Source organism: Electrophorus electricus, chromosome 26, assembly GCF_013358815.1.
Source record: "Electrophorus electricus isolate fEleEle1 chromosome 26, fEleEle1.pri, whole genome shotgun sequence".
In the NCBI taxonomy this organism is placed as follows: Eukaryota; Metazoa; Chordata; class Actinopteri; order Gymnotiformes; family Gymnotidae; genus Electrophorus; species Electrophorus electricus.
The window spans coordinates 10787216-10858197 of record NC_049560.1 but is presented as its reverse complement, the minus strand read 5'-3'; the positions used below and the strand labels follow the sequence as shown (position 1 = coordinate 10858197).

Sequence of the window (70982 nt, the reverse complement as noted above, 5' to 3'; positions counted from 1 at the left end):
AGAGCACATCACTCATATGGAACTTCCTGACCTGCAGACCATATATTACAAGCAGTGCCAGACCAAGGCCAGGAGGATTGTGAAGGACCCCACCCATCCCAACAATAGGCTCTTCTCTCTACTGAGGTCAGGGAAGCGCTTTCACTCCCTAAAGACCGACACAGAGAGACTGAAGAAGAGCTTCTTCCCGCAGGCCATTCGGTCCCTGAATCAGGGCAACTGATGATCTGTGGGGACTCTGTGTACTCTGGGTATGATGTCTACAATAACATCATAACAAACTGTAGAAACTGTAAAACTATAAAATTGTATTTTGATTGTATATATGCATATCCATACACTCCCTTTGCATTCATTATTTATCTGGATGTATTTATTCATTAATCCGCATCCATTTCCCTGATCTGTATATTTTATGTATTTCTCCTCGGCTACAGCAGAGCAGTCACCAAAGGCATTTCACTGCCAGTTATGCTGTGTATGACTATGTATGTGACAAATAAACTTTGAACTTTGAACTATACTTTAGACATCCACTCTGTTTGGGGTTAAGTACTGTACTATTCTATATACTTTATACATCCACATTGGTGGGGATAAGTACTGAACTATTCTATATACTTTACTCAAAAGGAAGCTACTCACCAAGACTAAGTAGGCTTTGTGATAGTGTGTTAAGAATGACTGACAACCTAGATAACTCCCTCAAAATAGGTGAGCAATCTAATCTTTTAACCTTTTACAAAAACAGCCACCAAATGTTCCACTATACAACCAAAGCTGTCTTCGTGGTGTACTGCATCCTGCCTGCAACTGTGGTGGAAAATCATTCCCAAGTGCGCAGAACCTTCATATGTTCAGATGACCTCTGGATGCTATACTGCATACTACTACTATGGGGACCAGTATACAGTATACAATATATACTGTGTGCAGCATACAGTACACAGTATGTAGTAGGCTATTTCAAACAGAGCCTTAGTCTTCTATTAACATGGGAAAATCAGAGAATACACTAATGAAATGAGGCATACATGCTGACTTATGTAAATAAAGCAATGCTATAAAAACAAACAAGAAAATCCCTGTTTCCACTGTTAGAAGTTTAAAACAACTGGAGTTTGACGGTGAACAAAATGAGTTTTAGTACCAAACACAAAAGGTGGTTTTCACATAAAAAGAGGGATGGCCATGTAAAAAAACCCTCTCATCCCCACTGTGAAGTTCAGTGGTGGAGTTTTGCTGTAGGGCTGTTTGGTGGTGGAGTTTTGCTATAGGGATGCTTGGGGGTAGAGTTTTGCTGTAGGGATGTTTGGTGGTGGAATTTTGCTGAAGGGTTGTTTGGTGGTGGAGTTTTGCTGTTTTTTCCTCTAAACAACCCATGGCACCAGGGATTCATTTGAATTCTAAATTTTAAATGAAAATCTGGTTATGTCTCCCAGAAAGCTAAAATTGAGTTGAGATTGGGTCTTCCAGCAGAAACAAATCCCAAGTTTAACACAATATTCACAAGTGAGTCCATAATCAAAGAATCAAGTTGTCATCATGTCCATGAAAGTGTCCTGCCCTAAATCCTATTTAGCTGAGCTGACCCAGGACTTCCATGATCTGAAGAGATTCTGTACAGAGGAATGGGCTCCAGTCCTGTTCTCTGTGACCTCATCCAAGATTCTTGGAGAATCTTTTCTAAGATCATTATGGTGATTCAGTTCATGAACAGTTCAAATACTAATCGTGAAATCAGACATTAAACTGCAAATGTATCCAGTGAATCTCATTGATATAACATGGTTATTAATGAAGGTAATACACCTTCTTGTTCAGTTATGTGAAGACTTTATTATGGATAAAGCATCTAATATCCAGTACATTTTAATAAACTAATAACAAAACTTATCTTTTTTCACCAAGAATTAACCTCATGTCCACCTCTGCCATAGGCCTGAACACTCTCACCTGAAATAGTCACTACTGCCACACAGGATGATCTTGTGAGCACAGATCTCAACATCAGAGAACTTGAGGACCACATCACAAAGCTTTCCATCGATACGAAATTCATTGTAGACGGTGCAGGCCATAGCACTTATTTTGCATTCCATATGACATCTTCCGCGAGATGACGCTACCTGGTCATTCATTATCTCCAGTTTGGGACACCGCATAAGAGTGTGAGGTGGATAATTCACCTAGGAGCTCCTTCAACACTGCTGGATTTTGAAATAGAATCCTAATAGATTAGTGAACTCACAAAGGCCCACAAAACTCAGAATGTTTGTCAAGAGAGTTCCAGAATGAACCACTATTACATCATAGAAACAATGTTGATGAGATGAGCTTTATAAATGATATACTGAGATGAGCTTTATAAATGATCTGCTAATCAAATGAGCTTTATAAATGATCTGTTGTGATTAGCTTTATAAACGATGTTTTGCTGAGATGTGCTTTATAAATGAATTGTGGATGACCTGAGCTTTATAAATGATGTGTTGATGAGATAAACTTTATAAATGATCTATTGAGAGGAGCTTTATAAATGATGTGTTGATAAGTTGAGCTTTATAAATGATGTGTTGATGAGACGAGGTTTATAAATGATGTGTTGAGATCAGATTTATAAATGATGTGCTGCTGGGATGAACTTTATAAATGATTTGTTCAGATGAGCTTTATAAATGATCTGCTGATGATATTAGCTTTATAAATGATGTGTTGAGATGAGCTTTATAAATGATGTGTTGAGATGGGCTTTATAAATGAAGCGTTGATGAGATGAAATTTATAAGTGATGTGCTGAGTTGAGCTTTATAAATTATGTGTTGATGAATTGAGCTTCATAAATTAAGTGTTGTAGTGATGAGCTTTATAAATGTGCTGATGAGATGAGCTTTATAAATTATCTGTTGAGATGATCTTAATAAATGATGTGTTGATGAGATTTGCTTAACAAATGATTTGTTGATGAGATGTGCATTATAAATGACGTGTTGATGAAATGAACTTTATAAATGTGTTCAGATCAGCTTACATAAATCATGTGCTAATGAAATGGGGTTAATAAATGATGTGTTGATGAGATGACCTTTATAAATGATGTGTTAATGAGATAAGATTAATAAATGTGCTTATGAGATGAGCTTTATAAATGATGTGTTGAGATGAGCTTAATAAATAATGTGTTGAGATGTGCTTTATAAATTATCTGTTGATGAGCTGAGCTTTATAAATGATGTGTTGATGAGATGAACTTAATAAATCATGTGTTGATGAGATAAGCTTTATAAATGATCTGTTGAGATGAGCTTTATAAATGATGTGTTGATAAGATGATCTTTATAAATTATGTGTTGATGAGATGAGCTTTATAAATGGTGTTGAGATGAGTTTTATAAATGATGTGCTGATGAGATGTGCTTTATAAATGGTGTGTTGATGAAATGAGCTTTATTAATGGTGTTCAAATGATCTTTATAAATGACGTGTTGAGATGACCTTTATAAATGATGTGTTAATGAGATAAGCTTAATAATAGTGCTTATGATATGAGCTTTATAAATGATGTGTTGAGATGGTCTTTATAAATGAAGTGTTGATTACATGAAATTTATAATTGATGTGCTGAGTTGAGCTTTATAAATGATGTGCTGATGAATTGAGCTTTATAAATGATTTGTTCAGATGAGCTTAATAAATGATGTGCTAATGAAATGAGGTTAATAAATTGTGTTGATGAGATGAGCCTTATAAATGAAGTGTTTATGAGATGAACGTAATAAATGATGTGTTGATGAGATGACCTTAATGAATGATTTGTTGATGAGATAAACGTCCTAAATGATGTGATGAGGAGATGTGCTTCATAAATGGTGTGTTGATGAAATGAGCATTATTAATGATGTGATCAAATGAGCTTTATAAATGACGTGTTGAGATGACCTTTATAAATGATGTGTTGATGAAAGTCTTTATAAATGAAATGATGATGACATGAAATTTATAATTGATGTGCTGAGTTGAGCTTTATAAATTATGTGCTGATGAATTGAGCTTTATAAATGATGCCTTGAGATGAGCTCAATAAATAATGTGCTGATGAAATGTGCTTCATAAATGATCTGTTGATGAGCTGAGCTTTATAAATGATGTGTTGATAGGTTGAGCTTTATAAATGATGTTTTAATGAGATGAGCTTTATAAATGATGTGTTTAGATGAGATTTATAAATGATGTGCTGATGAAATGAGCTTTATAAATGATTTGTTCAGATGAGCTTTATAAATGATCTGCTGATCAAATGAGATTTATAAATGATGTGTTGAGATAAGCTTATAAATGATGTTTTGCTGAGATGAGCTTAATAAATGTGTTTATGAGATGATCTTTATAAATAATGTGTTGAGATGGGCTTTATAAATGATGTGTTGATGAGATGAGCTTTATAAATGATGTGTTGATGAAATGAACTTTATAAATGTTTTGTTCAGAATAGCTTAATAAATGATGTGCTAATGAAATGAGGTTAATAAATGAAGTGTTGATGAGATGTGCTTTTTAAATGATGTGTTGATGAGATGAGCTTTATAAATGTTGTGTTGATATGAGCTTAATAAATAATATGTTGATTAGATGAGCTTTATAAATTATGTCTTGTTGAGATGAACTTAGTAAATGATGCGGTGATGAGATAAGCTTAATAAATGTGCTTATGAGATGAGCTTCCTGAATTGTGCTGAGGAGATGTCCCTTTGTAAATGATGTGTTGATGAGATGAGCTTAATAAAGGATGTGCTAATGAAAGGAGCTTAATAAATGATGTGTTGATGAGATGAGCCTTATAAAGGATGTGTTGATGAGTTGATCTTTTTAAATGATGTGTTGAGATGAGCTTAATAAATAATGTGTTGATAAGATGTGCTTTATAAATGAGCTGTTGATGAGATGAGATTTATAAATGATGTGTTTATGAGATGAACGTAATAAATGATGTGATGATGTGATGTGCTTTATAAATGGTGTGTTGATGAAATGAGCTTTATTAATGATGTGTTCAAATGAGCTTTATAAATGACGTGTTGAGATGACCTTTATAAATGATGTGTTGAGATAAGCTTAATAAATGTGCTTATGATATGAGCTTTATAAATGATGTGTTGAGATGGTCTTTATAAATGAACTGTTGATGACATGAAATTTATAATTGTGCTGAGTTGAGCTTTATAAATTATGTGGTGATGAACTGAGCTTTATAGATGATGTTTAATGAGATGAGCTTTATAAATGATTTGTTCAGATGAGATTTATAAATGATGTGCTGATGGAATGAGCCTTATAAATGAAGTGTTTATGAGATGAACGTAATAAATGATGTGTTGATGAGATGACCTTAATGAATGATTTATTGATGAGATAAATGTGCTTTATAAATGATCAGTTGATGAGCTGAGCTTTATAAATGATCTGTTGAGATGGGCTTTATAAATGAAGTGTTGATGATGATGTGCTTTATAAATATCTGTTTGATGAGCTGAGCTTTATAAATTATCTGTTGATGAGCTGAGCTTTATAATTATGTCTGATTAAATGAGCTTTATAAATGATGTGCTGATGAATCGAGCTTTATAAATGATGTGTTGAGATGAGTTGAATAAATAATGTGTTGAGATGTGCGTTATAAATGATCTGTTGATGAGATGAGCTTTATAAATGATGTGTTTAAGAGATGAATGTAATAAATGATGTGATGATGAGATGTGCTTTATAAATGGTATGTTGATGAAATGAGCATTATTAATGATGTGTTCAAATGAGCTTTTATAAATGACGTGTTTGAGATCACCTTTATAAATGATTTGTTGATGAGAATAAGCTTAATAAATGTCCTTATGAGATAAGCTTTATAAATGATGTGTTGAGATGGACTTCATAAATGAAGTGTTGATGAGATGAAATTTATAAGTGATGTGCTGAGTTGAGCTTTATAAATGATGTGCTGATGAATTGAGATTTATGAATGATCTGTTGAGATGCGTTTAATAAATAATGTGTTGATGAGATTTGCTTTATAAATGATGTCTTGATGAGATGACCTTAATAAATGATATGTTGATGAGATAATCTTAATAAATGTGCTGAGATGAGCTTTATAAATGATTTGTTGATGAGATGTGCTTTATAAATGATCTGTTGATGAGATGACCTTAATGAATGATGTGTTGATGAGATAAGCTTCATAAATATGCTTATGAGATGAGCTTTATAAATGATGTGTTGATGAGATATGCTTTATAAATGATCTGTTGATGAGATGACCTTAATGAATGATGTGTTGATGAGATAAGCTTCATAAATGTGCTTATGAGATGAGCTTTATAAATGATGTGTTGAGCTGGGCTTTATAAATGAAGTGTTGATAAGATGAAATTTATAAGTGATGGGCTGAGTTGAGCTTTATAAATGATGTGCTGATGAATTGCGCTTTATAAATGATGTGTTGAGCTGAGCTTAATAAATAATGTGTTGATGAGATGTGCTTTATAAATGATGTGTTGATGAAATGAGCTTTATAAATGATGTGTTCAGATGAGTTTAATAAATGATGTGATAATTAAATGAGGTTAATAAATGATGTGTTGATATGAACTATATAAATGATGTGTTGAGATGAGTTTTATAAATGATGTGCTGATGAAATGAGCTTAATAAATGATGTGTTGAGATGGGCTTTATAAATAAAGTGTTGATGAAATGAAATTTATAAGTGATGTGCTGATGAATTGAGCTTTATAAATGATGTGTTGAGATGAGCTTAATAAATAATGTGTTGATAAGATGTGCTTTATAAATGAGCTGTTGATGAGATGAGATTTATAAATGATGTGTTTATGAGATGAACGTAATAAATGATGTGATAATGTGATGTGCTTTATAAATGGTGTGTTGATGAAATGAGCTTTATTAATGATGTGTTCAAATGAGCTTTATAAATGACGTTTTGAGATGACCTTTATAAATGATGTGTTGAGATAAGCTTAATAAATGTGCTTATGATATGAGCTTTATAAATGATGTGTTGAGATGGTCTTTATAAATGAACTGTTGATGACATGAAATTTATAAATGATGTGTTGAGCTGAGCTTAATAAATAATGTGTTGATGAGATGTGCTTTATAAATGATGTGTTGATGAAATGTGCTTTATAAATGATGTGTTGATGAAATGAGCTTTATAAATGATGTGTTCAGATGAGTTTAATAAATGTGCTGATGAGATGAGCTTTCTAAATGGTGTTGAGGAGATGTACTTTATAAATGATGCGTTGATGAGATGAACTTTATAAATGATGTGTTCAGATGAGTTTAATAAATGATGTGATAATGAAATGAGGTTAATAAATGATGTTGATGATATAAACTTTATAAATGATGTGTTGAGATGAGTTTTATAAATGATGTGCTGATGAGATAAGCTTAATAAATGTCCTTATGAGATAAGCTTTCTAAATGATGTGTTGAGATGGACTTCATAAATGAAGTGTTGATGAGATGAAATTTATAAGTGATCTGCTGAGTTGAGCTTTATAAATGATGTGCTGATGAATGTGTTGATGAGATGACCTTAATGAATGATATGTTGATGAGATAATCTTAATAAATGTGCTGAGATGAGCTTTATAAATGAAGTGTTGATCAGATGATCTTACTAAATGATTTGTTGATGAGATGTGCATTATAAATGATGTGTTGATGAAATGAACTTTATAAATATCTTCAGATCAGCTTAATAAATGATGTGCTAATGAAATGGGGTTAATAAATGATGTGTTGATGAGATGACCTTAATGAAAAATGTGTTGATGAGATGAGCTTAATAAATGTCCTTATGAGATAAGCTTTATAAATGATGTGTTGAGATGGACTTCATAAATGAAGTGTTGATGAGATGAAATTTATAAGTGATCTGCTGAGTTGAGCTTTATAAATGATGTGCTGATGAATTGAGATTTATGAATGATCTGTTGAGATGCGTTTAATAAATAATGTGTTGATGAGATTTGCTTTATAAATGATCTGTTGATGAGATGAGCTTTATAAATGATGTGTTTATGAGATGTCCTTTATAAATGATGTGTTGATGAGATGACCTTAATGAATGATGTGTTGATGAGATAAGCTTCATAAATGTGCTTATGAGATGAGCTTTATAAATGATGTGTTGAGATGGGCTTTATAAATGAAGTGTTGATGAGATTAAATTTATAAGTGATGAAATGAGCTTTATAAATGATGTGTTCAGATGAGCTTTATAAATCATGTGCTAATGAAATGAGCTTAATAAATGATGTGTTGAGGAGATGATCTTTATAAAGGATGTGTTGATGAGATGACCTTTATAAATGATGTGTTGAGATGAACTTAATAAATGATGTTTTGCTGAGATGAGCTTTATAAATGATGTGTTGATCAGATGATCTTTCTAAATTATTTGTTGATGAGATGAGCTTAATAAATGTGCTTATGAGATGAACTTTATAAATGATGTGTTGAGATGAGCTTTATAAATCTTTTGAGTTGAGCTTTATAAATGATGTGTTGATGAGATGATCTTTATAAATGTGTTGATGAAATGAGCTTAGTAAATGATGTATTGATTAGATGAGCTTTATAAATGATGTGTTGAGATAAGCTTTATAAATGTGTTGAGATGAGCTTTATAAATTATTTGTTTTTGAAATTATCTTTATAAATGATCTGTTGAGATTACCTTTATAAATGATGTGTTAATAAGTTGAGCTTTATAAATGATTTGTTGAGATGAGCCTTATAAATGATGTTTTACTGAGATGAGCTTTATAAATGATGTGTTGAGATGAGCTTTATAAATGATGTGTTGAGATGAGCTTTATAAATGATGTTTTACTGAGATGAGCTTTATAAATTATGTGTTGATCAGATGATCTTATTAAATTACGTTTTGATGAGATGAGCTTTATACATGATTTGTTGATGAAATGAGCTTTATAAATGTGTTGATGAGATGAACGTTATAAATGATATCCTAATGAAATGAGTTTACTAAATGATGTGTTGATGAGAGGAGCTTTATAAATGTGTTGAGATGAGCTTTATATATGATGTGTTGATCAGATAAGCTTCATAAAGTCTTTCTTGAGTGCCTCATTTAAGGCCCGCACAGAGCACACATTTCACGCAATAGCTAGAAATGACGATCTGATTGAGTGTTTCTTATTGGCTGAACCGTTGGCCGGGTGATGAACAGTCTGCTGGGTAGTCTAGTGTGATAGGGTGTCGCGCGATGTGAAATTTAGTGTTATTGATTTCAAGCTATATGTTTTATGTAGGTAAAAACATCACACTTCTGATAAGATAGTAAGAATATGTCAACTGATGAGCTGGTCACTGTAGCAGACCAGCTAAACTATCAAAAAATAAACTTGAACAAAAACCTAGCTTATGCTGTGAACTAGTAGCACACTCTGAATGTGATTTAAAACTTCTTATTAAATGAAGTCGTGTAAAACCTATTTGAGTCAAATGGGATTTTATCGGTGTTCTTTAAGGCTGCGTTCTATACAACCTAGAAATGATAAATAAGCCAGAATGTGGAGCGTCAACAGTTACTGTTGGTCTCTGTGGAGCCCATCCCCTCTCAATTTAAAACAGTGTTTATTTTTCCTGTGACTACAGCTTTTGAGTGTTGAGGGCCTTTCTGATTTTGTGCTATCGAAAGTAACTGGTGACAGAATGGCACAGGTTATGTGGACTTGCTTACTTTATAATAGCGAGGAGTTGATCTCACATCCACTATTAAAGTTATTCATTCAAATTTTTAAAGCCCCCTTTACTTAGAGTGCTGTGAGGAGAGTGTGTGTTTTAAGCAAGTTATGTCCAATATGGTGTATGTTCATAGAAGGCAAACACTTCCACATCCAGGTGTACAGTCAATATTGAATCTTGTTTCGTGGGTTGAGCATTTTGGGAATTAAAATAAATAAATAAATAACTAGCACGTTGTAAAGTAGCTTCAGCGCTGTCAATTTCAATAGGCTACCTAAATCCTATTAGCTGCATCAGCTGGACCTCTTGCAGTTCGTGTACCGCTCCAACCACTCTACAGATGATGCCATCTCTACCACACTTCATCTCGCACTCACACATCTGGATAAAAAGGGCACCCATGTAAGAATGCTGTTCATAGACTTCAGTTCAGCATTCAACACCATTGTTCCTCAGCATCTGATTGGAAAGTTGAGCTTACTGGGCTTGAACACCTCCCTCTGCAACTGGATCCTGGATTTCTTGACTGATAGACCTCAGTCAGTCCGGATCAGGAGTGGCACTTCCAACACCACCACACTGAGTACTGGTGCTCCCTAGGGCAGCGTACTCAGCCCTCTGCTGTTCGAATCACTTCATCAAGTTCGCTGATGACACGACCGTGGTGGGTCTCATCAACAAAGACAACGAGTCAGCATACAGAGAGGAGGTGCGAGAACTGGTGAGCTGGTGTAAGGTCAACAACCTGTATCTGAATGTTGACAAGACAAAAGAAATGGTTGTTGACTTCAGGAGAGCAAGGCGAGATCACTCCCCGCTTGCCATCAACGGCTCCTCAGTGGAGATCGTCAAGAACATCAAGTTCCTTGGTGTTCACATAGCGGAGAACCTCACCTGGACCCTGAACACCAGTTCCATCACCAAGAGAGCCCAGCAACGTCTTTACTTCCTTCGGAAGCTGAGGGAAGCCCATCTCCCATCACCCATCCTCACTACCTTCAGCAGAGGTACTGTAGAGAGCATCCTGAGCAGCTGCATCATTACCTGGTTTGGGAACTGCACCGCCTTTGAGCGCAAGACCCTCCAGAGAATAGTGAGAACAGCTGAGAAGATCATTGGGGTCTCTCTTCCCTTCATCAAGAACATCGACATAACACGCTGCATCCGGAAAGCCACCACCATTGTGAAAGACTCCACACACCCCTCACATGAACTGTTCACCCTTTTGCCATCTGGAAGAAGGTACCACAGCATCCAGTCCTGCACCTCCAGACTGCAACAGCTTCTTCCCAGAAGCCATTAGACTCTGGAACTCTGGCTAACTAATTCCAATTCAGATTCCAAAATTGGCACTTTTATACATGCTTATACACAGTCTCACACACACACACATCGAGCATACTTTCAGGCAGTGATTTTGGTTGAGCATGGCCAGCAAGGTCAAAAAGCAGAGATGCGATTATGATATTCTACAGCCTCACGCTCCTTTCCACTTGGTGGCGCCAATGAAACATCTATTCAAACTCTAATAATAACTTGCACAAGAAGAAGTTTGATGAACATGGCCACTTCCATCTGTAGGACGTTGAAATTATTTCATGAGACGACATGGCACAATTTAAAGGTTTGGAACAAAACAAAAAAACTTTTAAAAAAAAAGTTTACTAGTGTGTCAGTAGTATTAATATACAATGCTGTTTGACTGACTAAGCAAGAAAATGGATTATGGGCTGGGAAGCGCGATTTTGTTTACCATTCTCGAAATGGTAGTCTAAGGTAGCCAGATGGCTAACTTAACTAGCTGGTTAGTTCCTTTGCTTTTAAGTTTGGAATTGATCGCCTTTGTATTTGATGTTGCTTCAGCATGTTGTGGTTCCGATCCGAACGAAGAAACGCTTCTTCATTCCTCCCCCTGTGAATGTGAAAAGCAAGACCCAAGCAGAGCAGATGGCGAAGGCGCGCGCATCCGGTGTGGTCATCCCGCAGGAGTACATGGAGAGAGCCATCAACATTTCATGCACAGGTACGCCGACGCCAGGTTATAGTTGACCAGACTCTATTAACTGATCTGTTACTCAAAAGCTTGCATTTGTCCCCTCGTCAGCTGCGCTTGTTTGCTACCTCAGCTGTAACCCCTAAAAGGAGGGAGTAGTGGACAGAGATATGATACAGCATACACCATTTAAAACCAAAACCTAGTTGGCTGGTTAACAAAGCTGACTGTTTAATCTAGAGATCTGTAATAGGTTAATTAATGTTTTACTCACCAAATGTGACGTACTTGCAGCATTTATGCCTGGCGTAGTATACAGAAGACTTTCTGTCCTTCAGAATTAAAGGATGTGCTGACCACTGATGAACTCAAGTTGTTTCCCCTCTTGGTATTTTCACATTGTAGAAAACATCCTGACTAGCATTTTGAGCATGCTGCGAGGTACAGGGTGATCTGTTAAACCAATGAAATACAAAGTTTTTGCTTTGACTAACACAACTAATGCATTAAAATAATATTGATCAGTGGAAAAGTAACTACCAGTTCACTCCAGAATCATGACACAGGTGTCTGTCCAGGCATTTTGCAAGATGGAGATAGGGAGCTGAAAAACTGGACTAAAATCGAACATCTGGCCAGCCTACTCAGTTTCCTTGTGATGTTCAATATAGCAGTTGTTCTTTAGTTGTCCATTTTTAATGTTCACAACTTATTAAAAGTGGCGTGTGCTCTGCCTCTTATGCTCATATTGTTCAACCTTTTTTCTGCTTCACATTTATAGCTGGGATCTTTGATCCGTACATACCTCCTGAGGGTGATGCTCGCCTCTCCTCTTTATCTAAAGAGGGTTTGATGCAGCGCACAAAGCAGATACAACAGACTGCTGCCTCCCAACTAGCGTAAGAATAAACGATGGCTCTCGTTCTCTCTCATATATATGTATATGTGTATATATATATATATATATATATATATATACACACACACACACACACACACACACACACACACACACACACACTGCCTGGCCAAAAAAAAAGTCATCACTTGGATTTAACTAAGCAAATAGGTAAGAGTCTCCCATTGGATAATTACTGCATGGGTGATTGTTTCAGCTGGCAACAAGTTACTTAACTGATGCAGTGAGTAGCTTCTCGTTTGTTAAACAACCATGTCAAAAGACATCCTGTGGTTGTGGAAAAGATGTTAATCTGTTTCAGAAGGGTCAAATTATTGGCATGCATCAAGCAGAGAAAACATCTGAAATTGCTGAAATTACTAAAATCAGGTTAAAAACTGACCAATGATTTATTATAAAGGTTAGCTGACTACCTGAATATACTGAATGACCAGGTTATTCCATCAATGGATTTTTTTCTTCCCTGATGGCACCGGCTTATTCCAAGATGACAATGCCAGAACTCATTGGGCTCAAATTGTGAAAGAGTGGTTCAGGGAGCATGAGACATCATTTTCCCACATGGCTTGGCCACCACAGAGTCCAGACCTGAACCCCATTGAGAATCTTTGAGATGTGCTGGAGAAGACTTTGCACAGTAGTCCAAATCTCCCATCATCAATACAAGATCCTGGGGAAAAATTAATGCAACTCTGGACAGAAATAAATGTTGACATTGCAGAAGGTTGTGCAAATGATGCCGCAGCAAATGCATGCCGTAATCAAAGCTAAAAGCAGTTCAAGGAAATAGTAGTGTGTGTGACCTTTTTTTTTTGGCCAGAAATATTAAAAAATTGTAGTAAAGTACACAGTGTTTCCAGAGATAATTTTGTTTCAGATTAAATATATAAAGGTTATGTGTATCTTGTACCTGCATTACACTCTAAATATAAGGGGTTTATTTTTGTAGGATACGTAAAATAAAGGAACATGACTCAGAGTTTTCTACGAAGGAGTTTGCTGTGCGAGCTCAGGAAATCTTCATTGAGGCCCATATGGCGCTGACTCAGTAAGGAATGTTTTCTATTCTTGATTGTGACATAAACCCAATATGAATATATTAATGAACTTCATATTTAAGAGATTTGTCTCCAATGTAATGGGGTGGCAATATGGACCTTTATTTGGCACCATTACTGTACGTTTGGCATCCAATGAGTTTGACGTTTTAAATGTCTATGTAGATAACATTTCTTATGAACTGTGTGGGCGCAATGCCAGAAGGCTCAACTAGTACATGTGACCAGTCTAAAGGGCAATGTCTACCATCTTGTTTACCATTTACTGAGCGCAGTCACTTCCTGTTTGCGTTTTCCTTATGGAGTTACAATGTTGACTTGTTGTTCTTTTTTCCCTCCCACTCAGTGTAATTTAACTTCTTTAACTTTTTATATATATATATATTTTAATTATTATTATTATTATAGAGCAGTTCTTATCACAGTTAACTTTGGATAACAATGTCCTTTTCCCACTGTCTCCTTTTTAAGGTTCAACAAGGAGAAACTCCATTCTTTGGTGACGGAAAGGTGCTACCCTGTATGTAAACCATGTAATTAAACTTTTAGAATATAGAAATTTTAGAGCACTTCCCAAATGTGAACAAGTTGGACATAATTACACATTTCCATAAAGAAAAAAGTGATTTATTTTCTATCATATTGGTGTGATTTAAGAGCTGGGGGCCATTTGTCAGTCATGTTCAGCAGGTAACAGAGCTGCTCCCTGTTGTAGGAGATGGTTCGAGGGAACCGCTACAAAACCTTGCACTGGCGCTTCATTGAGTCCTTGGAGCCACCACGGATTGTCCATGCTAGGTGCCCTGACATGATAAGCAAAGGCAATCTGTATGGCCAGGTGACGATCCGCATGCACTCCAGACAGGTGAGGGGCATATGGTAACAGCAGGGTTTGTGTGTGTTACCGCCAGTTGTCTACTGTTCGGCTGTGGTTGGAGCCGATGGTGCTTCATTTTTAAAATTTATCAAGCTTTTTTTCCCCCCCGTAGACATTGGCGATTTATGACCGGTTTGGCCGCTTGATGCTGGGAGACGAGGAGGAACCGAGAGATGTCCTGGAGTATCTAGTAATGGAGAGGCACCTGGTCAACCCGTATGGCTGCTGGAGGCTACATGGCAAGATTGTCCCGGCCTGGGCACCCTCTAAAGGCCCTGTCATTAAGGTTTGTGGGTTTGGTGGTTCTCTCTAATCAACACAAGATAAGAGCCAGCAATATAATATTGGCTACATTATTGGCCTGTATATTGTTTACTGAGCACTATTTCTTATGGATTACCTTACATTTTTGAAACATATTATTCAACAATTCTAGGCACTGTCTAATTTTCCAGTTTTCGTTTGTTACCTCCTTTAATATGTTTCTCTCCATTATCAGATTCTTAACTTCTATTCCTGTTTTTTTGCCTTTAGACTGTTATGCTCCCAGGCCCCCTGCTTAAACCAGGAGAGGAGTTTGAGAGTCTCAATTATGAAGTGCCCAAGCCAAAGCCAGTGCAGTGGTATAAGTAGCCCAGAAGGTGGCGCCTCCAACCACATTGTACAGACTATCGACTTTTGACATGACTGGTTTCCCTGAATAAATATTAAATTTAACATACCTTTCAGTGTTCATCACTAGAACGATAAAATTGTCACTATGCAGTTGTTCAGAATATCTCCAGAGAATTTTACTTAAACATGTCCATTAAACTATTGCTTGTTCCCTTGTATGTTTAAAGGAATTAATAGTGACTTTTTTTTGCCTGTTCTTAAACTGTTGGTGACTTTAAAGTCATACAAACTACATTGTACATCATTTCATTTAATTGAATGAAAATGCTACCACAATCCTGTACATTTTGTTCAAAATTATAGAACTACAGAACAAAGAGCTGATGCCAATTCACTCTTTTACAACAAATTAATAGAGCATTTCATATTTTTTAACCTAACATTCTCCTAATTTAATCAATTACTTCCACCCACTAACTAGGTCACTACTTCTGGCAGATTAACGACCAGCCTGGGAGGATAACACGTGCTTCCTCATAGGACATCTGAATGCACAGAGAGGAGAGCATCATTTATAATCTATGAAGATGGCAAGCAATGTTTGCAGTAATAATAATAATAATAATAATAATAATAATAATAATAATATTATTAATGTTAGCAATACAGATAGCAAAAGACATCGCAATGTAATGTTTTACAATTCTAGTCCTAACCCTAATCCTGTGGCATAAGCGGTGTATCCTTCAAGGCCTTTGGTCACTGAATTCTCTGTATATCATGTGTATGCTCTATATGCAGAGTTTATTAGGCTAACCCCTGCATACTCCATATGACAACAATACAAATTTGTCTCTTGCTCACAGACATGGCACATCGGTGGACTGTAAATTAAGAGTGACCATATTGTTTACTGTTGTATGATCAAGTTAATGAAACAATTTAAGTTCATAGATTTTGAACCTTCTAGGTCTGCAGGAGCTGAACTTCTCCAATAATATGACATTTGGCTTTGTTGGACAAGCTCATGAGGAATATCCATAACCTAGTGTACCTTTCCTATCTGGTATGCATGTGTATCCCCTCTGTGGAAGCTTCTCATCATCCCTCAGTTCCTCTTAGCACTGATATGTCCTTAATTACAGTGGATTGTTTTCTGGGTCATAGGCAGAATAATACAGTACTGCAGAGTTGAGGAAGCATCGGGTAGAGTATTTGGAAGAACACTGGATTCCCAGGCACTAATGGATGAGGCAGTTTTGGGATTTGTACTTGCTAAATTAAACTTATAACCTGACACACCAAACTACAGATGTGGATGATCCAGGATGTTGGTATAGTCTATCAGAGCATAAAAAGAAGAATACCAGCATATGTTCAGAGGATAAAGGGTACTTATAAACCCTAAACACATGGCTATTATCCAGTTTAAAAGTACTTAAAATCCTGCAAATCTATGACTAAAATATGTTATAAAATTCCTAGGGGACAATCTTAAGGAGAGGTGATGCATATAAGATTTTCCTGTATCAGTGTTGCAAAAAGAAAAGTCTAGAGGAAATGTTTCAGAGGATATCACCCTATCTGTAGAACATGGGGGCGGGGGCTGTCACCATTAACGATGATGCAACTGCCAGGTGGGCGATTTCTGAAGTGTACACAAGCATCTTCGCTGCTCAGCTCCAATCAAAAGCTCAGTGGATGGCATTTCATCTTACATGAGCAACTGCAACAAGTTTAGAGTTTTTCGAGGAGGAAAGTGGGATAGTGCTTACCGACCATTACCTGCATTATGCGCACAGAATAGTGACATTAGTTTCTGGTGATGTATATGAGTCGACATAAGTACACCAAAAATAAAGCAGTCTATGTAGCAAAAGGGCCATGGTTTGTATATGGTTCACTCAGTATACATGTAAATACCCTTACATTAAACCCCATAGTCATTAAACAATTCTGATGTGCCAGAGTACAGAGCAAAACCCACCAAAGTATGTCACTGACTAATTATTTACACAACTCATTGTTTTCAATGTGGATTTTTTGACATAAGGCACACTTTCAATCCATTTTCTTCCTTTTTTGCTAAGCCTTGAATTTAAATGTGCATGCACACTTGACCTAAAACCATTTTCTGAAATTGGCCAATCCAAACACTTGAACATTGCAAAGTAAGAGCACAAAGGATCATACGATTAAACTGATGATACAGAAAAAAACTAACTCAGCAACCCCCTAGTAATATGAACATGTGACTTCTCAAAGCAAACACTATTTTTTGAAACATTGATGACAGGAGTTCAGACATTCTCAATAAATAGTGAACCAATGAATGAGAAAACTGACAGTTTTAAATGAGTTAATGATATGAAGTCTACTTGAAAATTGTTTATATTGTTTTATATAACATTGTTTATATTTTACTTCTTTGTATAAAATACATTGCTGTTCATTAATATATTACATATCAAATGTAATGTAAAGATACTTTACAAATTCAGTAGTTTCTAGCTAACATTGCAATGCAATGTTCCCCACATATACAGTACTGCCACATCAAATGATGCAAGTATGGTTATTAAAACTATTTCAGAAGAAATTTCAGGATATGTCACAACAATGACCTAAATATGCTCAGCATGAAAACATGAAGAATAAAGATTCTCCTCCAGTGACTTTCCCCTCCCTCTTATACCAGCAAGATAAAATGTATTCTTATTAAAAGATACTCTGCAAATGGTTCTCTTACATTTTTTTATCTTTTAATTGGTATCTCCTTCTTTACAGCACTCTCTGATTTCAAGGTTATAGAAATGTGTGACTGGCAAGTAAGTAGACTGCACTCTCATACAAACACAAAGATGCACAAAACAATATCAAGTTCAAAGAGGGATTGAGAGTAGTCTTGTGAGATATACACCTAGCTGGGGAGATCAGTCTATCACAACGACGTGTCAGTCCTGGCAAGACTGAACACTTTATTGCCATACAACACATACTGCATGATGAGCAGAAAATGGAGGACATTTATTATAGTAGTCTCCTATAGTTGTCATTTCCTTAGTCACCACTTTTAAATTGTCTCAATTACATCAGTAATATAACTCATGGCCAGATTTGTTAGAACTCAGTCTCGGAAACAAGAGCACAGTGCTAAGTTAAGTAGCTCAGCGCTTATAAATCAGGTGGGAAGACAAAGGCCTCTGCAGCTGTTTCTGCATCACCTTCTTCCTCCTCTGGTATTGTTTCCTCCCAGGTGAAAATATCAGCGTTATCATGCATTGTCATGGTTACCTGTGACTCCCCTTCCATTTCCCATGGACACAGTGCATCACATCGAGTAAGAGGTCGGTTAATCCTTGACCCCTGTGCTCTGACGCCTGCAGACAGTGTCACGTCTCTTTCCTTCATCTCAGTGTCTGGTTTAACAGTACTGTCCTCTGATTTTACTGGTGTTTCGGATTTAGTTTCCTGAGGACAAATTGTTTGATGTAGTTGGGACTTTCCTGAGTCCTTTGGTTCTAAAGGACAAATGTCTGCTTGAGGGCTGTTTTCACTTTGAGCTGGATTTGGTGACTCTTCAGTTTCCCAGGGACAAATATCAGTGAAAACACTCTCTTGTTTCATCATTTGCTTTTCTAGCTCACTTGTCTCCCATGGACATACATTATCACGATGAATTCCTTGTTTTTGGAATGATTTTGCTGGTTTTTCTGTTTCCAGCTCACTAACTTCCCAAGGACAGACTTCGGTATCAACAGTCTCTTGTTTTTTGACTGGATAGCTAGTTTCCCAAGAGCATGCTTCTGCACAAATAGCCACTTGTACGTTGACTGTCTCATTAGTTTCGCTAGGACAAACATTTGCATGTACACTTTCTTCCTTTGGGATTGACTTCTCCCCTTCCTTAGTTTTGGCAGCACCCCCTTCTTTGGAACTCTCAGAATCTATTGCTTCCCACTGACACACATGTGCTTTCTTAGATGTGGACCCCTGTGAAGTTAAACCCACAGTTAGTTGCTTTAGGTTGGGGGCTGCTGCTTTTGACTCCAAACAACAGACCTCCATGACAGTGGATGATAATTCAGGGAAATCCCATGGACAAGCTTCTGTCAGCTGTTTTGTCAGTGGATGAGTTTTTGCTTTAGTTTTCTCAACAGCTCCTCTTGGTTGTTCTTTAACATCAGATTGTGTTGTTTCTTCTGATTCCCATGGGCATACAGCAGAACGAATGCTTTCCTGATCTTGAATAGTTCTCATATTGGATTGGGTATCTTTTGATTCCCATGAATATGCTTCTGTGGTTCTGGTGAGTTGCTGAGATGATCGCTGTTTTGCAATAGTTGTGCTTGATAAATCAGTGCTCTGAGTTGTTTCTTGGTCTTTTTCTATTGTGTCCTCTGATTCGCATGGACACAAGTCAACACGAATGATCACTTGATGTTTCTGTGGTTGACATGGTTCCCATGGAGTCTCTAGTGGAGCACCATGTCCTTTTGTGTCTTGGTTCCTTGGTTGAGCATTAGCATATATAATTCTCTCACATGACTTGGCAGAATCTTGTTTAAACTGAGAGGTGATGGTACCTGGTGCATCCCAAGGACAAACTTCAGCACTTCCACTGCTCTGAAGTTCAGGTGCTTGACCAATCTGTAATAGGTCCCTCTTCTCTGTTGACATTTGTGCTTGTGTTCTCTCTGCTTCCCAAGGACAAACAGAAGCTCGTGTACTCTTGACTGGTAACTGACCTGGTTCCTCCACTTCCCAGGGGCAAATATCAGCAATGCTTTGCTGATGTACTGGAGCCTGCTTGGGAACATCCCATGGACATATTTCTGCTGTTGGAACAGCCAGTGAAGCTTTAATTTGGTGTACAGTATTGTAGCTGTCACTATTGGTACTTACAGACAGCCTTTGCACACCACTGCTCTGCCACTGTATTATATTTTCACTGGCATTTTGTTTTTTGACTTCCATTACTATCTCCTCTGATTCCCATGGGCAGACATATGGTGGAGCAGTGCTTTTAGGGCTCTTGACTGGGGATTCTGATGATGCATGGCTCACTGCAGTTTGTTTCACAAGGCAAGGTTTCATGTCAACAGTGGTCATGGCTCGTCTTGGTGTTTGTGGTGTCTTCCTTCCTAAACCTACAGCACTGCCTGGAGAAAGTTTCATGGATGTCGTTCGGGCTTGGGATCCTTTTCCAACTACTAAGCCCTTTGCTACAAGGAGACCTTGGGTAGCTGAACGAAAAGAAAAACCACTGAAGTCCTTAGGCTTGGCAAAGCCACGTGGTGATCCTGGAGCACTAGAGGAGACTGGAAGTTGTCGTTTTGAAGATTCAACATCTGAATCTATCCCATGTCCTCCCTCTCCCACAGAAGGAGGGGAAGGGGGAGGCAGATGTTCCCAGGGGCAGACATAGAGTTGTGTGGGAGATGGTGTAGGTTCAGAAGCTGGGTGCTCATGCTTAGAGAGGGAATAAGTGACATGTTTTTGGTTTGAGAGGTTTTTGCCAACTGACTGCTCCTCTTCAACTTCCCAAGGGCAGACCTCAGACTTGTCAAATGACAGACAGAGCAAAGCATTTGAGGTCTGCTCCTTTATCGAGCCCTGTGGTCGCTGAACCTTGGGCTTTTCTGGGCTTGTTGGGCCAGCAAGAGATGGGATCTCCATGGTTCTAGGAGGAGAAAAAACATAATGATCTCTGTGCTTTTCTATGAAACTACGTGACTTCTGGATCCGAAGAGACCCAGGTTGTAGAAAGTTATTGTCCACTGCTAGGTTGTGAGCACTGGCTGACTTGCAAACCAGAGGCGTTGTGTCCATGGATTCAGCCTCAGAGACATGTGACCTCTTGTCTATGTTGCTTCTCAGTGAGGAGTTCATCAATGATGCATCCCTTTCTGAACCACGCTCAAAAGCACAGTGGGACTTCCGCCTCTTTGGTGTGGCCTCGTTCCTCATACTGACTCTGTTGCTTTCAGGTGTTGCTATGAACGATCCAGACCACTTTCTCATTCCTCCACTCCCTGAAGTGTCCTTGTCTTCATGACTGCACTGTCTGCTCAAGCTCTCTGGAATCTCAGCTATGCGCCTGATGATGGATCGTCCCAGTGTGAGGCGGGAGCTGCGCTTCTTTTGCAGGTGCGGATTGTTGTTTGTCAGTGCCTTGTTCTTTTGAACTTCCAGCTGAGCATAAAGTTTTTTCAGCTCATCCTGGTGCGGAGAGAGAGGGGGGATTCAGTTACATTTCGTGGGAGAATAGGAATGGTGTTATTAATCAGAACATTATGCACAACAGAATTTAAGTGCAAGGAGAGAGAGGAAGTTGTATAATAGTTATGGTACAATTGAATTAAAGTACTTACATTTCTGATCCAATGTCCTTCCATATTTTAATAAGATTAGTTGACATTGATTTATTAGGAAATGTTTAGGTATAGCCTTTATTAATGGTTAGCTTAATGTTAATGGGGAGAAACACTACGTTTTTTGTCTGGATCTGTACTTTTTACTGGACTGCTGAGTGGCATTTTGCTCACTGAGTGACTGAAGCCATTTGTTGGATCAAATTGTTATCATCCGTGTTTGTTGTCATCCATGCAGAAGCTAGCTGGGTATCTCAGCAGTATGTAAGATACGTTTAGAAGATAGATATCTTGTTGCCTTGGTATCTTGGTTTATTATTATTACTAATCTAGATAATGACACATTCTGCTTTGCCCCATATGAAAGCAAGGATTTTTGCTGTGCAAGACATGCAAACATGAGTCACAAACTAACAGGCATTTTTATATCTGTAAGATATACAAGATGTCTGGCATATGCATAAAAATGCTGTGCGCCTGATGGCATTCCTGCAAAATTAGGCTTGCCTAGTAGTCTTGTTATCTATTATTAGTAATAATTATAATTTGGTGCACTTCCTCTTGGCCTGCAGTGTAATGCAGATATCATACAGTGACTGCACTAACCCTTCAGAGGGTACATGGGAGGTGGTAGTATGATGATAAGTACACAGACGAGTTTACCCGGATGTCGTCAGGGTCCAGGCTGCAGGCAGACATAAAGCTGTTGTTGAGGAATGAGCTTGAACGCCGCAGGTCCACTTCATCCTCATACACCTCGGCGATCTCCTCTTTCCGAGGTCGAGACATGTAGAGGAACTGTAATAGATATTAGTGGATCTTTATTTTAAACCAAGTATCCTAATCCATCATACAAACTGGTCTTTTGGTGTCTGGCACAAACATATAAGTAAAATGTCCCTTAGGCAATGGTGATGTACCTTAGGAATGAACAGCAGGCTGAGTGTTACAGTGATTGTGACGTGTGTATGTGTGAAGAAGAGCAAGAGTGTCCAATCAGGATGCAGAAATGGCCGCATGAACCTGAGAGCGGGAATAATGAGTGACATATTGAAATCGGGGTGCCATATTTGCTCGTTGTTTGGAGCAAGCAAATGTGCATGACCCTAAGCCCCTACCTGAGAATGTGAAACATGGCAGAGAGGAGCAGCTCGTTCTGAACGGCCATGCCCATGTATCGAGGCTCATGGTAGGCAGATGGCACAGTCTTCACTGCCTTGTAGAGGGAGCTCCCCCAGCACAAGAACAGCAACTCTGCTAAAAGTCGCAGAAATGCATAGTAGTCAATTTGACATGCAGCAATGATTTGATGTGCTATTTTGCTAGTGGGCTACTTCAGGCCTTGAACTGTTGTTTTGCTGCTCATTTATCTAATGATAAAAAATATTTTTAAATACCACTGACAATCCACTGGATTACTAGAACAATTTATTGCTTATCTATTCAATCCCTTGATGGGTCATAAATTCTCTCAGGGAAAAAAAAAAGATACTCTGGCTGACCTGTTATATGCTCACTGTTATTTATCAATAAATGTATCAATGTTATTTATAAGTAGATCTCACACACCCACAGTCATCATATAATCCCACCGGTCCAAGTAACACACTGTGAAGCCCTGGCCATCGGAGGTGGTGGCTGTAATCAGCAGAGAGATGTTGCGGTCCTGGTTCTGTAGGACCCCCGCAGTCCAAGCGCACAAGAACCAGCTCACGGTGAGAACCATCACCCCCAGAAGCTTCAGAACACAGGTGTTGGACATGTAGGGCACTCTCTGAGCAGTGCGTGAGAGGAACACCTTCAGCACTCTGACAACATTGATGATGGCAGTCAGAAACATGCTTGTTAAACATCGGCATACTGCAGACTGAGAAGATATTATAAAAGTTGAGTTTTTTTAATTTTACAAGACACATTTTGCCACACTCAGCTGCTTCCTGTCTACACCTAAGAAAAGTAAGATTCTAACTTAAAATCTAACAAAATAACAAGAAACTAATTTTTTACAACAAAACCAACAACAACAACAAAAAAAGCAATAGCAAAAATGTTAAGAAATGTGATGTCTGTTTGGGATGTTTTGATATATTAATGGTTAAAGCTACTGAAATTGTAGTAAAGCTCTTGTTAAGTCTGCCAATGAAAAACTCCAGGATGTTCTGCTGCCATTTTCATGAGCAAAATCTGGTGGTGGGTGGACACTGTCTGAGGACTGTTAGTGAGATGGTTGGAGTGGTTGGTGATTATCAGATTAGTAAAGATTAAAGGCAGCAGGATTTGTACACACCGGTACATTTTCAGTATCACAGTGCCATAAACGATGGCAAAGCCAAGTAAACGGACCCAGCGCAGTAGGATGCAGCGAAACGTGTTGGGTTTGAAATACAAGATGAAGACCTACAGAGACAAAATGTAAATTTACATTTTAACCAAATAATGATTTGATTATTTAATTTAAATGACTAGCTTTCCAGTCACAGAATAAACCTAGGACTAGGATAAGACCAATGTGTCACTGGATTAGCAAAGTTCCATACCTTGCCCTACTAGTAATACTGTCCCTTACATGGAAAAAAAAAACCATTTTTTAAAAGTAATTGAATCCATAAACAGCTGCAGGGGAACATTTTAAACATAATTTAATTAAGTGACAGTGGTCAATATGGTTTATGTACATAATTTAAAAGCATTTTGGATCATTAAAAATGTTTCAGAATTTGGTGCCTGATGTCAAAATTCTCAATGTATATTACAGGTGATTGAGGAGGTGGGCTGTCTCCAATGACCTTATACAATAATCTTATACAATGTTAAATCCATCCTTGCCCCAAACCTGCTTGAAAAATCCATTATAATATAATTACAAAACCAGTGATATAACCTAGAATTAAGGTTTTAATCTCATACTCACAGGGAAGTAAAGGAGGAGAGACCCAAACAGAATCATCTCCAACAGCAAGAGACCTGATGCTCGGATTCGCTGCCACACAGAGGTGGACCAATCAGTGGTAAGGAGAGAAGAAATAAGGGGAAGGACACACGAATTAATGCACTAAATGACAAGGACATGTTTATATGTAATTAAAAACACATAATTGAAGAGGAATTGCTTATTACTGTATTTTATAACATTGCTATTTTATTTGGGATTCACAAACTAATATGGTGATACATTTCAGCACTTCTAAAATACATTGCTCTCTCTCTGCAAAAATGTCTTTATCTGTTAATGGTCGCATGAATGCATTAAAACATCTTAGCTGCTTGGAGTATATGGGGCTGTGTGATGTAGATAAAAGAATGTTGTAGATGTAGATATGAAAACAGTGTAATGGCAGTGAGCTTTGCCTGGCTAAGATTATATTACACAAGCTCTCTGATATATACACTGGAATGTAGAAGTAATGAAGGCATTTTTCCCAAGGTTATGAAATGCCATGTATTGCTTTCTGTAGGTAGATTAGGAAAAAGGCAAACATTACTCTGGTAGTGCTGAAGATCTATAGCCACAACATTTGTGTAATGCTGAGCTTTTTATGATCAAGACTAAACAATGAAGCAATGAAGAAGAAACTCTGGCTTCATATCATAGTGTTCATCTCATGAATTTCCAAATACAACAATGTGCTGGATACAGTAGGTTTTATTACAGTCCATGTTACAAGCCTTCTCCTCAGTTGAAAGCAAAAACTTATCCTGTTGTACTAAGCTCTTCCCAAGAGTCCTCACCCTGCTCCTGCGACACTGGTATGCCTTCAGCATGAGCACTAGCGCTAGGACCATGAAGAACCCCTGCATGGAGAGGAGCCCTGCCCTCAACAGCCAGTCCTCCTGCACCCAGCAGGGGGAGCCATCCTTGCACTTCTGACAGCCCGGCCAGCAGGGCAGGCACACAGGCATCTTAGGGTAGCAAACTTGGCTTCTGTTCACACCTGCCAACGTTGTTTCACCATACAGTTTAACAGAGGTTAAGGCCAGACTGAGAATGGCAGTGATAACAGTGGCACTATTAGTTATGTGTCAAGTGTATTAAGGCTTGGGTTGAAGCACAAATAATACACATAAAGGACCTATATAAATCCATTTCATATAATCAGAAAGAAACATTTCAGTAAGTTCACTGTATATTTTAACTGCTGTCTAACAAGGATGTTAGATGTGATCCTGCATATTATACAGATGGCCTTACCCTGGTCCTGGGAGTCTGATGGTGGACTGTAGTATCCCTCTTTACATCTGCAGCAGTACTGGCCCAGTCGAAAGCCCTGCCTGGGAACTACCTCACACTGGGGAGTTAGGGTTTGGGGAGTGAGGAGGGGGTTAGCAGGCAGGTCGAGGATAATCAAGTGTTAAATGCAATTTAAGACTTTTGTCAGATGAATTTGTTTGACTCCAATAATTAATTATTGATGATATCTTTGAACAGGAGAAAATGAATGTATTAACGGCTTTCAGATCAATGGCTGACTGTCTCCATAGCCTCAGTGTATGTTGAGCAGTTTGAGAATTCATGATTGAAAGTGTAATCCTGGAAAGTAGTGCTCAAAGCCAGTATACTAGTTTTGCACATGGAGCCCTTTGTGTGTGTGTGTGTCTGTGCGTGTGTGTGTGTGTGTGTGTGTGTGTGTGTGTGCGCATGTGCATGCACAAATGAGTGAGTGTGTCTATGTGAATGTGTGTGTTTCTGTCTCTGTGTGTGTATGAATGTGAACTCTTTCATCAATTACATGACACTCTTGTTGGCTAGTCGGCTGGCCCACTTATCAGAAAAGCTGTAAATTAATCTAACTTAAAATGTAAATGGATGGGTAATGCCTGCTGAAAGAGTTTTTTCACTCTCTCTCTCTCTCTCTCTCTCTCTCTCTCTCTCTCTCTCTCTCTCTCTCTCTCTCTCTCTCTCTTTCTCTCTCATTTTCCGAACACATCAACCTCCCAACAGTCATGGCCCATTAATAATACAATTTGGGCTTAACTACTATTCTCTAATAGAAACTACCATTATCTTATCTTCAATAACATTTCATTGCCAGCCAGGATAGCTGAATACATGTTCTCCCTGTGAGCAGGGCTGTAGTGAAACAATTATGCAGGGACCTTTTTTGCTCCAGTCTTGTCTTCAGTGAGTGTTGTGCATGCTCAGGTGAGTGTGGACCATGCTAAGGTGAGTGTGGACCATGCTCAGGTGAGTGTGGACCATGCTAAGGTGAGTGTGGACCATGCTCAGGTGAGTATGGACCATGCTCAGGTGAGTGTGGACCATGCTCAGGTGAGTGTGGACCATGCTCAGGTGAGTGTGGACCAGCCAGTCCCAGCCAGCTTTCTAGATAATTTTGCTGTTTCCTGCTTTTTATAATTCTTCCTTGTTTTCTGTGAGAACACATTTGCAACACATCACCTTGCTCTAATTGATTTATTGTGATATTTCATCCCCATTAAGCTTTGCTTGCATTGACATTCCTTGGTCTTTGTGTTGCTATAGTTGCCATGTCAAGTGTTATTACAAATCTCATGTATTGCATACCTGATGGTATTTTTATACAGGGGTTCTTGAGTAAACGCAAGTACGTGTTCTTGTTAATGCATGCATGTGTTATACATGCATGCATTTTTAGAAATCCAGCCTGTGTTTTGAAAAATGGCCAGAATAATACACAAAGAACCCATAACTGTAAAACAATAAACAAATGGGCTCTTTAAAAAATTGTGTCAGAAACAGAACGATTTGAAAACACTAGAAAAAAATAAATCAATTCCTCCACTGAAGTGCTAGAGTCCAGCACAGATTGGTGATTTTGCTGCTGTAACAGAACTACTAAACTTGAGATATAACTTGAATCATGTGTGTTTGAGCAGGGGAAGCTCTGCTGGATGCTGGCTCTCTGGGACCATGGCATGGCCTGAACTAGGTCCCAGGAAACAAGGAAACAAGGCTAGTTCACAAGCAGGACACGATAAGATGGCATTGACAAAAGGGACTGGGTCAGATGTACAAAGACTGTAATAAGAGCAACAGAACGCGAGCTATCACTGGCATAGGAACGCGTCCAGATCCGTGTTTATATGGAACAAATACAATAATAACACATCATCTAATGGTGCAATGTTTTTTAATTGAATCCAGGAGCTCTTTCTTGAAGAGCTTTTCCTGATATCTCATTGTGTTGTTCTAGGCTATGCCTGTCTGAGACTTATATAACTACACCCTGCTAGGAAGGACCAGAAAGAATTTGCTTTTCGTTTGTTTGCTTGTTTTTTTTTTCTGATGGATGAGCAGTGTGTGGGACAAAAGAATGTAAGCATCACTGGATTAGCACTCTAATCTCCCAGATCATCCCTGCACCATCCAGCACAAGAATCTTTAAATAGGAGGTCTGGAAAAATGAGAGAGAATGACAGCAGACAGCAGAGGAGTGGAAGAAAACTAGATTAAGAGAGTAAAAGAGCACATGATGAAAGAGACAGAAAGAGGTGTCACAGGGAGAAATGTGTTATAAAGAGTGGGAGACAGAGAGATAGAGTCAAAAACACGAAGCAAGAGAGTGTCATGCACAAGGTAAAATGGCAGGTGAGAAGGTACTTTCTGGTTAGAAAACCTTTACAAAGGACTTCACAAATCAAACTGAAATGAGTCTTTTCCTCATGAGCACACAATGTTAATGGTGTGAAATCTTAGAAGTGTTGTCATTATATTCTACAACAGTCTTTGAGGTCTTGTTTTGCAACAAAAACACTGTGTACTGTATTAGTTGCCAATTTAGACAGAATTGTATGGGTTCACTCAGGGATTTCTGAACAACACAGTGATAACTGTAATGTTTGTATGTGTTTGTAATGTTGTATATTAATAATGTTTTTTTTTTAATCATTTCTTAGATATTCATGCTACACAATGACTGCATATTTGAATGACAATATTCACATAATGCCTTAAGGTGTTATAAGGTTTTAAAAACAAAATCTAAAATTTAAACTAAAACACAAAAAGGTAAATCAGAGTTTTATATATATATATATGTATATATATTTAAAAAATATATATTTTCCCCCATTTTGCTATAGGCTCACTTTCATAAGATTTTGTATTCACCTCCATGCTGGTGCGGTTGCACTGATGTGTGTCAGCAAACCAGACATTTCCACTGGTACACTGGTCCACATTAAAGCCCTGGATGTTCACATCCATACGGATCACACCCCTGCCAACAGAACGAAAAACAGACCCCCACATGTCAGAGAGAGAAGCCACAACAAAACGCTCAAGAGACCCAGTGCTGACTATGTGACACCCCATAAATACAGACTCTATTGCTTGGTTTTTATTTTTAAGATATATAAGCAATATGATAAAATTTTAAGATAGATAACTACACAACATACTGTTCCAAAGCATAGCTAGGGCAAGTAGTCTTTAGCACCTGAAAGCTAGCATTCATTGGAAAACAATACTGAAATCAAAATAATGAAGTATAATAAGACTGAGAGAGACGGTGACTAACCTGAACTCTGGGCTGAGGTCTGGCTTTAGCCCATAAAAGGGTACAGAAAGAGTCAGAAGCCACCCAGGCAAGAAATGACCATCCTCACACTCCAAGAAAGGGGCCTCACCCCACTGCACTCCACTACTATTGATCACATAACTATCTCCATAGGCCCATTTTGGTGTGTCCAGGGTGCTGAGGTCATTGAGCAGGACCCGTTTAGACAGGCCAGGGAAGGGTGGGTTCCTGGACTTGAGCGAGGTGAACCAGCTGCTCTCAGGGGGATGGAGTGTGAGGTCCTGCAGGTAGGTGTCCTGTGAGAGACCTCTGGATGCGCGGAGCACCAGGTGAGGCTGAGTGGCTGTGGGGTCAGCATCAAAGGTCAGTAGAGCATGCTGAACCAGGCCGGGCTCGTCGCCCTCCAACATGGCCCGGACCAAGGCATGGTACCACTCGATGTCCTCCTCCACACTGGTCTCGCGCAGCTCGCTGGCCTGGAAGATGAGATTGAGGAAATTAGCTGTGCTGGTCAGGGACACAACAGCCTGATGCAGGAAAGGCTGCAGGTCTGGTGGGAGGGCACCACGCTGGCCGGTCAACCAGAAAGGCTGGCCACAGGTAGAGGAAGACAGGACGGAGGCGTCACCACTGTAGAGGTAAAGCTCGACCACGGACATGTTATCCTCTGCCTCTACAACTACCCGAGAACTGAGGCCTGCCGTGGGGGGCGGCACGCTGCGGGAGAGCTCCCCCACTCCGACAGAACTCAAGCTGGAGGGTGTGGGAGTTGGCTCCTGGGTGGAGAAGTCCCCGGGGTAGGAGGTGGCGCTGAGCAGAGCCAAAAGCAACGAGGGCAGGAGGAGCAGTGGCAGCAATGTGAAAGGAGAAGCCATCTTCATAAAGTTCCACATCGCACCGCTCCTATCCCAGAGCTTCCTCTAAAGCTCCTGGAAGAACACCATCCAGATGGGTGCTGAGGGAGCTGTAATTGCTTGCCTTTCTCTGGTCTCTTTTTTCCTGGGATTACTGTCCTCTACTGCCTTTCCCCAGATATACAATTGCAAAGGATGCAGCAGGTGTCCAAGGTGATGGGTGGTATGGTGGGGAGGGTGGAAGCACACCCTTTAACTCTTACACACTTGCACACTCTGCCTCGCAGTCAACTATGTAAATCAGGATGAGAGGCACTGCTGATAAGCAACTGTCCCTGTGCGCTGCCGTGACAATCAGTTGGTTTCCCAGGACGACAAGCTCAGCGTGACTCTCAGAGACTGCTACTTCAAGCCAGCAGAAGATTACGCAGAGGTGGCTCCCAATACTCTGGTACTGCCATGACAACAGGGGTGCTGAGGATGAGGTGTGAGCCAAGAGCGGGTGTAGGGGGCAGCCGGAGAGCAGCCCAGTGGCGGAGACTGGGGAGGTGGAGCACAGAGAAGTGTGGAGTCTTCCCCTCTCTCACTCCCACGGCTGTTCCGTGCACCGTGCTGTGTTTGGTCTGCAGCTCCACCGCTCTCTCTCCCTCGCTCAAGCTCTGTCTCTCTCATGAGCACCCCTCCCTCACTCACCCTCAATCATTTTCTTTCCCTCTCTCAGATATGACCACCTCTGTGAAAGACACTCAAACTTATGGGGGTGATGAGAATGACACATCTGTTGTTGTGAGTTGTTGTTGTGTGTTTGTTTGTTTGTGTATTTGTGTGTATGCATGTGTGACAGAGACAGAGATAGGGTAGAGCATGGTGGATGAGTGGATAGGAAGGTAATCCTCTCTATTTGGGCATGCACCAAAATCTCAGCACTCTATGGATTAACCCGGCATTCAGAGAATGAGCGGTCTCTTATGGTCTTTGTCATTGTGTGTGTGTGTGTGTGTGTTTGTGTGTGTGTGTGTGTGTGTGTGTGTGTGTGTGTGTGTGTGTGTGTGTGAGAGAGAGAGAGAGAGAGAGAGAGAGAGAGAGAGAGAGGGAGAGAGAGAAAGAAAGAAAGATAGAAAGAAAGAAAGAAAGAAAGAAAGAAAGAAAGAAAGAAAGAAAGAAAGTATATCTTCTTCTCCCTGCAGAACAGCCAGCAAGTCCAGCAGTCATATTGGGTGATGCAGGCAAATTCTTGTTTTGGTGCCATGGCAACAGGGTTCTGAAAATTCAAAATAATTCCTGTGAGCTCCCACTCCCACCCAAGACTGCAGAGGATGTACCAGTGACATGTGGGTATATATTTTATATATATATATATATATATATATATATATATATATATATATATATATAGAGAGAGAGAGAGAGAGAGAGAGAGAGAGAGAGAGAGAGAGAGAGAGAGACAGAGAGGTGTGTGTGTGTGTGTGTGTGTGTGTGTGTGTGTGTGTGTGTGTGTGTGTGTGTGTGTGTGTGTGCGCTTCAGGCAAAAAAAAAAAGTATACGAAGCCTGAATGCTTGTATTGTATTTCATGCAAACAAATTGAAAAATACTAAGACATATTAAATATTAGCATCTTGAGTAAAACAAAGGCCTCTAATTTATTGTAAATAAAAACTGGCTGCACATACTATGTAGTTCCATTGTTAGCAGGTTAGATTCTGGGGTAGATGGTTAGAATGGGGTTAAAGGAAAGGCGGACTACAGTGCTATGTCCTTCTGCTCTAGAGACAATTATTTGTGTACAGCGCCATCATTAGGCCCACAAGGAGAATGCAAGATGCGAGTAACTTCTTAGATTTTAACGCCATTAGACATTAACGCCACATATGGCTATCCTACATTTATCAAGGCCGGCCTAATAAAAATTCAGTATTAGAAATTGTTTTAAATTTTCAGTGTTTTTTGTGTGTGATGGATACAAAGTGGAAAGAAATTTCAGAATAACCTTCTCTCTATCTTTTCTAAAACTATTTTTAATTCATAACTGTGTAGTAGAGATGTGTGGAAGCCTACAATATTATATAAGATTTTATAATTTCCCCAGTGTTACAGCCAGTTAATCTGAAGGTATGGAACAGATAACAAAACAAGTGATATGATTTAAAAAGTAATTAAACAAATATAGTCTGGGTTCATCAACACGTATAGGCTCCGCGATTCAAAAATAAATAAACTGGAGTAGCTTCTTCTCGATCACAAAATTTATTTTTATTTTATTTTTTTTTTATGTTTTATAAATCAGCACACATAGTTAATAATAGACTAAACAGTGGAAACAGTTTTACCATGGCACGCTTCAGTAAACGGGGCAGCACAACAAAGCGGACATCACAGCGGACAACATAGTGGACATCATAGTGGACATCATAGCGGACAACACAGCGGACAACATAGTGGACATCATAGCGGACAACATAGTGGACATTATGGTGGACATCATAGGCGTTGATGGACCAAACGCGAAACGCATCGAATTTGCGGAAGTGTGCGCGCGGGTGGGGCCTCTGCGTGTGCCGTAGACGGTAATGTGACCATAGACGCTCACAGATCCCGTTAAACGAAGCGTTATATGTGACCTCGCAAGGACCCACTGAGATTTTTTAGACTGAACTATAAATGACGTTATTCTTTGGAAATATCTGGGCTGTATTTATGGTCGTTTGAAGGAAATGTTAAACGAACAGCTAAATAGTTTATTTTCTAATTGTCTTGCGGAGGGTGAGTAGGTTAACCACACTGAGCGGATTAGGATTCCATTATCATTAGACATCTGATGTCTTGAGACTGGGGCAATGTGAAACGCCGATATCGCTCGTCTCCTCTGCGTACTGTGGAATAATAATGAACAACGCGCAAGATATGTCTCCTGATTTTGTCTTGATGCGCCTGGTCTCTGCGGCCGAGGATGACCGCTTGGACGAGGAGAATGGGAATTTGACATCGAGTAGTGGAGTAGTGGCTGGATTTAGGCAGGAAGTCTTGGCTCATGGAAGTATTAAAAGTAAATTCGAATGCGCGCAAAATCAGGTGCCCGGTATTACGCGACACAGTCACCTCACAGCAGTGAACAAAGCTCCGCAGCACGGCGGAACTGAGGCACCTGACACCAGAGTTATGGCGACTAGACCCTCGCTGTCTGTCGCTCCTCCGCTTAATTCTACCGAGGCCCATGGTTATGATCTCGCCCGCAGAGGGGGAATGGCGCCTCAGCTACTTGTATTTAGAAACATATCAAGAGACTCTGAAGGATTGTGTGAAAATAATTCGGATGATCGGCAGGCATCGAGGGCTTTTGAGGACCAGACGACGCGTAGCTCTGAGTCGAGCGCCGGCGTAAATAACAATACGCCGAGCACCGTGGATGCTCAGTCGCATCCTTCATGGTCGCTGCGTGGCCAGATGAACCTGCCTATGGCGGATAGCGAGCGTGCCGAACTATGTCACCGACATCGCTTGATCACAGATAAACCAGAGTGGCCGCCGACTGTGGAGAAATCCAACCCGACGGCTATAGCAGAGCCCAAATGGAGCTGCAAAACAGCGCAGGGAGAGCTTCAGCTCTCCGACAGGCCCGTTTTGGAACTTGCTAGGAAATTTGGGAATCTAGGTGTCGCTACGGTTCCTGACTTTTTGCTCAAAGACGGGGAGCTGCCACACTGCTCGTGTCAAAGCATCCTCGGCTCGGCAACCGCAGGAATCAGACAGGGAGAAGACCCGACCGAAACAAGCGATGCCCTCCTCGTCCTGGAGGGACTTGGTTCAGAAGAGGTGAATGGTCTTGGGATTAATGGTTGCCAAAAGAGCAATCTTGAGTCACCGGACAGTGGGCAGGTAAAGAGAGAACTAGTGGATAAGATGTCAGGTGCGTTTGCACTCAAATGTTTCCCTTCCGTCTTGTCCGGGCAGTCAGTTGGGATGAGCGGCGGATTCTGTTCGTCCGCATGTAGCGACTCACAGTTATGCTGTTTGCTGCGAGACTCTTTAACGCCTAGGGCACAAGCCAACCACACTGCCAGACTCTCCCCAGAATTAAAGACATCCTCAGTAGAATCCACTGTCGAGCTACACAGCAACACCCCGTGTTCAATCCAGGCTTCGATCCCTATGGCGCAATCGGAAAGATGCGCCAGTGCGTCTGGAGCGCCTTTATCCCGCGGAGCCTGTGGTGAGGCGGAGAAGGTAAAAGTGCCGGGAAAGTCCAGAAAAGGTTCTCTTAAAATTCGACTGAGCAAACTTTTCAGAACTAAAAGTTGCAGCGGCTCTAATACTCTTCTGGACAAGAGACCTTCGGTTACGTTTTCCATATCTTCAGACGGCAGTTTGGTGGATATGTCAGGAGCGAGCGGTGGGGAACAAGACCCGGCCAGGTAAAACTCAGTCTATTTCTTGTAATGCTAGTGAAGGAATTCACCACTAAAAAGGTGTCACGTGTTGTATTGTTTGTAATAATTCATTCAAATGCATTCAAATTTCTCAATTTAAAAAACTAATCACTATCTGTTTCAGTGGCTATGCATTTAGAGATTTTGACTTAATGTTTAAAAAAATGCTAAAGAATTTTCCAGTATGGCCATTCTGGGATGCAGCAATTCTTCACACTGTTTGTCTTCCTCCAGTCAACCCGGAATAACAAGGGCCCAAAGCGCCTTGTCTGCTGCTTCTTTTGCTCCGCTCTTCACAGGTAAGGCAGTCACTGAGAGGAGCAGGTGATGGAGGCTTGGGGTTAAAAGACTTCTGAGACTCCAAGGCAGATTTTTAATGAGCACAGAGAACAAAAATGTGACATGGAGAAACATACTCTCCACCAGGGGGCATCACTAGACCCAGCTGATGGGGTGGGTGCCCCACTGAAATGTGTCTATGTGTCTCCACTACAATCATTGGAAGACAATGAAATAATAAGGCATATGTTACCATATATAAAAATATATATCATATATAAATGTTTAAACACACACACACACACACACACACACACACACACACACACACACACACACACACACACATACATATATATATATATATATATATATATATATATATATATATATATATATATATATATATATATATATATATATATACCGCATATAAGATAGATAGATAGATAGAGAGAGAGAGAGAGAGAGATAGAGAGAGAGAGAGAGAGAGAGAAAGAGGGAGGGAGAGAGAGAGAGAGAGAGAGGGAGGGAGAGAGGGAGGGAGAGAGAGAGGGAGAGAGAGGGAGAGGGAGAGAGAGACAGAGAGGGAGAGAGAGAGAGGGAGGGAGAGAGAGAGAGAGAGAGAGAGGGAGGGAGAGAGAGAGAGAGAGGGAGGGAGAGAGTGTAAAGTGTAAAACTCAAAAGAGAAAGGGCAATAACTGAGGAGGTCTTCGGTAACTGCTGCTGTAACTGGCGAACAAAGTTGGGCCCCCTTAATTCTGTGTACGTCAAGTAGTCTAGAACTATTAAACCATTTTTTCGACATATGGTAGATTCATGCTTATTTAATCAGATTTTCATTATTTTTTGAAACAAAACAAACATTCTGCCAAGCTGATAATTCTAGGAAATGTTTGTTCATGTCTTTTGAGCCTTTAATGTTTGTTTTCTTCCACCTTTACCTTATTTTTGATTGCCTTTTCCCCCGGTCTCAGGAGAGACAGTGTCACTGGTGGACGTGGACATCTCCCAGAGAGGAAGGACGTCTCCTCACCCACCCACGCCCCCTCCCCCTCCACGCAGGAGTCTCAGCCTTTTAGGTAGACGGTCACACAGCGGTTCACATGATTCCACTTTGTTTCCGTCTGTCTCTCTCAGTCTGTTTTTCGCTTTCACATTGCCTCTGCTTCTCTTACACCTTTATCTTTTGCATCTTTGTTGACATTCTCAGAATGTGTCTTGCATGGCAAAGTATATTTCCATCTCCAGTCTCTCTGCAGCCTTTCTTCACTGTCTCTCTTGCTCACCAATTTGTGCCGCTTTATTTTCATGCCTCTATCTCCCCTGTCTGTTCACGAATGGATAGAATAAATACATGCAGGGTACATAATCTGATAAACTATATAAATCCAGAGAGACCCAGTAAATGTCTCAAAACCCTTTTCAGAAACTGATTTCTTTAAAGCCATCCTGTTCTGAAGAGGCTCATATAGTCATCTTGGATTCCAGGCTCGTGGCTGAATAGGCTGTTACTATGTGGGATGATATTTGTGGTCAGCAGGAGGACAGGATTAGCTGTGTATAATGATTGCATACTTTCTGTTTGTATTAATTTGAACTAAATGAATACAATATTTTTTTATATTATATTTAAATTCACAGTCTTGAACATGCTTAATGTGTCATATTATTCTAATATAAAGATAGTACAAGTAGAATCTGTTCTGAACCCTCTTTTACCATTTCATATACACATTTTCCAATTCACGTGTTTAAATAAATGCACAGCAGCAAATATGTTCATGTTTAGATCAGTCTCAGATTGCATCATCCTACAGGTGTCTGTGATTTGTCACCTTCAGATATATGTTGTAAGAGGATAAGATGACACACTGTGGATGGCTTGTTGTGTCATCTAATGATAGCAAATTGCCCAGTTCGTGTTTCTGTGTTTTAGAGAGTTTGAACAAAAATACGTAAGATTTGGTTTGCACATACAGTGGAGAACTGCATTCATGTAGACTCATGCAGGCTTTTCTATAGTATTTTTGCATATTCTGTATAATCTAAAATATTTTACTTTGATAGTCTCCTCTAAACCATTCAGTGCCACCTGAAGATGGTGCATTTGTTTAGTGATATTTTTAGTTCTCTATCGCAATCCATGACAACAAACTCTGAATCATTTACTGGGCCATGAACAAGGTTCCACTGGTATCTGAAGCATGTCACTGACTGCACCCTGACTGAGTTCTCCTCTGAATCCTGCCACTCTGTTCCAGACGACATAGGTGGGCCGCAGCCTGGGCCTTTCCTAGTGAGTGTCATGGGAGCATCCCTGCAGTCTCTCCCCCTGCCTCTTCCTCCTCCTCCCCCCCTCCATGCCACCATGCAGCACAGTCTCAGCCTCAATGGTAAGGGCGTGGCGGTGGCGAGACATGTCTGTTGCTGTTCCTGAAGGTGTTTCTGGTTCAGGGAGTGGATTTCAGCCTCCTCTGGCCTCTCCCACACAGGCAGAATGTCTTGCGTTTGGATGCCCAGAGATACTTTCACCCCTTGAAAAACCAAATAGATGATTTCAAGTTTGGTTTATTTGTCACATACATAGTCATACACTGTACAACACGCAGTGAAATGGTGGGCACGCAGTGAAATGGTGGAAGATGATAGAAATACAAGTAGGCAAATGCCATGGAACCTCCCTTTTTGCTTGTATTGACTTCATGTGAAAGATTGCATGATTATGTTTTATTTTTCAAACTTTTGCAGTGTAAGGCAAAGGTGATTATGGTCCTACTGACGTAGGTGATTATTTGTTGCTCATTTTAAATTAGATCTGTGTAGAATCTTTGAATAAAGTACTATAAAGGCTTTCATTTAATATATACAATAATATCAAAACAACAGGTTGCATATGTGAATCCCAATGATTTTATTACAACTGGGTCATGTAATGTTTGAAATGTTGACCTTTAAGACCTATGTATAGTGAATCACTTGACAAAATTGGCATCAAACCCTAATCTGTTGTTTAGTCCACACGCTGATGTACAGTGGTAACTGCTAAACCAGCCACTAACTCAGAAGACAAAAAGAGTGCATCTGTAGTGAGGAGAAAGCCTATAGCCTATCAATACCAGACAGACATCTGCAACTAGAACTATGAATGTGCAGATTTCACAACATCTCAGAGTAAGTTGCATAAGGAGTCCCTTAATCAGACAAAACCATACAAGAAACCAGGAAAGATGCATATGCTCCTTAGCCAGTGAACAGCACTATGTGGAGGGCTCTGGGAGACACAACACCCACCACCAAAGATTAAGTTCTTTCTTATTCCTTCAGAATGAAATTCAAAGTCATCCTTTAATATCAGATGTTGTGAGAAAACTTACTGGAATTATTGTCTTGCTTAATTGTGACTGCAGAATGCAAAGCTGCATAGCAAGACTGCTTGCTACAAAGGTTTATTTGAGCAACAGACAATATAGGAGATAATAAAAGATATATGGAATAGAAATCAGAGCCATTGCAACCAGATATGATTGTATTCAATTACAGTGTAATATTTTGCAATAAGGAGACAACCTTGAGGAAGCAAGGCTAGAGGTGAACCCAGGCTAGAAAAAAAAGCCATCTGAGAGCTGCAAGCTGCAATCTTGATACAGGGAGGCTGGCCTGCTTTCTGTCGACTTTTAGCAACTGATCAGTAGCTAGCGTTGTGTGGCAGGGACGTCAGAGGAAACCCAGAAATCAAATGCTAGTAAATCAAAGGAAATCTAGCTATGCATTCACCTTGGGTTGATGAATTCTGCAGCAAAATATGTGGCAGGAAATGCTCTGATCTTCTATATGCCGATTACAAGGTTACAGTCCCCACAGTCAACCAATCAGTGAAATTCAGATACAAAACACTCTTGCATGTTGGTAAATATTAACTGTGTGTGTTCCAGATGCTTTCTTCAGAGCACTTCCTCATTCTTCCCCATCACCAATGGAGATTCCACCTCCTTCCCGAGTGACTCCACCTTCAAATCTATGTCCTCTGAGGGGAGTTGATTCCAGCAGCTTCACAGCTAGCCTGAGAGAACTACAAAGGGTAAGACATTTTCATGTCTTGTTACCAGTTCCAGAGCTATGCTAACATATTACAACATGACACAAGACTTGAAACAGGAGTAAACTGCACAAAATTTACAAAGTTTGCAAAGCTGTACAAAGGTATATTTAACCTTATAAAGAAAAGAGTTTTGGAGAAGTATCTTTACATTTTCTGAGTAAATGAAACTATGTAAAAAAGGAAGTATAACTGCACTGTAATATATTAATACACACATCAAGAATCTCAGTTAAGAGTGCTTACTCAGCTAAACTAAATCCTGTCAAGTTAAATAATCTCCTACTTAGCAACAAAATAATTCCACCATGTACAGCATTACTGTGAATTTAACAATGGTGGGTTGATATGTGTGCAGTTGGTAGCAATAGCTTCTAGTATGTGCGCATGTGCATCTTTCATTCTGTTTTTCCATAGTGTGGATGGTACTGGGGTCCAATGAACTGGGAGGATGCAGAATTGAAACTAAAAGGAAAACCTGACGGCTCTTTTCTGGTTCGGGACAGTTCAGACCCCCGATACATACTCAGCCTCAGCTTCCGCTCACAGGGAGTCACACACCACACCCGCATGGAGCATTACAGAGGTAAACAGACACACACACACACACACACACACACACACACACACACACACACACACACATACATGCATGGACTCTAACTCACGTGAGGTAGAATCAAGTTTTTACAACCATAGCTGGATTACAACACACAAGCAAACACATTCACATATACATTTACTTATTTGCCATTCAATATTTAGGAACCTTCAGCTTATGGTGCCATCCGAAGTTTGAGGACCGTTGTCATTCTGTGGTGGAGTTCATAGAACGTGCCATCATGCATTCTAAGAATGGAAAGTTCCTTTACTTCTTGCGGTCACGAGTACCTGGTAATGCTTCTAAAGTATCTTATTCACTATAGTTTGGTGATTTCAGTGTAGACAATTTGAATAAAATAGTATATTGAACTGTTTCAATTGAGATTGTAAGGGAGGTCATAGGTGAAAGATCAGTCCCGTCTAATTCCTGACCTCTGTCTCGCAGGGCTTCCACCGACCCCAGTGCAGCTCCTGTATCCAGTCTCACGCTTCTGTAACGTCAAGTCCCTGCAGCACCTCTGCCGCTTCTGTATCCGACAGCTTGTCCGCATAGATCACATCCAGGAACTTCCATTACCAAAGTACTGCTCTCTCTCACCCTTGTGGTTTCACACTGGTCTGTCTCACTTGTGGTACTTAAATGTCACTGGAAATGTTTTCTCCCCCTAGACCCCTAATTGTCTACCTGAGAAAGTTCTACTATTATGACCCAGAGGAAGAGATGTACATGTCGATTAAAGGCATGCGCCAGACAGCAGGCGGGGAACCGGAGCCAGAGCCCGAGACGTAGCCAGAAAAGCCATATTTCCCCATAAGAACTGGTTGAAACTTCTGAAAATGTTCTTAACAGATATGCAAATGCAAAATCTGTTTATTCACTGGCAATCGCCATTGTAACTGTAACTCCATGTTTTTCAGGATTTCTGTGTATGGACAGCAGATGGCATAGTGCATAGACACTGTTGAACAGAACTCCTACTCCTCATCAGTCTTCCAGTGGACCACAGTGAACATCATTGGAAATGGCCGCTTTCTAATTTTAAACCAAGAAGACAGAGGAGGACAGTAGAATGCTGCGGTACTGTCCATCTGAAACTGGCACTAGAAGCCAGACACAGACCTGTTAGGCACTGGACTGGACAGGCCCGGGACTGAAAACTAGAGCATTTAATGTGACCTGGAGTTATGACATGATCCTCCATCTGTATCTTTCTCATGGAGAAAAAAACACTGGAGTTTTTAAACTGGACACATTTGTGAATCACTTTTCTTTGTTCATTGTCCCTTAATTTTCCACTGCCTCAACAGTACTTCCTCAGTCTGACAGCAGGCTATATGAAGCATCCTTTCAGTAAAAGGGTCAAAATTAAAAGCAGTTTGGAATTCCACATCTCTCACTTGCATTTCATACATGAACCATGCTATAACAAAAATGGCATCTCATTACCTTTAAATGAGTAATCATAGGGAGTTATGCATGATGTTCACCTAACACTAGTCATGCACAGTTGATATACACAAACTTGGCCTACTCCAAACAACTGGGTACTCCTGTTTGGAACTGGACACATGTTTTAAAAGCATCTGTATCCTTCAAACAATGCACAAACTGGGATTAAATACAAATTTTATATATCAGTAAAGGTCTATGTTTAGCATTTTTGTGTGGACCCATGTTTTATACTCTTGACAAATATGGTCATTTGAAGAAATGCACTTCTAAACTACAGTAGGCTGCTATAATAGCTGGTTGTTAAAGGCCCCACAAACACTGATTTAAAGATAATTACAATTCTCATCTTAAATCCCTTGAGAATGTAAACTCCACAAACAGATTTAGAATGACATGATGTGTGCAAGACAGTTGGAAAGGAAGTCCCTAAAGCTGGTTACATAGGTGAATTCATACAAGAGTTTCATTTAAAAGGACAGACCATATCACAGTATTTTTTCCCTTGTGTAATCCACTGTGTTTAATCAAACCCCAGGACGTACGCAGATCTGGACAATTTTCCGTGGCTTGTTTAATTTGGCATTGTTCAATATCAACACCAAAACGGATTTGGCCTTAGTCCAGATATTTTCAGTTGATTTATTAAAAAGTAGTAAGGTGCTGAAGTACCTTTAATATTGGGAGCTGCTGTAGGTGGTAATTCAGACGTCCAGTAAAGTAAAGCACGTCAATCAAAATGGATCTCAATGACTTTTGATTGATACGTTTCAGCCATTTCTAACTGGACGAGCTGGATGTCAGTGAAATACACACTCGGGTATTACTGGCTCAGCCTGGCCCACTTTCTCTCTCCAAGTGCTCACCTTCTTTTCTTGAACTACGACAATCTATTGGCTATGTATCCGCCCATCAACTGTCATCGTACAATAAGATTATTCTATTGGTCAAAGTATAGCTCACTCATGACCATGGTTTTATTTGATTGGGCAGGGCCGCAATCATTCAGCTCTCAGGAGCAGCCGGATTGGTCCAAGGCTGCAGGCGGTCTCTTGCATGGGCTTGCTCTTGAAGGCTTCACGGACAGCGAATGTCGTCATGAGCGGTGGGTAGGAATTATAACGTTGGTGTTTATATTACTATCTACTTTGTTAAACATTTCATCGTCGGATTGACTACAGTGCGTTAAATACCCAGAATAGCAAATATATGTTTCAAAATGAAATATAACACGGCAACTGCAAACCGCACACTTCCGGAATCAGGGTGGTTTTCCGTATCAAAGAGTTTTATCTTGCTAGCTAGTCCGCGGCTCGTCAGGTTAGCATGTTAGCGTTAGCCATCAAAGCACAGCTTGCTTTGCACTTTTACCATTTCACTCCTTTGGCATAAGCAATTTGAAGTTTTGCTTAAGTTCATCTCAGTGCATATTGATGCGACGATCCCTTTGCTCTCCGTGTTGAAATCTGTAGCTGGCTAGCTTGAGATGTAATAAGAAGGCGACAAAGGCTAATTAAACATTTAAAATACAGTTGGTTGCAGCCTGCAGAGCAGTTCAGCTAAGCTAACAGCTTGACCACTGGCGAGCTAACACGACGTCGTCGTTTGACATTTGGTGAGCCGAGAAGCTGTTAAACCTCGTTAGCTCACCTGGTTTTATTTTGAGAGAGCGCTGTCAGGCCGCACTCGAAATTGCGGGTGTCCTTTTATTTCCTCCTTACCATGACAAGCTCTAGCTAGGTAACTGAATGTAAGCGCAAATCTAGATAGGTATCTAGCATTTTGTTTTTTGTATTTTCTTTTAGGAAGCCTGTACGTAATTAGCCTGATAATTTGACACTCGCGAAGTAGCTAAATACAGCTAGATAACAGCTGCTACTAGTAACTTGGTGCAACTCAAGTTCTTAATAGAGGATAAATTAAATTGTACAGAACTGCATGAAAGCTGGCAGGATTCGCATCTGAACTTCCAACTAATCGTTAGATCTTAGTGAATTAGTGGTTATGTAGTCAAACAGCCGTCAGCGCTCACCTGCAGTCATTGAGTAGCCAGCATTAGCTCGCAACACCAGTTGTGCTGATAATATAGCTACAGTCTCGCACTACTCGTGCATTTTACGCAGGGTGTGGGAATATGCTCCATTTTGGATTTTGCATGATGATACTAAGTTCACAAGATCGGTTAAAGTCCTTTCAGCGACGTCTGCGTGAATCACTGCTCTCCCAGTTCACGCTCATCTAGATAGTTACAGGTAACGCCTCTTTTTAAGATACGTTCACATATCTATGACAGTGCATGCAAGATGCAGAAAGCAAACGTATTTCATTAATTTACGCAGTAGTTGGTATCTTTTTGACGATCATGAATTCACTGATGTGTATTTTGTTTTTTGTTTGCGATACGCTGACGTTTAGCAAAGCTGAAGCGTTCTTACTGTATGATAGTCGATCACCTGTTGAAGAGCGATTGTACAACACGTACTTCTAGAAATCACCATTAGTTTCTGTTTCTTTCCAAAGATCAAAAGGACAGCATGGCCACCACTGTTGCTGTTAGTCCCAGTGAATACCTCCAGCCTACTACCTCCACCTCTCAAGTAAGATCTCAGAACTAATGCCATGGTATTTCTGTCCTTGCCAACATCTGCTTTAGACAGGTTTTGTGTTTCTGAGAATTCGTTTTCAGAACACATTTACACCTTTTAATCTGGTCATTATTTGACATTATTTCCTTTGTAAGCAATCTTTGTGTGTGTTGTACAATTCTGAATTGTGTTAAAGTTTTAAGATACTGGTTTTTGCTTTATTTTTTAAAATGTATTTATTTAAGTAGATTGGGTGTCCATGTCCTGCATCTCTTAAAACTGGCAAGGTGTAAGTTTAATAAAGCTCCCTCTTATTTCAGGCTTTTTCACAGCAACTCTGCTTTGATCTGTTTTGTAGGATTCTCAGCCTTCACCTTTGGCTCTCTTGGCTGCCACTTGCAGTAAGATCGGCCCACCTGCTGCCCAGGCACCAGTCAGTGTTCCACCAGCCCAGCCTACAACTCGCCGCTTGCACCCAATCAAGCCTGCTCCCATTGCTCCAGCCCCACCCAAAAATCTCGGCTTCCTCTCTGCTAAGGGAAATGTAATCCAGCTACCTGCAGGGTTAGGTTCTTCAGGAACTAGCCCCATCCTCCTCACTATCCAGACCCCGGCACGTCCAGCAGGCACAACAACTGCAAACATCCAGTACCAGGTGGTGCCCCAGATCCAGGGAGCCCAGACAATTCAAATGGTGCCCCAGGGTGGACAGATCCAGATCATCCCTGGAACCAACCAAGCTATTATCACATCACCTGTCACAGTACAGGCTGCCACACCCACTCCTACATCCATGGCAACAGTACCTGCCACGCAGAAGACAGTGCCCATTAAGCCGTCAACACAAAAGCGACGGCAGAATAATGTTAACGTGACCCTTAACGCTAACGTTGTGCGGCTGCCTAGTGGACTCACGCTGCCACTCAATGTTGCTACGGGTGAAGTGGGTGGAGCTCAGATCGTTACAGAATCAGCGGCTGCCACATCTCGCCCAGTGAAGGGAAAGAGGGGGCGGAAGAGACAGGTTGCTGTAGCTCCACCCACCCCTGCTCCACCTCCAGCCTCACCACCACCTATTGCAGAACAGGTGGAGACGGTGCTAATAGAAACCACAGCTGACAATATCATTCAGGTAGGTTCATAACTCCGTGATTAACCTTCATATGTTGCAGTGCTCATTCACTTTTGTGTTCAGGTTTTATAGCTCAAGAATATAAGGCAAACTTTATAAACTACATGAGTGCAAAGTGTCGTTCTTATGGAAAAGGTGTGGCAGGGAAAAAATGATGTGCAACATTTGCACAATTACAAATGTGTTTTAAAAATATTTTCTTAAACTGTAGTGGCTCTATAATAAATAGTGGCAAAATGTCACTTTTTGTGTTGGTACACAAAACATATAAAGTACATCTGTTTCAGGTTACATTATTCATTCTATGATTTATTTTCAAACTAATATTCTCTTTTTACTTTGTCTTCCCCCGTATTACTTGCAAAGCACACTGGGCTAGCCTTTTGAGGCAGTCACTGACCAATAAAATGTTCAATTTCATTTAAAGTTTATGCAAGCCCAGTTGAGCCCTGAGCTGAATTGCTTTGGTGAGTGGTGTCAAAAGCTGCACTTCAGTTGAATACTGCTGAAAAGCTCTTGGCTGCATTCACTCCTGGATCATTTACCTCTTTGTCCAGTCTGACTTTGGTCCTAGGACGTGACCTAAACAGCACTGAATTTTCAGCAGTAAGGGGTTGTTTGTGGTGGTGGTGTTTTTTATGGGGGGGGGGTATTATTGTTTTAACATAATCTGATGTATACATTGGCTCATTAGAGGTAAAATAAGCGTAATGTAAAAAACATAATGTTCTTTTAAACTTTGACTATTGCAGTTTTAAAGAGCTGCACTGATTCTATATCGTTGTTTCATGATTCCATTTTTCATTATATTGCATTGATACTTTAAACTCTTGTATTGATGTGTTAATTTGACATTTTATTAAATGTATGTATTCATAACCATTGCTATAGTTAATGTAACTGAAGAAACTTTGTAAAGCCTATAGATGGCAGTAGCTACTAAAGGCCAGTATGCAGGTTTTGTCTATAGCTTATACAAGGAAAAGACACGCAAGTAATACAATTGCATCATGATTTATCAAAAATGTCCAGCACACCTCCAGCTATTTTAGTTCTGTGAAAGTTCATGTTTAATTACTAAATAATTTTCTTTCTTCTTAGGCAGGGAACAACCTCCTGATTGTGCAAAGTCCAGGGGGGAGCCAGCCTGCTGTGGTACAGCAGGTGCAATTGGTTCAGCAGAAATCCGATCAGCAGGTGGTGCAGATACCCCCCCAGGCACTCAAAGTGGTACAGGCTGCATCTGCAACACTTCCCCCAGTGCCCCAGAGACAACCAGCCACCCCGAGTGTGCAAATGACCCCCACTGAACCCACACAGGTAGAACAGAAGTGTTTCTGCTTTGTCAGTTTAGTTAAGCTTAGTTCACAGACCTAATGGCTGGGAGCAGATATTTTCACTGTTCTAGCAAAAATATAAAAAAAAATTTCCCTGCAATTGAGACTAGATTTTTAAAGGTTAATATGCACTCACAATTGGCATGAAGATTTGTTTTTAATGCCCGTCTCTTGGTACAGTACCTTATCTGTGTGCTCTGTATGTTTCAGCTAGGCACATGTTTTAGATTTTGCTATTATATGTTTTGTTTTGGTTTTTTTTTGTCTGATGTCTCCTAATGTTCCCAGGTGCTGATTAAGACAGCATCGGGTGAGTGGCAGGCTGTGCAACTGCAGGAGACGATAGTTGCTGCTCCACACACGCCTGCTGCCACCACCCCTACCCCGCCAGCCGTGGTCAGCAAGAAAGCCCAACCAGGTGCCCGGAAAGAGCGGACCCTTGCGAAGATAGCCCCTGCTGGTGGGGGGTTAATAACGCTGAACGCAGCTCAGCTTACTTCAGCAGCTCAGGCTGTCCAGACCATCAATATCAATGGCGTTCAAGTTCAAGGAGTACCAGTCACCATCACCAATGCTGGGGGTGAGTGCCAGAGCTTGAACTACTCGAGAACACTGTAGATCACAGACAAATATTAAAACATTCATGCTAATGTTTGAGTATTTTTTTTTCAGATAGCATTCTCTTAGGCTAGGTGATTCTGACTGTCCAGGTCTGACTCTCTTACTTATGCTGATAGTATTTGCACCATTGTTTTTCAGAAGGAAATTTTACTTGACCTGGCATGCTGTATCTGCTGACACTGTCAATAAGTCTTAAGAACAGGTTTGTCCCTAGACCAGGGTGGAGTTGGTACTTGTGTCTAGTCTCAGGGACAGTGCTTTTGAACTTGGATGATTTAAAATGTACTTATCATTTTTAGGCTCTTATAGTCTTGTCAGATGCCATGTGTATTAAATAACTAACTAATCATTAGAGTATTAGAGTGCAACCACATGGTTGAAGATTGTTTTTATGTGGCAAACCATGTAAAATTAGTTCTGTCATGCTGTAAGCACAATATTTGACTGCTAGGGGTGTAACGTGGTTTTTGGAAGTAAATTGTTTTCTGTATTTTATGTGTTTTGATTATATATATATATATATATATATATATATATATATATATATATATATATATATATATATATATATATATATATATATATATAAAAATAAAAAAGACTTGATTCTACAGAGGTCTTATTATGAACAGTATCTTACAGATCAGACCCTTTGAACTATAACCCACATAAATGTCTAATCGGCTCCTGTAAAACTTTGTAAGCCATATGAGGGACAGCCAGAGGAGATTGAGGGGAGTCTTAAGGGTAGAGTTTTAAATTTGGACACGTTGTTTCATATGTCCAAAAAAAAACCCAACAAAAACTTGGTGACCACAAGTGAATATGCTCATGCAAGTATCTAAAACCCTTTGAATCCAGCCCCTTATCAGTGTACATTGAACCTCGTACAACGACTTATGACACATCTCCACATCTGCTTGGCATGCAGGCCAGCAGCACCTGACGGTGCAGACGGTTCCGGGTGGAGCTCTTCAGCTGGGCAGCGTGCAGACGCAGACACAACCACTGAAGGTGGAGCAGACGCTGGCGCTTGAGCTTCAGAGCCAACCGGGTGAGAAGAAGCGGCGCATGGCCTGCACCTGCCCCAACTGCAAGGATGCTGAGAAAAGGCAAGTGGAAGCCCAGTGTCTTAGAGTGCCGGGGAGGGCCACGCCCATGTTTAAGGCAGAACAGTGTCACTCTTCAAATATTCACATGTACTCCCAAGTTTGGATCAACAAATTAAATGTTGATTGAAACGTGTTAGCATTCTTTTCCTCTGCAGCCATAGCTTTCTTATCATTAGCCATCATCAGTATAAGCTTACATCACATCAGTGCCAGTGTTTAAGTGGTTTTTGCTTCTTTGCTACACTTTAGGTTCTACTGGTGCCTAGGGGCCCTTCAAATTAACTAGTTTTGTGCCGCCTCTCTCCTGTGTGGTGTCTTGGGTCTGGTTTAAATTTGGCTTGTGGAAGTGTCATGTGTCTATTTCAGCTTGTTGGCACCCAGTGTTAATGCAGCCTAATTCTGTACATGTGTTTTCTCAGAATATTGTTCATTTTTCGATCATAATACTCCTCACCAACACTGTACACCAGATAAATGACACTTTGCCTTGATGTCTGCAGGCCAGGCGAGGTGGGGAAGCGGAAGCACATCTGCCACATAGCAGGCTGCGAGAAGACCTTCCGGAAGACGTCTCTGCTGCGAGCACATGTGCGTCTGCACACGGGCGAAAGGCCCTTTGCCTGCAGCTGGGTTTTCTGCGGGAAGCGTTTCACGCGCAGTGATGAACTGCAGCGACATGCCAGGACGCATACAGGTATACTGCACATGCACCCAGATACCGCTCACTGGGATCCAACACCCTGTAACAGTGCCACTGCCTTCATATTGGGAACCCTCTGAAGCATTAATTCACCTTCAGCATGGTGCAGATGGTGTTATTGCAGGGTTTTGTTTTCCAACATAGATGTACTATGTGCGCTGATTTCAGTTCTGACTCTTGTTTCTGGCAGCATTTCAGTAAAGTTATTTTTAGGCTCTAACTTATTTGTGCCAGCTAAGGATACTGTTCTGAGAAGACAACCACGGGAATTTAAAAAGTCAGTTTGGATAAGCGCATACGTTAAATGCCATCAGTGTAAATATACAGGTTGGTTATCAAAGGTAGTGTACTATATAGTTAAGATCACACAACTGGTATAGTTCTGTGTGATTTGCATACTTTACAGCAAAATGGAAGTGTGGGCGAGTTTTGACCTTCAAGCATTAACTATTCCACAACTCTGTATTTTTGCAGGAGACAAGCGCTTTGAGTGTTCAAAGTGTCAGAAACGTTTCATGCGGAGTGACCATCTCACAAAGCATTACAAAACACACATCAACACCAAGAACTTGTGAACATTTGCTTTAAAAAGGTTTTTAGAACTCTTGAGGAAAAAACTTTCCTGCGGAGAAGAGCAGTAAGGGGGCGCTTTTCTTTTTAATGGGACAGCCCTCTCCCCCAGGTTACACACACTGTGTGTTCTAAACCAGGCCTTGTGGAGGCCCTTTGGTCAAGCATGCCTAAACTCCTGTTGTCTCCTTTTCAACTCATCACATTTGTCAGAGGAGAGCTGGCACTCTACATGCACCAGTACATAACATGGACATAACAGGTGTGTGTGTGTGTGTGTGTGTGTGTGTGTGTGTGTGTGAGACAAAAGTGAGTGGAGGAGGTATCTCAGACATTTATTGCAGCACCAACAAATACTCCAGCAAAAAAAGCTCTGAATTTGTGCATATAATTAATTTTAAGATCTTTTTGTTTTGTTTTTTGAGCCTTTTGACTGGTGTGTAGCAGCTCATGGATGGCTTTTATTGTGTTCTCTTGCATACAAACATACATACAAAAATACTCTGGCTAGTTTGAATATAAAAATGCTTGGACTTGCTCTATACCCCAAACAAGATTCATTTAAGAATCTTAAGTCAAAAAAATTTAAACTGTCTGACTTTACTAGGTTAACATTTATAACATTTATCAGATGTTTCAAATGAAAATTTTTTGCTGAGACTGGACAATCATGTCATTTATAGTAAAACAGACTAGGCAGATTTGAAATCAATTGATGACTGCAAGTTTAGGAACTATGGACATTTAAACCTGCATGTCCATACACAAATAATGGTTGTATCGAAGAAATATCAATAATTTTGTCATGAAAGCATTTAGATGGTAATTTATGAGTCAGTTGAAGAAGCTTATATTCAAGTGGCAACCTGGGAGATTACTTTTTCTTTTTTTTTTTTTATCTCCAAGAGAAATATGGACTCCAATTACAAACATCAAAAGGATGCCAGTAAAAAAGAGGGGTGGAATTTGTGTTCGTTACAAACAGTTGCTCATTTTGAGACAGCCAAGCATTTTAGAATTTATTCTAAATAAGCTAATAAAATCTGTCTGGTCCACAAAAGTGCTATAAGGGGGAAATGCCAGCATAAATATGTTTGTATGTTCTGTTTAAATATTTAAATGTATCCTAGAGATCACAAAATGTAGGTTATTTGTTACACAAGCAAGTGTATTGGCTAATCTTTCCAGACTTGAAGGATGAGAACTGTGTATAGTGTAAATGAGGAAAAATCTTTGTATAGTTTCATTCCTGTAATACACAAACCTATTAGATGAACCTTTTTATGAACTTAATGTTGCCTTAGACAGCTGCACCCCTTATTTAAAGACATTTCTGTCTGATTACATGGAACTGCATTCATAGAACTGCTTTATCTTTTGTCTAACTTATATTAAATGCCAATTTTATGTGCACTGACCAAATTCAGGGTTTTGAGTGGTTAGTATGTCATTCATACACCATGATTGGTTAAATTTGTCAGAACTGAAAAGAAAAAATAGCCCTTTTTTTATCTTTCCTAGATAAATCCCACACCTACAAATCCCTGTCTAAAAGCTGATGATAGATAATTGTGTGTTTGTATAACTTGTACTGAGGTGCTTAAACAACAGAGCTTGCTACTTTTTCTACAGTCAACCCATCTCTCCCAGATTGACAAAATAAAGCATTCAACTCACTGTTTGTGTGTGTGTATATCTGCAAATTTTACGGTAGAAATTATAAAAAGCAAATTCGTAAAAGCACAGGAGTGTACTTTTTTTTTTCTTGGCGAAGGACTTTTAATATGAAGGAAGGAGATGCGCGACCATTTTATTTTGGATTGCGTTTATTCTAGCTAGCTAGGTATCCCTTCTGTGCATGTAAATTTTTCTTTAAAAAAACCGCAGTTATTCAAATTATCTGGCTAGAGAAATGGTAGCCATCTAACCTAACCTAGCTAGCTAACTATCGGGCTTTTATTGAAAACTAGCGTTAGCTAGCTAACCTTCCTAGCTAAATTAACTGGCTACTAATTTTGAACGCATAGATTAAGATGAAATATCATTTCACTTGAAAATATTCATTTGATGACATTTACATAGCTAGATTATATCACTACCACACCACTGGTGTGACAGACTACACAAATTCAAAGAAGCTAATCGTGACACAGACAGTGGCTGAAGATTTTGTGTTGTACTCCAGATGTCCAGATCATGGGAAGACATCCAGCTGGTTTCAAGCTGTCTGACCTCGTATCAGAACTGTGTCACGCTGATGAGGACTATCCCTTTCCCGTTTGGCAGAATGGGACAGTTAGCCAATGCTTTAACCAAATGATCTTGGGATCCCTTGCACACGCTGTCATTGCGGTCCTAAGTGCCTGTTATTTGAGCGTGCCAAGGTAAGTAACAACCACAGAAACATTACACAGTGTATTCACTATATAAACGTTGCTATACGTGTGTGAATTGTTGCAGCCTCAAATACGAGTCAACTCGGACAAGATTTCTGTTGAACATTACTAATGTAATCTAAATTATCTTATTCATGTTAGTCTTCTTGCCCTCGTGTTAAAACTCAGTTCTATATCCCTTTTCTCTAAAATGTCCACACTGTGTGCTGACGTTTTGTATTTGTTGTTTGCAGACTCATTTACACTCAGCCTTCCCTGCCTGTTGGCTGGATCTTCAGGGCTGTATCAGCATTGCTGCTGGTTATTTTTTTTAGCGGGGATATGGTGCTGGTGCTGGTGTTTGGGCTACAACAGCAGGACTTCTACTTGGACATCCTAGCTGATGGATGTGGTATGGTTGCTTGGCTGGTCCACTTTGGGGCGGTTTTGGCTCTACAACGATCTGTCTATAGAAGGACACGCGGTCCCTTATTATTTGTGGTTCTAGCTGTTCTTCCTGTCCCTAACCTTGCTTTTACCTTCACTGCTTACATCCAAGATGGCAGTTATCTCAATGCCTCACACCCTTTGAAGATTGTGCGTTTGGCCCTGGCTGTGAGCAAGGTAGCCCTAGTCCTTGTGTACCTGCTAGCTTTCACCTTTCCTTGCTACACATCACGAACAGAGTCTCTACATTTAAACATAGATGATGGGGCTCTTCTTATAGTGCCAGACCCTCAGGGAGGGGAAATAGTAGCAGAGGATGGCTGCAGCTGTCTGTCCAGGCTTCTCTACCTCTGGCTGAACCGTCAGCTGAAGCTGGGTCCCCGTGGCGAGCTGGAGAGACCCAGTGACGTTTTCCAGCTTCCATGCAGGCTTCAGACCGGAGCGGTCACTCGGCGCTTCCGTCAATGTTGGGCACAGTGTCTGGGTGGCAGAGCGCCAAGAACACCTGTGGGGCTGCAGAGGTGTGCTGGAGGGAATGAGCAGGAGAGTTTATGCAGCGAAGTCAAACCTGAGGAGCCCTGCGAAGAAAGACAACAGCACCAGGTGAAGCTTTGGTGGGTTTTACACAAAGCTTTTGGCCTGCGCTACTGTCTCCTCGGGGTACTGAAGCTGTTGGCTAGCCTGATGGCATTTGTAGCACCACTTCTGCTCAGTGCATTAGTGGGCTTCATGGAGACTGAGGGTGCACCACTGAGCACGGGTGTTTGGTGCACCATGGGGCTGTTCTCAAGCACATTCATGGCAGCATTCTTGCGCAACATTTTCACGTACGAGGTGTCAAAAGTGGCGCTCGAAGCTCGGGCTGCTGTGGTGTCCACAATCTATGGCAAGGCTCTGCGTGTCAGTGGCTCAGCCCTGGCACGTTTTAGTGTTGGGGAGGTGGTCAACTTCATGAGCACAGACACGGATCGCCTGGTGAACTTCTTCAGCAGCTTCCATGAAGTGTGGAGTCTGCCCTTCCAGTTCGCCCTTGCCCTTTACCTGCTCTACCTGCAGGTGGGCGTGGCCTTCCTTGGGGGGTTGGCTGTGGCTCTTCTTCTTGTGCCACTCAATAAAGTCCTGGCCAACTGCATCCTAGAGAACAATAAACAGATGCTGTCCCACAAGGACAGCAGAGTGAAGGTAGGAGGGCTTTTTAAAATTCCATGGTTACTAGCATTGTATGATGTAAGCATCTCTGTTCAGTCTGATTGAGAATGAGGTTTCCTTACAGCTTATAAGTGCACTTTTAAAATGACATGATTTGGATTTTTGTGTTTTGTTGTTTTTTAGGAGTGCTCCAACCAAATAGATATTTAAGTGTGATTGTTTCAAGGAATGGAGGCAGCTTCTGACAATTAACAATTGTGTTTATTTGTATGCCTCTTTTTTTCCTAAAGCTAATGACCGAAGTCCTTTTTGGAATACGAGTTCTAAAGTTCTATAACTGGGAGCAACACTTTGCACAGAAGATAAACCAAAGCCGCAATAAAGAACTGAGTCACCTGAAGATGCTGAAGTACCTGGACGCAGTGTGTGTGTATACCTGGGCAGCTCTGCCTGTGGTCATCTCAATCATCACCTTCATTACCTATGTGCTGCTTGGAAACACTCTCACTGCAGCTAAGGTGAGTAAGAGGAAGGCCAGTTTACCTTAAACCTCCCAGCCATAAGCCGCATTTTCAGTTTTTTGTCTGAAGATACAGCATCTCAAATGAGGTTCTTGCTTTCAACTGATGGTTCTTGCATAGTATATTGTAGACGACTTTGACCTTGAAGTGTCTGTAATGTTTGTCTTCCAGGTGTTCACTACGCTAGCTCTAGTAGGCATGCTCATTCTGCCCCTCAATGCCTTCCCTTGGGTTCTTAATGGCACATTGGAAGCTAAAGTATCTCTGGATCGCATTCAGAATTTTCTCATGCTGCATAATCAGGACTTTACTGCGTACTACAGCCAAGGTACCCAGCATATTTTCATTTTTATCCACTGCATATTAAAATTCAGTTTCATTTTATTCATATAGTACTTTTTCCAGTTGACATTGTCAAAAAGCAGCTATAGCAAAAACTGGATCTAGACAGCTTATGAGCAAGCTGAGTATGACTGTGGTAAATAATAGTGAGACAAATACACCCTCCAGATGGGAAATTAAAAGTGATTTCATATACAACATATACAGTCCATCGAACTGTTATGAAAGTAAACTTTTTTTCTTTTTTTTCTGTTTTTCCGTAAACCAAATGCAAAGGACATATCCCTTAAGTCTCATAAACACATGTCTATTGTACAAATGTACTTCATCAATGGTATACACAAGTCACATTTTAGGATCATGGTTCTGGGGAGAACAAATTTAGTTACAAGCCCCTCAGTTGAACCTGAATCAGAATGAAGAGTAGGGGAGGCCCAGCTGAGATGCGCTTGAGAATAAAAAATAAACAGGTTCTTTTCTTTGTTGTGTGTTTGTGTGTGTGTGTGTGTGTGTGTGTGTATATATACATTGTCGGAACTTTAGAACCCCATGGAATGAATGTTATGATTTCAACATCTACCTTTTTCTAATATAAACTGGTTCATCCTCTTCGAAATTCAAAAGCAATTTACTTGCACAGATGACAAAAGACCTCTGTCCCAAACATCCCTTTTCTCGTGAAACATTGTGTACTTTACTGCAGTGTATGTGTTTGGTTTTTAATATTTTTAAACTGCAGAATTTCCTGAAGACCCTCTCACTGCTATCCAGATGATCCAGGGTGGTTTCTCGTGGAAGAGTTCTGATGAATTACAGTCTGACTCTAAGGTGGAGGACATATCTTCATTAGGAAGTATGTACCTCCATGATCTCAATTTAAGTATCAAAAAGGTATGTAGTTTGTTCATTATACATTATACATATATTATACATCAGGTACCACGGAAAATTAAATCACTGACATAGCTATCAAAGTGAAGTAATGTTATGTATAATTTCTTAGGCACACAAAATGCTTGTAAGGTTCCCTGTTGTATTTGTTTTATTCAATGATGTAACTAACCCTAACCCTGTATAGTTATTTCCTAGATACTACAGCATTTCCTTTGCTCTTTTTAGGATTCCCTGGTTGTTGTGGTGGGGAAGGTAGGCTGTGGGAAAAGCTCTCTGTTAGCTGCTATCACTGGAGAGCTAAACAGGTACAATTTGATAATGGTCTTCAAAGCAAAAAATGATTAAACCAACATGAGACATAATATATACTATGGATCAAGGCACTTCCATGACATGGTGGTCCAGATACAGACCCAAACAAGCTTTTATCTAGAGTGTTGTCCTGCATGAGAATATTTTGCCAGCTTCACCTTGCTAATTGAAGTATTGCTTAATAAAACAATATATTTTATACATATTAAAACGGATCGGAGGATTTTTATAAATTGTGGATGGGCACCACTAAAGAATTCCGTCCTTTTATTTGTATGCATACTTTAGATATGGAGGTGTAGTGTGTGTTCAGGGCAGAGAGCAGGGCTTTGGCTTAGCTGTCCAGGAACCATGGATCCAGCATGCAACAGTGCGTGACAACATCCTGTTCGGACTGGACTTTGATGGCAGGCGCTATCAAGCTGTACTTGAAGCTTGTGCCCTCGCTGATGACCTTAATGTAAGTTGTACAAGCAACTCTGTAATGGAGAAGATTGATTACACATGGAGCAGATCCTTTTGGAGAAAAAGGACAATGATAAAATGTGCTACAATTTCCAAGAAAAACCTTCTAACAGTGAGGCTTGGCTTGTTGATGTTTTCCTCCCAGAATATGCAGAATGCGCGTATTTTGTTGTCCTTTATTATTGTGATGTAAGTGATATTAGCTTTATAGGCTTTTCTGTTGTCTTATAGTGATGGACACTGGATGATTGGATGTACACAATCGTAAAAATGATCATGGTGCTTTAACTTGTTTAATGTCAAATGTTGCACAGATTTTGCCCAGTGGGGACCAAACAGAGGTGGGGGAGAATGGAGTAACGCTCAGCGGAGGGCAGAAAAGTCGCCTCGCCTTAGCCCGAGCTGTCTATATGGTAAAAGAGCTCTCAATGGACCCAGAAAACAAACCTGTTTTGGGAATCGAGACCCAAACTTTTAGCAACACTTAAAATGAACTTTTCTAAATGCATGCATCAATCTATAAACATTGTCCCTGTGGCAGGACAAGGACATCTATCTGCTGGATGATCCGTTAGCAGCGGTGGATGCTGATGTGGCTCGCCATCTCATGGAGAATTGCATTCTGGGAATTCTTAAGAACAAAACCAGAATCCTCTGCACTCATCGAATAGAGTTTGTGGAGAAAGCAGAGATGGTGGTGTTGATGGACAAAGGAACCATTGTGAGAACAGGTATTTACTAGCATCAGATGCGCTATATAGTCACCATGTGGTTTAAGGTCCATGTCGCTTTAAAATGTTGTGCTAAATTGTGTAGAAGCTATGTAATGCAAGGTTGTCATTATAAAATATGTTCTGTAAACATGTAAAAGACAAGATTGTTTTACTGACAGATTTCATGTTTGTTTGGTTTGCTTTGGAAAGGCCCACCAGCGGAAGTCTTATCTTTGGTGGAAGCTGTACCCAGAGACAGTAAGAAAGACAACAAAATGAAAGAGACGGGTACTTATTCTGTTCTGTTACCCATTATTCATATGAACGTGTTAGCCCAGTCACAGTTAAGTGCAGATAGTTCTTTCTTTCTGATTTTGAAACAAATGCATTCTAAATTAGATGGCACTGCCCAAGAAGAACTGAACGCTGAGCTGCTTTCAGAGTGTGGGCAAGCCACCATGGGAGAAGAGCAGAAACAAATGGGTGGGCTTTCCTGGACAGTGTATGGGTCCTACTGGAGGGCCGTAGGCGAATGCATGGCTGTGTCTGTGCTTTGTTCCCTGTTCCTCATGCAAGGTATGAATGACCAAAACATGTGTTTCATCCTTTAGTGGCATTAACCATGTTATTGTTACTACTCAGCACAGACTACAGCAAAGCCTCATCAATATAACCTTTATCCCAGGTACTAAGAATGTGTCAGATTGGTGGCTGTCTCATTGGATCTCGAACCTGAAAGCCAACAAGTCTGAGTGGCTGTCTGTGACAGCAGGTCCTATCTCTACCCTACTGCTCTTCTCTGCCGACAGACCCATGTAAGTTTGGGTTACACACTTTCTTCCATGTTACTGCAGACAGACAAACCAAGACAGACAAACCATGGTTGTACGAGTCCCTGAGGTTTTATCCCCCCCCCCCCCCCCCCCCCCCCCGCAACTGTTCAATGCTTTTCAGGTTTCCTCTCTCAGTCAGTGGCTTGAATGCAGTTGGCAATATGAGCTCAGAGCTAAAGTTCTACATGACTGTGTATGGTTCTCTGGCTGGGGCCAATACTGTCTTCACAGCAGCTCGTGCTTTTCTCTTTGCTTATGGAGCCATCCATGCTGCCACTGTCCTTCATAAAAAACTGCTCAATAGTGTGCTTAAGGTACTTTATTTGTATTTTTTTTTATTTTACATTTTTTACATTTTTCAAATCCTTTAAAAATGTCACTTATTTTATTGGCAAAAGTAGAAGATATTTATACTTAGTTCACCGGTTAAGATGCCAAACGTTTGACAAGATGCATTTTAATTTACCTATTCCAATCCTTAATTCTAGGCACCAATGGCATTTTTTGACACTACACCCCTGGGGCGAGTCTTGAATCGCTTCTCTTCGGATGTCTACAGTATAGACGACTCCCTGCCGTTCGTCCTCAACATTCTTCTCGCCAATGTGTTCAGTCTGCTGGGAATGCTGGTGTTGATGAGCTATGGGCTGCCCTGGGTACTGCTGCCTCTTCTTCCACTAGGGATGCTGTACTACCAAACGCAGCGTTTTTATCGCCATTCTTCCCGGGAGCTGAAGCGGCTGTGCAGCCTTACACTTTCTCCGGTCTACTCGCACTTCTCCGAGACGCTGAGTGGTCTGTCAACTGTGCGTGCCAGTGGGCACGCTGCCAGGTGTGGTGCCTACCGCAGTCATGCCTCTCACTGCTGTTCCTCCTCTTTCCTTCTAAACACCTTTTGTAAGGAGCTTGGTAATAGCAGATTGAAAGTAGTGAATCTTTAGGGGTCTGTATATCAGTGCATGTGTGTGTACAGGTTTGAGGAGGAGAATGAGAGGCGTTTGGATCAGAACCAGCGCTGCCTGTTCATCAGCAACGCTGCCATGCAGTGGCTGGACATCCGTCTGCAGATGATTGGTGTCTCAGTAGTGACTGTCATCAGTGTAATCTCTCTGATTGAGCACCAGATCAGATCCATCGATCCAGGTGGGCCCTCTGCTGTCTTTTCTCTTATTTTTCATAGCAATACCTCAGCTGAACCTTTAATTCCATTCAGAAGTCTGCATCACAACCTTAAAACCCAAAACAGGAAATTGCAGCATACCAAGCAGATGGTGAGAAGTCTGCCACACCCTAAGCCTCCGTTCTTTGCTCTGGGCAGGTCTGGTCGGTTTGGCTCTGTCGTACGCCCTGTCCGTCACTAACCTGCTGTCGGGCCTGATCTTCAGCTTTGCCCAGACGGAGATGCAGCTGGTGAGCGTTGAGCGTACCGAGGAGTACTCCACAAGCATCCCACAGGAGCCTCAGTATGGTGGCGTGGCGGTGAGCGGCACATGGAACGCATGGGAGAGTCGCAGTGTTAAATGGAACTGCTTGCCTAATTTTACCAAATTCCCAGGTTCCAGCTTCTTGGCCAGAGCATGGCCGTGTGGAGTTTGATGGAGCCGTTCTAACATATCGGCCTGGCTTGCCCAATGCCCTGGATGGGGTGAGCCTGGTGGTGAATCCGGGTGAGAAGGTGGGCGTGGTGGGACGCACAGGTTCAGGGAAATCCACTCTGTTCCTGGCCCTGTTCCGTATGGTGGAACTGAACCAGGGCCGGATACTCCTGGATGGGGAGGACATCAGTCAGATCGGGCTATCTCAGCTGAGGTGAGGATCGTATAGGCTTTTGTGAGATGTTTCCAACACATTTGGAACACTATTGAAAACTCAACAGTTTTTGGAATTTATTCAGCATGGGAATCTCAACTAACACTGCAGTTTCATTCAAGCTGATATACAAGTGCTTCAGAGATGAACTTCACAAGAATGTTTAATGTTATGGGGTGTCCACTGCAGATCCAAGCTGGCCATCATCCCCCAGGACCCATTTTTGTTCTCCAGTTCAGTAAGAGAGAACCTTGACCCCAGTTGCCGTCACCCTGACTACCAACTGCTAGATGCTCTGGAACAGTGCCACCTGGGAGACGTAGTGCAGAGAATTGGTGAGTGCCGAGGGAGTGAGTCATAAAAATATCTACTTGATTATGTGTATGAATAACACGACAAGCTTTGATTGTTATTGTAATTATTGTTTCTATGGTGTTTGGCAGGAGGGCTGGACGCAGCAGTAGGAGAAAGAGGGACATCACTTTCTGTTGGTCAGAGACAGCTACTGTGTCTTTCTCGTGCTTTACTCACTGAAGCCAATGTGAGTGGTGCACACTCAGTCCTTTTGTAGTGTTCATAAAATGAACTGAAAGGACAAAACATCACACACTGAGTGTCTCTTGTTTTTGCTGTTCCTGTTGTAGGTTCTCTGTATAGATGAAGCCACAGCTAGTGTAGATCACAGGACTGACATGCTTTTGCAGAAGACTATACGAGAACGATTCAGTGACAAGACTGTCCTCACTATTGCTCATAGGTCAGTCCCATATTCCTCAGCACTTTATAATATTTGAACAAGCAGCATGTAAAGATGTTTGCTCTTTTGCAGGTTTTTCGTTTTTGTTTGTTTGTTTGTTTTTACAAAAGACCACACCAACTTTGCAGTTCTCAGGTTTGTGGCATGGAATGTGTCCTTTTTCTTCCCGCAGACTGAACACCATTATGGACTCTGACAGGGTTCTGGTGATGCATGCTGGGAAGCTAGTGGAGTTTGACAGCCCATCTGCTCTGTGCGAAAGGAAGGGTTCAGCATTCCATAAACTTCTGGGTGGAAGAGGAGAAGGACTGATCTGATTTTATCTGTTTTAAACTGTGATGGTGAATCTGTATACTGACCCTATAAACCATGGCCTATATTCACAAAATAACTTAAGTAGGAGTACCGATTTTAGTTCTGTCCAGCAGTTGTATAGACTATTCTCATTGTGGGGAACAAAGAGAAACTGACTTAATAGACTCCTACAGATCCTTTGTGAATATGGCCAGATATTTGCGTATGACATTGACAAGGTCATATTTTGCTTTGTCTGTGTCATTTGAATGGCGATAGCAGCCCACTGATATTTTTACATTCATACGAACTGAGGGAAAAGCTGGTTTTTACCTGTTACACTTTCATACTTCAAAGTAAAATGTCAAAGGTTTGTTAGAAATGGGCTTGTTGTTTTATAGCCTGTCATTGCAAATGTCAAATTATTTGTCCAACACTGATCCTGAAATGAAATTTAGGTCTAGAATTTGGTCACTTATGGTAAAAAGTAACCAAGTAACACACAATGAGAAACATTTTACAGTCAAACATACAGTATGTAATTTACAAAATTTATTTTTATTCATTTTGTATTTTATATATTTTTTCTTTTTTAAAATAAAAGCATTTAAGTTCAAATTGTTGGCAACCCTGGTTTTAATTGTTTGTGTGGCCTCCCAGACGAGAGTAACAGTGTTACACGTTTTATTGCTTTGTACTTTTTATTGATCATGGCTCCAGGCCTGTATTTTCCCAAATATGTAGGTATATTTTAGGAATCATTATTTGTGATTTTTAAATAATACCATTTTGTCTTTATCAATGATGCCAGTAACTATGACTGACTGGTATGTTTACAAACAAGGGAATTTACGCAGTGACTACATCACAGGTGCCATTTGCATCAGTAGCCTTAAAGCATTTTTTCCTAATAGTTGTAGTTCAGACTCTAACCTTATAGTTCACACCAACCATCTTCTAACCTAAAGGTGTGGGTTTTCTGCCCATTCCATTAATGATACAATTTACATAGTTATGATGTGTTGAGAAGAAGATATAAACACAAGCATGCACCAGGTGTGTTTATTGTTAAATTCTCATCTCCACCCAGATCATCTTCACCCTACATGATCATTTTCAATGTGTTTGAGCAGAACAGAAGTGGGAGTTTTCTTTATGAAACAAAGAGTGCATTAGTCACATGGGAGGTTACAGGTGTGACCATTCTAAGATTTTCCTGTATGGTCGGTTGCCATTCCATTTCATAGCAGGAATTTTCAGATTAGTGTGTATGACCAGAGCACATTCCCAGAAGCTAAACCAGTTTTTTGGCTCTTCCAGTGTGTGTTCTGCCTCCTATAAACATCCAGCTGAGAGCAGCAGTAAACAAGGTCTTACTCTTAGAGCAAAGTAGAATCAACATGGCAAGTGACCACTTACAGTACTGAAGAGGAATCTTCAGCTCCGTCTAATTCCAAGGCAAGGTAAGGCTCTGCTTTATTTGATAGGCTGTCACTTGATACATTTACTGCAATAGTTTGCAGTTTCATAACAACTTACTTTTATCATATTTTATGCTACAAGTCAAATGTGAATAATTATGTCCAAATTGACAGCTGTAAGTTTTAAATGACTTTAAGTGCAGAGAATGTGAATAACTTTTATTAAATGTACCATTCCTAAATCTAGGAATTCTAATTGGATTTCTATTACTCACATTAAGTTCAAAATATGAAGTCTTTAAAATGCAAAATGTGATGTATTGAAGAATCAGGCAGTTTATGCTGATTAACATGATCATTTGCTAGTGGTTTTACAGTGTACCAGAAAGTAGTTTTGTAAAAGCATTTATTTAGTTTTTATTGCAATATTTCAAGTTGAACTTGAAATAATGCCTATAGTATCAGAGTAAACACATCATTCTAGCAGTCAGTACTGACTTATGACTTGTTGCTTCGACAGCAGGTGCTAGACTTAGTACAGAGATATATGAGCACAGCAAAATCTGTAGTTTTGTCACCAGTGTCAACGCAAATAGTGTCAAAACAGCATGTACTGCCAATGAAATGTGCACTAAATGTGTTTAAACCAGAGGGTGTGGCACAGTACCTTTATTCTGGCCTAACCCGTTCCTAAGTCTCGTCGATACACTGTCCCAGAACAATTAAATGAATACCTTAAGGTTTGGGGTCTGTTTGCCTACCTGTACCTAGGTTGTTTGATAATGTTTCAAAGAATGCACAGCTGTAGGGTGAGTAATTTTTAAAATATGTGCATCAAAGGTTCTATATGAGTAATTCACCACTGTATGACAGCCACTGTAGTGTCCCTTTTGGTATGTTCACAATCACTGCTTGAGTTAATTGTTACATAGTCCTGATAGTGCTGTTGCTAATATGCTCATCAGATTTCTCACTTATTTCTAACCTCATAGTGAGGTAATAATTCTTTCTAGTAAATTAGTTTGTGTTGGAGCAAGACTGTTAAGGGACATATGCACTGCTATTCAACTTCAAATTATATGCAACTTCAGTTAACATCATAAGGTGTTCATTTTGCTTAACACACAAAACTGCTGTCTCCTTCAGGGAACACACCCATGCACTTCACACACCCTATGTATCCCTCATATATTCACCCTTCAGCCAGGGTCACACCATGACCCTCATGAGGGCTTCACACCATCCTTTCACAGTAGGGTGGGTTCCTTTACCCGTGGACATGCCCGCCCCCTGCACCACTTTGTAGCAAAGTTATCATCCCTACAGCAGTGGTAGCTCAGTGGTGAAGGTACCACTGCCAAGTTGCTGCTGTTGGGCCCCTGAGCAAAGCTCTTAACCCTCAATTGCTCAAATTGTAGTCAGTTGTTGTCGCTTTGGATACTAGCGTCAGCTAAATGCCATAAAACTGTAGATGTAAACCTAGCCTTGAACCCAACTTTACCAGCTGGTATATGTGTGCTCTGATCAACAATCCAGACTCACTGCCATGGCAATCAAAATATGCATTTAGCTTCCTCACTCTCTGTGACACTGCTCTTTCCTTCAGAGCATGATGGTCTCTGTCATAGACCGCATATATTGTTAAAAACACTTGTACACTACTAATTAACTACCATGCACCATTTTGTTATTTCCAAAATACAAAACATAGAAACTTAACACACCTCCATCTCATCCAATAATCTCTCTCTTTTCTTTTATAACAGATTTGAGCCTTGGTATTGCTTGTAAAACCATGGTGAGAGTTAATTATTGTTTTTGATGTTATTTTAACATGACATTTGCCTAAACACACAGATCCCGTCTTATGTTTTTTTTTATGTAAAGTATGATGGAAACAACTTGATAGTCTACAAAATTAAAAATATTAAAGGGAACCTTTATAGATGTGTCAGAACATTTTTATTAATTTAACAGATTTGAAGCTTTTGTTTATGGTTAACAATTTATGGTAAACAATGGATTCAAACTTAGCATAAAAAGCTAATAAAATCTATATCTAAAAGAAATTATGATCAAAAATCAATGTGAACAAATAACTCATGTAAATAAAATTGCAGATTTATTTATTGTATTTATGCATGCATACATACCAAAGTGAGACATTTTTCAGTTGTATCTTAATTCAGATAAATTAGGTTTCCATGTTTCTAAATGGTTGAAAAACAATTTGCATACACAGAAATACTAGTACTTATGAATACACACCTTATCACCAAATGTTTTCAGCCTCAACGTCAAAGGAGATTCTCTGACAGCCTTGTGCTTGAGGAAGATGATAGAGGTTCTGTACTGGTATCCAGGATTAACCCTGATTTATCAGCCAGTCAGGGACTGCTAGAAGGTAAATTCAAGAGTTTTAAGTACTTTCCAAATTCTGTTATGTCTCCACCACTGTTTGCATCATTACTGCAGAATTTAGTTCCGTCCTTAATCTAATACAATCCACTTAAGGTTTCTCAGAGCACTTGAATAGTAGATCAGGTTGCAACTAACCTTTGCAAAAGAATTGAGGGGATTTGAAGACCTGAAGGAGGTGTTTTTTTTAAGGTGTATTTAACCATTGTTAAAATTAACCCAAAACTTTATTCAGTTTGTGTTGTGTACAAAAAAAGTTCTTCCCATTGATGTTGCAGGAGATAAAATTGTTGGTGCCACTATTCACTTTGACCACCTAACGAAGAATGAAGTGGTTGAAATACTGAAGCTAATAGAACCATATGATGACAAGGTTCAAATGCTGGCAAAACAGGACAAAGGATCCAGAAAGTCTAAGAGCTTGGGGAATCTGGATAGAATCAAAGCTCCAGATGAGGTGTGTGGTAACCATATTTAAAATGCACAATAAATACAGCTATAAAAATAGTTAACAATATAACTATCTTAAATAAATAGTGACACAAAAAACACTAATTGATAACTAAATATTTCTGCAGATACAAAAGGATTCTTACCACAAGCTTTTCAATGCCAAAGTCAAGAAATTTTTGAAAGAAAACCCAGATGGAAGAAGTCAAGAAAACACAACCAGCTCCATTAACAGGCAAAAAGCTGCCCAGGTTTTGAGTCATGACAACGCAAAAAAGGACATCAGTAATATGCTTCCAAATGACTTGCCAGCGGTGGACTTCACAAACAAGAAGGTGGATGTAGCAGCTTGCCTTCGGAAGGTAGAATGCAGGGAAAAGCCCTTAAAATCTTCACAGTCAGCTAACAATATTGGGCCTTTGGAGTGTCAAAATGATATTACAGACTTTATACACAACCCACGCACTCCAGAGGTTGGCAAAAATGACATGAAAACATTTCCAAACATTAATGCTTATATTCCAAATGTGGCACTACAGAAGTGCAACATGGACATAGGTACAGATACACATATGAGTGACTCAATAACCAGGCCTGGAAATCTGCCAGAAGCACAAAACCTCACCACTGCTGTTCCTGATCTGGAATTTCACACACATGATAAGACACCAAATATAAATCTTGGAGGAGCTATGTCAGAGTTTGATCCTGAGGTTAATTACACAAGTTCAGACGTTAGGACTGATGTGTCAGTGGGTAAAGTTCCAAATAAAAAAAAATCTAAGAACAATGTTAAAACTCCAAAGGTTAACTCTCATGGTGTCTCAGAACATAAATACAACTTTGACCTTCTACAGCAGAGCTCTGATCTTGCCCAGACAGGTGAGGTTAGAGCCCCTGAACTTGGTGAATATAATTCAGAATTAGTATCAGGTCAAACCAACATGAAACATGGTAGGGTCAAAGCGCCTGAGCTTAACATTGATGCTATCTCTAAATATAATTATAGCCCTGAATTTTTGCTCGAAAGTTTAAAGGTATCAAAGACAAGAAGAACTATGAATGCCTCAGAATATGACACACGTCCTTTTAAAGTGGATACAAGGATCATTGACCTAGATAGTGCAAAAGTAGATTTTGAAGATAATCAAATGTATGGCCTTAAAACTCCTCATTTTGAATCTACTGTTCCCTTAGGGAAGCCAAAAGGTGAATTGTCAGGTATCTTGCCCTATGGATCAGATCTTGAAGACCCCAAGCTTCTGGGAATGACTGATACCCAAGATATAGATTTTAGTCTCCATAATGGTAACTTGATGCGTCCAAAATTAAATGTGAAAACTCCTGACATCAGTAGCCCTAAAGGGAAACTTGAAATGCCCAAACTGAAAATGCTAAAATTGAACCTTCCAGATTTCAAAAGCCCTGAAACTGATGTTAAAGATTTGCACAGGCCAGATTTAAGAATGTCACATAATCTTGATTCAGATATTAGTGTTCCTGACATTGAAATTGATGAACATAAAACACCCAGATTTTATATGCCTGATTTTGGGCTCTTAGAACCTGCAGCAAAAGTATCTGACATTGATCTCTCACCTCCTCACATGAAGGGAAAAATAAATTCACCAAACCTCACAGATCCAGAGATGAATGTAGATATTCATGCAGACAGAATAAAAACACAATCTTTCAAAAAGCCCAACATTGATGCTGAAGTTCCAGACATTGAAACTCCTGACTTTGACATCAGTGCTCCCTTTGGCAAAATGAAAATGCCTAAATTTGGTTTATCAGGAACTTTGCCCAAAGGCCCAGGTGTCGAAGGTCCAAAAATTGAAGGTGGGATTGATGCCAAAGACACTCAGTTTACATTGCCAGAAGCTGATCTAAGGGCACCAAATCTAGAAATAAAAAATCCTGATATTGACATTGACAGTCCTACAGGAAGAATCAAAATGCCCAAATTCAAAAAGCCAAAATTTAGCCTTCCGGGTTTTAAAGGACCTGATACTGAGTTGGCTGGGCCAGATATAAGCTTGTCATCTTATAAACTGAATGCAGAGTTTGGTGCTCCTGACATTGACATTGATGGACCCAAAACATTGCTTAAAGGGACAGATCTCAAAGGCCCCCAAATTAATGGAGGAATTGATTCACCAGCAATGAAAATGCCTAAATTTGGATTTTCAGGCAAGTTGCCCAAAAGTCCAGATCTCAAAGGCCCAAAATTTAAGGGAGGAATCGATAGCAAAGACATTAATTTGAATCTTCCTGAATGTGATTTGAAGACTCCCAACTTGGATTACAACTCTCCTGATATTGGTATTGATGGTCCAGCAGGTAATTTCAAAACGCCCAAATTTAAAACACCTAAATTTAGCATCCCAGGATTTAAAGGACCCAAAACTGATGTTAAAAGAGACTTGACGCATCCAGATTTTAGCTTGTCATCACCCAGACTGGATGGAGAAATCAGTGCTCCTGACATTAACATTGATGGACCTAAACTTAAAAGTTCCAAACCAGGACTTACACTTCCAGACATAGACTTACCATCAGGCAGTGTGAACATGCCCAGGCTTAAGACACCTGATTTAGCGCTATCAGGTCCTAAAGTAAAGGCACCTAAGATGGATCTCTCACCTGGAATGATTAAAGGGGAGATCAATTTACCAGACTTCATTGATCCTGATGTAAACATAGACATCCCTACAGGTAAAATTAAAGGGCCAACTCTAAAAACACCAAAAGTTGATATGAATGCTCCTGAGTTTGACACTGATGTTCCCACAGGAAAACTGAAAATGCCTAAATTTGGATTTTCAGGTAATTTGCCCAAAGGCCCAAATCTCAAAGTTCCTAAACTTAAGGGAGGAATTGATACCCCCAACATGGACGTGACCCTTTCCAAACCTGATTTAGAGGGTCCAAACCTAAATTTGAAATCTCCTGATATGGACATAAATAGCCCCTCAGGGAAACTGAAAATGCCAACTTTTAAGATTCCCACTTTAGGACATTCACGTCCCAAAGTTAAAACACCTGAATTGGATCTCTCTGCTCCTACATTTAAGGGAGATCTTAATTCACCTGACTTTAATATTAAAGGCCATAAACCAAATGTTACAATGCCAGACTTAGATGCAGATATCCATGCTGGTAAAATGAAAGTGCCAAATTTGGAGAAACCAAACATTGACATTAACGTTCCTGAATTTGACACTAATGCTTCCACAGGGAAGCTGAAAATGCCTAAATTTGGACTTTCAGGCAAGTTGCCAAAAAGTCCAGATCTCAAAGGCCCTAAATTTAAGGGAGGAATCAATGGAAAGGACATTAGTTTGACTCTTCCTGAAACTGATTTGAAGACTCACAACTTGGATTACAACTCTCCTGATATTGGCATTGATGGTCCAGCAGGTAATTTCAAAATGCCCAAATTTAAAACACCTAAATTTAGCATCCCAGGATTTAGAGGACCCAAAACTGAAGTTAAAGGAGACTTGACGCATCCAGATTTTAGCTTGTCATCACCCAGACTGGATGGAGAAATCAGTGCTCCTGACATTAACATTGATGGACCTAAACTTAAAAGTTCCAAACCAGGACTTACACTTCCAGACATAGACTTACCATCAGGCAGTGTGAACATGCCCAGGCTTAAGACACCTGATTTAGCGCTATCAGGTCCTAAAGTAAAGGCACCTAAGATGGATCTCTCACCTGGAATGATTAAAGGGGAGATCAATTTACCAGACTTCATTGATCCAGATGTAAACATAGACATCCCTACAGGTAAAATTAAAGGGCCAACTCTAAAAACACCAAACGTTGATATGAATGCTCCTGAGTTTAACACTGATGTTCCCACAGGAAAACTGAAAATGCCTAAATTTGGATTTTCAGGTAATTTGCCCAAAGGCCCAAATCTCAAAGTTCCTAAACTTAAGGGGGGAATTGATACCCCCAACATGGACATGACCCTTTCCAAACCTGATTTAGAGGGTCCAAACCTAAATTTGAAATCTCCTGATATGGACATAAATAGCCCCTCAAGGAAACTGAAAATGCCAACTTTTAAGATTCCCACTTTAGGACATTCACGTCCCAAAGTTAAAACACCTGAATTGGATCTCTCTGCTCCTACATTTAAGGGAGATCTTAATTCACCTGACTTTAATATTAAAGGCCATAAACCAAATGTTACAATGCCAGACTTAGATGCAGATATCCATACTGGTAAAATGAAAGTGCCAAATTTGGAGAAACCAAACATTGACATTAACATTCCTGAATTTGACACTAATGCTTCCACAGGGAAGCTGAAAATGCCTAAATTTGGACTTTCAGGCAAGTTGCCAAAAAGTCCAGATCTCAAAGGCCCTAAATTTAAGGGAGGAATCAATGGAAAGGACATTAGTTTGACTCTTCCTGAAACTGATTTGAAGACTCACAACTTGGATTACAACTCTCCTGATATTGGCATTGATGGTCCAGCAGGTAATTTCAAAATGCCCAAATTTAAAACACCTAAATTTAGCATCCCAGGATTTAGAGGACCCAAAACTGAAGTTAAAGGAGACTTGACGCATCCAGATTTTAGCTTGTCATCACCCAGACTGGATGGAGAAATCAGTGCTCCTGACATTAACATTGATGGACCTAAACTTAAAAGTTCCAAACCAGGACTTACACTTCCAGACATAGACTTACCATCAGGCAGTGTGAACATGCCCAGGCTTAAGACACCTGATTTAGCGCTATCAGGTCCTAAAGTAAAGGCACCTAAGATGGATCTCTCACCTGGAATGATTAAAGGGGAGATCAATTTACCAGACTTCATTGATCCAGATGTAAACATAGACATCCCTACAGGTAAAATTAAAGGGCCAACTCTAAAAACACCAAACGTTGATATGAATGCTCCTGAGTTTGACACTGATGTTCCCACAGGAAAACTGAAAATGCCTAAATTTGGATTTTCAGGTAATTTGCCCAAAGGCCCAAATCTCAAAGTTCCTAAACTTAAGGGAGGAATTGATACCCCCAACATGGACGTGACCCTTTCCAAACCTGATTTAGAGGGTCCAAACCTAAATTTGAAATCTCCTGATATGGACATAAATAGCCCCTCAGGGAAACTGAAAATGCCAACTTTCAAGATTCCCACTTTAGGACATTCACGTCCCAAAGTTAAAACACCTGAATTGGATATCTCTGCTCCTACATTTAAGGGAGATATTAATTCACCTGACTTTAATATTAAAGGCCATAAACCAAATGTTACAATGCCAGATTTAGATGCAGATATCCATACTGGTAAAATGAAAGTGCCAAATTTGGAGAAACCAAACATTGACATTAACATTCCTGAATTTGACACTAATGCTTCCACAGGGAAGCTGAAAATGCCTAAATTTGGACTTTCAGGCAAGTTGCCAAAAAGTCCAGATCTCAAAGGCCCAAAATTTAAGGGAGGAATCAATGGCAAGGACATTAGTTTGACGCTTCCTGAAACTGATTTGAAGACTCCCAACTTGGATTACAACTCTCCTGACATTGGCATTGATGGTCCAGCAGGTAATTTCAAAATGCCCAAATTTAAAACACCTAAATTTAGCATCCCAGGATTTAAAGGACCCAAAACTGATGTTAGAGGAGACTTGACACATCCAAATTTTAGCTTGTCATCACCCAGGCTGGATGGAGAAATCAGTGCTCCTGACATTAACATTGATGGACCTAAACTTAAAAGTTCCAAACCAGGACTTACACTTCCAGACACAGACTTACCATCAGGCAGTGTAAACATGCCCAGGCTTAAGACACCTGATTTAGCGCTATCAGGTCCTAAAGTAAAGGCACCTAAGATGGATCTTTCACCTGGAATGATTAAGGGGGACATCATTTCAACGGACTTCACTGATCCAGATGTAAATGTAGACATCCCTACAGGTAAAATTAAAGTCCCAACTCTGAAAACACCAAAAGTTGATATGAAAGCTCCTGAGTTTGACACTGATTTGGATTACAACTCTCCTGATATTGGCATTGATGGTTCAGCAGGTAATTTCAAAATTCCAAAATTTAGCATGCCTGGACTTAAAGGACCTAAAACTGATGTTAAAGGAAACTTGAAGCATCCAGATTTGAGCTTCTCATCACCAAATCTGGATGCAGATATCAGCACTCCTGACACTGACGAACCCAAAGCTGGCCTTACACTTCCTGGCATGGACTTGCCATCAAGAAAATTAAAAATGCCTAAAGGACCAAATATTAAAGGCCCCCAAATTAAGGGAGTTACTGATGTCCCTGATATGAATTTGAAATTCCATGAATCCAACTTGAGAGGGCCAAAATTAGATGTGAAATCTCCTGATATTGACATTTATGGTCCTGAGGATAAACTTAACATGCCTAGATTAAAAACTCCTAAATTTAGTATCTCAGGGTTTAAGGGTCCTAATTTTAAAGTTAGACAAGACTCACCAGGAACAGATTTGAACTTGTCATCCCCCAAATTGAATGCAGATCTTAGTGGTCATAATATTAGTCTTGATGGACCCAAATCTGATCTACAGGGTTTCAAATCTGACCTGACACTTCCAGATATGGACTTGCCATCAGGCAAAGTGAATATACCGAGATTTAAGATGCCTAATTTTGGACTCTCTGGGCCTAGCATAAAGACACCCACAATGAAAGGAGAGATCAATACAGATGCAGCCTCAGGGAAAGTAAAAATGTCTGAATTTGGTCTTTCCAGTAGTTTCCCTAAAGGGACATACGGTGTTATGGGAGGAACTGATTCCCCAGACTTTAACGTGCAATTCCTTGAATCTGACACAAAAGGGCCCAAACAAGTCGTAAAATCTCCTG

At 40.2% G+C, this 70982-nt stretch overlaps 5 protein-coding genes across 9 annotated transcripts; 4 read left to right on the top strand and 1 right to left on the bottom strand.

The window, feature by feature from the left end:
• Positions 1–11339: 11339 nt before the first annotated feature.
• Positions 11340–15637, top strand: mrpl45 (mitochondrial ribosomal protein L45). Its single transcript, XM_027018282.2, has 8 exons — positions 11340–11422; positions 11662–11821; positions 12573–12690; positions 13660–13758; positions 14240–14288; positions 14484–14633; positions 14758–14931; positions 15180–15637. Exons 1-8 carry the CDS (start codon positions 11354–11356, stop codon positions 15276–15278), a joined length of 918 nt encoding a protein of 305 aa, XP_026874083.2. The 5' UTR covers positions 11340–11353; the 3' UTR covers positions 15279–15637.
• A 2415-nt stretch (positions 15638–18052) lies between these two features.
• si:ch211-156l18.8 (probable G-protein coupled receptor 158) lies at positions 18053–30023 on the bottom strand. The gene is made up of 11 exons (XM_035523180.1): positions 29131–30023; positions 28722–28830; positions 25824–25920; positions 25364–25566; positions 24546–24614; positions 23922–24031; positions 23204–23442; positions 22753–22891; positions 22555–22657; positions 22298–22432; positions 18053–21482 (listed from the first exon to the last, which is right to left on the bottom strand). Exons 1-11 carry the CDS (start codon positions 30021–30023, stop codon positions 18435–18437), a joined length of 5145 nt encoding a protein of 1714 aa, XP_035379073.1. The 3' UTR covers positions 18053–18434.
• A 2469-nt stretch (positions 30024–32492) lies between these two features.
• Positions 32493–40778, top strand: socs7 (suppressor of cytokine signaling 7). Of its 4 annotated transcripts, none has more exons than XM_027018298.2 (10): positions 32493–34394; positions 34644–34708; positions 35666–35770; positions 36953–37084; positions 38624–38769; positions 39205–39373; positions 39553–39681; positions 39836–39971; positions 40060–40176; positions 40309–40778. In XM_027018298.2, exons 1-10 carry the CDS (start codon positions 32869–32871, stop codon positions 40337–40339), a joined length of 2556 nt encoding a protein of 851 aa, XP_026874099.2. In that variant the 5' UTR covers positions 32493–32868; the 3' UTR covers positions 40340–40778. The 4 variants fall into 4 exon arrangements, with proteins under 4 accessions (XP_026874099.2, XP_026874100.2, XP_026874101.2 ...); XM_027018299.2 differs by having other exon boundaries at positions 32494–34394; positions 40060–40211; XM_027018300.2 differs by lacking the exon at positions 36953–37084 and having other exon boundaries at positions 32495–34394.
• A 1135-nt stretch (positions 40779–41913) lies between these two features.
• On the top strand, positions 41914–50574 carry sp2 (sp2 transcription factor). 2 transcript variants are annotated; one of them, XM_027018302.2, is made up of 8 exons: positions 41914–41945; positions 43361–43437; positions 43784–44557; positions 45659–45877; positions 46183–46474; positions 47447–47627; positions 48128–48321; positions 48802–50574. In XM_027018302.2, exons 1-8 carry the CDS (start codon positions 41939–41941, stop codon positions 48900–48902), a joined length of 1845 nt encoding a protein of 614 aa, XP_026874103.2. In that variant the 5' UTR covers positions 41914–41938; the 3' UTR covers positions 48903–50574. The 2 variants fall into 2 exon arrangements, with proteins under 2 accessions (XP_026874103.2, XP_026874105.2); XM_027018304.2 differs by lacking the exon at positions 41914–41945 and adding an exon at positions 42998–43092.
• A 142-nt stretch (positions 50575–50716) lies between these two features.
• abcc10 (ATP-binding cassette, sub-family C (CFTR/MRP), member 10) lies at positions 50717–60396 on the top strand. Its single transcript, XM_027018297.2, has 21 exons — positions 50717–51281; positions 51527–52901; positions 53159–53386; positions 53561–53717; positions 54471–54622; positions 54851–54930; positions 55226–55397; positions 55717–55815; positions 55944–56133; positions 56326–56403; positions 56515–56691; positions 56801–56930; positions 57070–57262; positions 57437–57780; positions 57922–58091; positions 58267–58427; positions 58504–58757; positions 58947–59092; positions 59201–59298; positions 59402–59514; positions 59687–60396. Exons 1-21 carry the CDS (start codon positions 51094–51096, stop codon positions 59829–59831), a joined length of 4650 nt encoding a protein of 1549 aa, XP_026874098.2. The 5' UTR covers positions 50717–51093; the 3' UTR covers positions 59832–60396.
• Positions 60397–70982: the final 10586 nt, after the last annotated feature.

Bases quoted from the DNA above. Each gene is read 5' to 3' on its own strand.
- si:ch211-156l18.8 (XM_035523180.1), bottom strand. From the start codon at position 30,023: ATGTGGAACTTTATGAAGATGGCTTCTCCTTTCACATTGCTGCCACTG. The intron at 25,921-28,721 runs GTGAATACAAAA...CTAACTCCCCAG, and splicing joins GCAACCGCACCAGCATGGAG to TGTGAGGTAGTTCCCAGGCA. The intron at 22,892-23,203 runs GTGTGTGAGATC...TGCGACTTTTAG, and splicing joins GGATTATATGATGACTGTGG to CAGAGTTGCTGTTCTTGTGC.
- mrpl45 (XM_027018282.2), top strand. From the start codon at position 11,354: ATGAACATGGCCACTTCCATCTGTAGGACGTTGAAATTATTTCATGAG. The intron at 11,423-11,661 runs GTTTGGAACAAA...ATGTTGCTTCAG, and splicing joins CGACATGGCACAATTTAAAG to CATGTTGTGGTTCCGATCCG. The intron at 14,932-15,179 runs GTTTGTGGGTTT...TTTTGCCTTTAG, and splicing joins CTAAAGGCCCTGTCATTAAG to ACTGTTATGCTCCCAGGCCC.
- abcc10 (XM_027018297.2), top strand. From the start codon at position 51,094: ATGGGAAGACATCCAGCTGGTTTCAAGCTGTCTGACCTCGTATCAGAA. The intron at 54,623-54,850 runs GTATGTAGTTTG...TGCTCTTTTTAG, and splicing joins TCAATTTAAGTATCAAAAAG to GATTCCCTGGTTGTTGTGGT. The intron at 56,134-56,325 runs GTATTTACTAGC...TGCTTTGGAAAG, and splicing joins AGGAACCATTGTGAGAACAG to GCCCACCAGCGGAAGTCTTA.
- socs7 (XM_027018298.2), top strand. From the start codon at position 32,869: ATGAACAACGCGCAAGATATGTCTCCTGATTTTGTCTTGATGCGCCTG. The intron at 34,395-34,643 runs GTAAAACTCAGT...GTCTTCCTCCAG, and splicing joins GGGGAACAAGACCCGGCCAG to TCAACCCGGAATAACAAGGG. The intron at 37,085-38,623 runs GTAAGGGCGTGG...TGTGTGTTCCAG, and splicing joins GCACAGTCTCAGCCTCAATG to ATGCTTTCTTCAGAGCACTT.
- sp2 (XM_027018302.2), top strand. The intron at 43,438-43,783 runs GTAAGATCTCAG...TCTGTTTTGTAG, and splicing joins CTACTACCTCCACCTCTCAA to GATTCTCAGCCTTCACCTTT. The intron at 46,475-47,446 runs GTGAGTGCCAGA...CTTGGCATGCAG, and splicing joins CACCATCACCAATGCTGGGG to GCCAGCAGCACCTGACGGTG.